Source organism: Liolophura sinensis, chromosome 2 (assembly GCF_032854445.1).
Source record: "Liolophura sinensis isolate JHLJ2023 chromosome 2, CUHK_Ljap_v2, whole genome shotgun sequence".
Taxonomy (NCBI): Eukaryota; Metazoa; Mollusca; class Polyplacophora; order Chitonida; family Chitonidae; genus Liolophura; species Liolophura sinensis.
In genome coordinates, this window is record NC_088296.1 from 13,101,340 (window position 1) to 13,173,428 (window position 72,089).

General features: G+C 39.4%; 3 protein-coding genes across 5 annotated transcripts; 1 reads left to right on the forward strand and 2 right to left on the reverse strand.

The window, feature by feature from the left end:
* Positions 1-5,440: 5,440 nt before the first annotated feature.
* LOC135462744 (chromatin target of PRMT1 protein-like) lies at positions 5,441-19,869 on the reverse strand. 3 transcript variants are annotated; one of them, XM_064739977.1, is made up of 7 exons: positions 19,763-19,869; positions 17,805-17,893; positions 15,385-15,538; positions 14,392-14,596; positions 11,405-11,486; positions 9,762-9,866; positions 5,441-7,642 (listed from the first exon to the last, which is right to left on the reverse strand). In XM_064739977.1, the coding sequence occupies exons 2-7, from the start codon at positions 17,864-17,866 to the stop codon at positions 7,441-7,443; spliced, it is 810 nt and encodes a 269-aa protein (XP_064596047.1). In that variant the 5' UTR covers positions 17,867-17,893; positions 19,763-19,869; the 3' UTR covers positions 5,441-7,440. The 3 variants fall into 3 exon arrangements, with proteins under 3 accessions (XP_064596047.1, XP_064596046.1, XP_064596048.1); XM_064739976.1 differs by having other exon boundaries at positions 14,392-14,599; XM_064739978.1 differs by lacking the exon at positions 9,762-9,866 and having other exon boundaries at positions 14,392-14,599.
* A 417-nt stretch (positions 19,870-20,286) lies between these two features.
* Positions 20,287-34,025, forward strand: LOC135462777 (meiosis-specific nuclear structural protein 1-like). Its single transcript, XM_064740032.1, has 11 exons — positions 20,287-20,387; positions 23,561-23,779; positions 24,172-24,299; positions 25,777-25,879; positions 27,253-27,482; positions 28,058-28,274; positions 28,601-28,708; positions 30,000-30,122; positions 31,982-32,116; positions 32,810-32,935; positions 33,486-34,025. The coding sequence occupies exons 1-11, from the start codon at positions 20,385-20,387 to the stop codon at positions 33,597-33,599; spliced, it is 1,506 nt and encodes a 501-aa protein (XP_064596102.1). The 5' UTR covers positions 20,287-20,384; the 3' UTR covers positions 33,600-34,025.
* A 2,256-nt stretch (positions 34,026-36,281) lies between these two features.
* LOC135462778 (vacuolar protein sorting-associated protein 72 homolog) lies at positions 36,282-45,309 on the reverse strand. The gene is given in 7 exon segments (XM_064740033.1): positions 36,282-36,729; positions 39,530-39,671; positions 40,786-40,980; positions 42,591-42,702; positions 43,789-43,944; positions 45,198-45,224; positions 45,226-45,309. Coding segments are annotated over 7 exon segments (1,062 nt in total). The 3' UTR covers positions 36,282-36,383.
* Positions 45,310-72,089: the final 26,780 nt, after the last annotated feature.

Consider the following 72,089-nt stretch of genomic DNA (forward strand, 5'->3'; position numbering starts at 1 on the left):
AGCTATGTGAGGCTGGGCCCTTAGATGTAATGCAAGGCCTTACTGACAATCCTTAATCACACTCCCTATCCAACCACTCACAGCACTTAAATTTTGCATTTTTTATTGCTATGTCAGCCCCGAAAGAGCTATTTTGGAGAGCAGGAATAATGAAACTTTGTTTGTGTTTGTTTCAGTCTGCTCATAGTCCAGTACTACTCTCTAAAAACGATTATGTACAAATTTGCACATTCACAGTGGCTTGTGTATCAGCAGTACACACTCACTGTGGATGTGGCACATGAAATGCACAATTTGGGTACGGCTGGTACACAAAATTATGTGGACGTGCATGTTTGCCACAACACAAGTACACGGTAGTTTTTAGAGAGTACCCGCAACCACTGAGTGTTTTGGCCGATTTTAGACCAAACAGATATGTGGGGGAAACATAAGACTAAAAAGCTTTTTAACTACTCATTCAAGTTCCATGTCGATGTTAACCACAGCGCAGACGTACCCACCAAGTATTATCAGGCCGCTGCGAAATCTGAGCACACAGTGACATATTACGTATTTTTGCACAAATGTCAGCACAGGCCTTACACTTCCCATTAATTTTCCGTAAGCGACAATGTTAACGTTTAGTGTTATAGCTCAGTCCCAAACATTCCGTGGACAAAAAGCTTTGATGCGACTGAATCAGCGACTTCTGGTTTAGATGGGTAACCTTCATCTCCATATTGTGTTGTAAGCCTTTTTTATATCCAAGAACACAGCCAAGACGGATTATCTGTTTAAAAACGACTCTTGATGGAGCACTCTAAATGAACTAGATGGTTTAATGTGCTACGGTTATTGCTAAATCCACTCTGCACGTCCGAAAATACATAACTTTTAGTTAAAAAGCACACAAGCCTAGAGTTTACCATAGTCTCCATCGATTTACACAGCAGTGCATGACGTTTAATATTACCGGACGTTACGATCCCGCGGCTCTGCAGTATTCTTCCCTGGTTTGGCAATAGGTACCACAGCGGCAATTTTCCAGCACGCCTAAATGAATGAATGAATGCTTTTGGTTTAACCCCGTACTTAACAATTTCAGGCAAAGGCGGAAGAATCATTCTTGACCTAATAGTGTTGTAAACAACAACATAATTTTAAGGCATTGATCAGGTAGATTTTTAACATAGAAGAATATATCCCATCCGCCTGGCGAGGAATCTTTTTTTCTTACTCAGAGCCTGCTCAAGTTCCAGGAAAGAGAAATCATCAGTAACTGCCAGATCATCGAATAAAACATTATCAAAACTGTGGTAACTGTGAGACGCATGCACTAACACAGAATGAATAATCAGACATCAATGTAGGAATACTATTGGACTTCTTAGTCCCATTGTTTACTACCTTCTCTACTAACTGGAGAGGTTTGTTTTATTGTACGTTGTTCAACGACCTTACACTCACGATAAAAAACGAGATCGTTGAACAAACGGATGTGACAAGCTCTGATCTTAGCTCCCTTTAATACGCTGACGTATGTCATCAGCTTACCCAGCCGTCCACCATGGAACCTGGGGCTTCGTCCAGACCGCTCTTCAAGACTTGGAGATGGAAGCAATGGCTGTAGGCTTGATAGCGGCCACAATGTTGTCAGTAAATTGATCCATGTTACCAGAAACAGCAAAGTCATTAAATGGCGACAAAGCCATTCATTGACATAGATATCCGAACCAAAACTTCGTATTTTCCATCTAGAATGATTACCTACATCATATTATGCTATGATTCCTCGAATGAAGCGCTTCTTCTCCGGCCGTACGTGGAAAGGTCTGTCAGCAGCCTGCGGATGGTCGTGGGTTTCCGCCGGGCTCTAGTGATGGGATGAATCATTGGATTAACCATAGTACACACACCATGAAAAACCATGACATAATTCATGGGAACACAACGTCGAGTCAAGGGCAGAAAGCTTACCCGAGCGGACGTCGAGCCTTGTCCCACATCCTTCATTTGACAAAACTAAATCTTCAATAAAGTCTTCACCTACAAAACCATTGGCATCAGTTGATGGGCTACCCGATAACTTGGTATCAGTTGATGGGCTACCCGATAACTTGGCATAAGTTGATGGGTTACCCGATAACTTGGCATAAGTTGATGGGCTACCCGATAACTTGGCATAAGTTGATGGGCTACCCGATAACTTGGCATCAAATGGGGGGCTACCCGATAACTTGGCATCAGTTGATGGGCTACCCTATAACTTGGCATCAGTTGATGGGCTACCCGATAACTTGACATCAGTTGATGGGCTACTCGATAACACATTAAAATCACTGAAAATTGTCTTTGGGTTCTTAGCAGTGGATGGGATGGCTCAGAAAAACCTAGTATTGTACAGGTTTACTACATTCACGAACCGTCCATAATTAAGAGAAAGTTGAAAACCCAGGGCTTCAACACTACGAACTCTAGAAAGCAAATCTCCCTGAATAAAATACCACTTTTCATTAACATAGGTAGTCCGCCTTTTAATTGACCATACCTATTTTGTCAGCCATTTTTATGACATAACTTGGAATTGCAAAGTTATATTTAGGTTTAAGAAATGTCTCTTGAAGACAAATTATATCAGGCTTAACATTAAGATCAGTTTAGATAACTTTGAACTTTTGAATATGGGCAAACAAAGACTGAATGCTTTGATGGAGTATACAGAAAGTCATCGTGAGATATATTAACACACTATTTTTAGATTTCTTGTATAATCCATGATTTACCGACGGTTTTCTTTTGCTGTAATAGAGCTTCCGACGGAAGAACAGCCTCGCTAGCAAGATGGCAGCAAGCAGAGTCAGCAATGAAACTGATACTTCCGAGTTCTTAGGGTTATCATCACCACAACATTCGCGAGGGTAACATCCGAACAGTAGTCTGTCTGGATAGCCAAGCCATTGTTAGTCTGCACGCCAGTAGAATTTGTGGTCTGGATGTAGGGATGGGTGGTTTCGGGTGTGATACAGGCTCAAGGATTCTTGGTGCCTGCAAATAATATGTATAGCTTTGATTGGGCTTTACACGGTCGAGATAAACTGATATACTGGACCTTATTTCTGAACCAGCGGCCGTAAGCAAGACTGTGGCTGACACACTTTGGAAGACATTCCTCATTGACATGAGAGTAACCATAGAGGGAGCAACGAGAGAGGCTTCTACAAGAACTAGTTTAATCGCTAGCAATGGAAACATCTCAGTACAGGGGGGATATAAGGCGTTACAGTGAATTTCTCATGCCCTCCTTTACGATCTACCAATGAGTGGGCAGATCATCTCGATAAAAATAAACCTAAATTCAAGATGATACCGGGCGGTTTTTGACCTTTTCATCCGTTCAGTTTGAATGTACTTCTTAATACGTAAAGCCGCCAGAAATCCCAAACGTGTAACAACTTCTCTCACGTCACATGTAACACCCTTGCATGGCGACACAGGTGGCTGGCAGCACTGTATGTCTTCGCCTAAAAAAAACCATTGACCTGGTCCCTGACAGAGTATGTTACTTGCATATCACTTGATAGCAGTCTTTTCACCGATTTCACATTCATAACAACTTCGTGCAAGGCTTCAACAAATTTTACCGGGTTCAACGATCATACAGAAAATCCACTTACACCAGACAAAACAACGTCTACACTACGCTTTATGTCGGCTTCTCGTGCTTTTTTCACGCCCTCGCCTGCCTTACTATCGTCACTGTTCCGTATCAGTTTACCTCGCCTTTTTAAGGTCGCACCTCGATCGGTGAAATCCATCGTCGTCAACGTCCTCCATTTTAGCTCAAATTACTAACCGTAGCCTAAATAAACTAGATGTAAGCACAGTGAGGTTATTTACAAAACAGATAGAAGAAAAGAGGGGTGCCTCTAGGGCGAACCAGAGACCAAGGTAATAGGCAAGAGTGACAGTGCAATTTAGGCTAACCTAACAGAACAACAGATTATGTACGCTACAAAGTAAACACGCTACAATAAACGAGGAATCGGGTACAAGCAACTGGAGTACAACAACAGCAACAACATCTTAGCTTACAAGTGAAGAAACACGTACGCTCCGCTTGCTAACTCAACCGGACCTAAAGACACGAGTAGGAAGCGTCGGAAAACACAAAACAGGCCTGTGTGTGGCTCTCAATTACGTAAACATTGTCTGTAATGGTGCTTAAACCTTGTTTTAGGCTTCCATTTTTTTTATCCCCCAAGAGTTTAACAACGAAAATATAACACGATTCTGTTTTTTTCACTTGACTCCAGAACTCAAAAAGTACTGGTTTCGGGAAATACCTAATTATATATTCGTATTTAGCCTATTATATTCTGAAAGTTCGTAGTGCAGAACAAGAAACTCCCATTTTTCAAATTAAAGATCGAACGTATTAAAGTAAAGTAAACCCGGCCCATGGTACATGAATCTAACGTCACGCTATGGACGTAAGGTAAATGTAAGAAAGAACATCAGTTAACTGACACGACTACATAAATACGTAAATGAGTAACGGCTACATTTATGATGAAAGCAATGTGATCAACGCCTTGAATTTAATTTGTAAGTTTTGTCTTGAGGCAAGACAAGAAAAATGGGGTCAACCGAGCGTAAAATTACGTTAAAACGTTCACGCCATGTCCGGTACGTCCTTTCTAAACAATGGCTGCAGTCCAAAAATGGCTCTCAGCTCGCCCAGACACGCAACATTCCAGGTATATTCCATTCGGTAATGGCAAACCATTTCTATACAAGGCTGCCATTAGGCTTGTCTTTTCAAGTTTTATGCCCATACGCCACCTAGGAACGATAACTTTTTCAAAGACCTGTGACTATGGTGAAGGCAAAATGGCTGCTGCTTTAGCTATGGCCGAGTTTAATTTGTGTCTCGTGTGTCAGCCCAATGTAAAGAGAGGAGATGAAGTAGCCAGCTGGGGCTAGGAAAAATCCGGCTGTGAGGGCATTTTGGTTTTGTATAACGTGCAGTTCTCGTCAGCTGCTTACATTTCTACTGCCTTAATATTTGCAGACCTGGTTAAATTAAAGGAATTAAGGCAAAACCGAAACTTCCTGATACCATTTTTGTTTTGGGCCTGGTCAATTTTTTTTTTAAAAGCAAATAGTCACATGACCGGTGGACGCCGTGTCTGAAACCGGCTCCCAAGACAATGACAAATCTGACACTTCAGCGACTAAATCCGATTTCATCACGCAATATTGTACTCGGATTCCAATTATAGAAGCACGCTTAGACAGCGCAACCTAGATAGCGCAAGACGCGTCTTGAACAAATTTGTGTTGAACTCCTGACACAAACCCCTTATGTTATAAATTTTGACCCGCGTTTTGACCCAGTAAAAATGGCTTTTTAACCGTTTTGCGTTTGAGCTTGTCTGGCAACACAAATAATTCGAACTAAAATAATACATACGTTTTATTGCTAAAGCATACCTTACAATCTCTCAAAACTGGCAACTTTACCAGTTTCCAGGATAACGGACAGGAGCAGCAGAGTACGTTCATTTACATCCAGTCAATAAGAAGGAAACATACACATCAAAACAAACCAAAAGTAAGATTTATCTTTCAGCTTACAGGTTATTTTATGACGCTCTTTATGACGCACTGATCACCGCACTCATTTTGTCCAAGCATTAAGAATCGGGTGGGTTACACTGTGCATGAATACTTTCCAAATAGAGAAGTCAGAGTGGTCAATATTACTCCGAACATTAATCGGATAGGTTAAGAATACACTTTGTCCTTACAACCGCTATTTCATGCTTTTACTGTCACAAGATATACCGAGCTTCCAGTTGTGTTATAATCATAACAGCATAAGAGATAATAAACAGTTTACCAAAAACTGCCATGTGCTATACAACCGGTTCTCTAGACAACAGCCGTTTAAAAATCTTTTAAAAATAACTAAGTCTTTTAACAACTTTTAAAAAACAAAAAGTCAAAAACAAAAGTTCACTTGTACGGAAATGGTAACCCATACCCCTTTTTCCTGACGTGGACAAACTCTAATATTTATTCACCAATGAGCATTTAATCATCCTGAAATATTAAGTAAACTTTCCAGACTGGACAGGAACAGCTTACTCTGAGCATGCAACACTGTTCTAACGGAATAGCCAGATTATGTCAAACATCTTACTTTGAAAAGCAATTCATGCCTACACGTTTTCACCATGAACATCCTTAAAACATTGATTACAACATCTGTTGTGTGGACACTCAAAATCAATGTGACGTTACCATTGTCTGATCCATAGGCCTAGTGAGCCTGGCACAAGGTTTGGAGATGAGAAGTGGGATTTCAAATGCTAACATAATTAACGTGATGAACATGTGTTATTTGCAACTGAGAGTTGTGCATACCAAAAGATTACCCAGAACTATTCAGCTAGATCAACCCATGGCCACAGATCGTGAAAACAGTACAATTCTTGGACATTATACCATAGCCAATGTCGCAGTTGATGTTTCAATACTCCTCGCATGAGATACGGCAAATAGTTTGGTTGAAATCAACAGATATTCTGATATGGCAATAGGTTATTATGTGACAATATGGTAGCAGCAGTCAAATTCGACAAGATGGTGGCCTTTTGTCACCTCAGAAGTGTTTCAGCAAACATCGTAGTGCATATCTTTTCAGTGCTATTCACTGCCAATGAAATTCTGTATTTCACTTATTCAGCTATTAGTTTGTCAGTGTTTCATTTCATGAAAAAAAATTTTCCATCAAAGCTATTTATTTAGCAAGAAACAAAATTTGCTACTGAGCCAAACAACTGGTAACTCGAATAAACGAGGAAAGGTTTTCGCAACAAAGATAATAATTGGCAACCAATAAAAAAAAATAAAAATGACTGCATCACATTAACAAATTCCAAACGATGAAACATCTACGCAAAGAAAAGGGCATTAAATGTTTGAAGTGAATAGCAGTGTCTTTCTACTCATCCCCACTACTAAAATTCTGATTAGTGTCACATGAAGTAAAAATATGAAGAGTTGCCTCTAGGACTTCTAATCACCTGACCAAGACACAATTCATAACACCCCAGACTTCTGGCCACTTTACATCAAATGGCATGTTTCTACAGTTTCCTGTACTTTGTGAGAGTTGTCACCTTCAAGATAATCTTAAGTCTGTCCACGTGTACACACACAGATTCTAATACGTATGTCCAAGCCTCTGTTGTGCTGTGCTACTGTGTTCAGTCCAGACACAGGAAATGTTTAGAGGTGCACATCTGTACCAGGTTAAAAATATAGATTAGACATGACAGTCATTCTAACAATAAAAACATTTATAAAGGCAGTTCTATACACAATATCGAGTCTTTCTGTGCTTAAAAAGCACAACAGTTCAGTCACAACTCAGCCTTACATAGCCAAGTTTCAGCTCTGTTCAGCCTGCGTCATGTAGGCATCCAGCTCAGCATCTAAATGTGACTTCGTTTTGGACATGTATGCTTCTAACTGGTTGTCAAGAGTTTCTCGGTCTGGCTGCTGATTGGCTCCAGCTCCTCGGCCACGCCCCCTTCCCCCACGACCACGCCCCCTCATGAAACGGCCACGCCCTCTGGCTGTGCCTCTAAACCTGCAAATCAGAAGTCACAGTTCATCTACAAAGAATATCAAGACGATGACATGCTTAGACTTACTAAAATTATTTTTTTAACTTATTTGGTGTGCAACACTAACATTTAACTATATGAATTCAAGATTTCAATTTGATGTCTCAACAACATATGAAGTTGACTTTTTAACACGCTTGTTAGAAAAAAAAAAACATTTAATGGCAATGATAAAAGACTGAAAATGGTAATAATCCACTGCATGTACTAATTATAGCTTGTATAACAGATTTTGTCCATGACCCAATCTGCTTAGCCCACTGTTTACATCTACATATAAACTACCACGCTAAGTGTCATTTTGAAGTACATGTACAAAGGGTACCATATACCATATTCATGTTCACGCTGGAGACTCAAAGAAAATGTTCACACTGGAGACTCACAGAAAACATTCACTTCTGACATTTTTATTTTCAGACTGTGTGAACCGTTTATCTTCTTCATATGAACACCTCATGCGATGAGTGAATCCCACAGATAGCAATAAGAGTTAGGTCAGTGTTAAAACATCCAACTACATAAAACACACTGCAATTACAACATATCAGTAGTTTTCATGAACCACAATCCGGCCTACTACAATTAGACTGACATGGCCAGAATGTTGAAATGTCCGGGCATCAGAATGATTAAAACAGGGCAAAAAATAACACACATGGATTGCTGTCTTGCCAACATGAAATGTACACTGAAAAACTCTTTCAACCCACAACCTACTATGACAAGTACTGAGAACAGCGAACAACATCTAAAATGTTCACAAATGCTGTAAACAAACCAACATGAAAATGTCTGGAAGCACCTTTTTTTTTAGAAGGAAAATAAAAAATTATTTTCTTTCATTTGCATACTTGCAGACTATATTACCAGTTTACAAACTCCCTTCCTACACCTACTTGATTTGATCCATGATTAAAATACTAATTATCCTAAAAATGTTCATATTCCATATTTATTTGGATGGAATTCACTGTCACACTTTGCTATTATCTCAGCCATTTACTTGAAACGAGATACGTGAATACATAGACCTCCTGACACAGCCTATACAGTGGCAGCTTGAAGTTAGCCACGGCCAAAACAACCTTCATGCTAGCTCTTTTCTCGGTAGACTAATATATTACCGAAGATTCTAATAACACCTAAACTGATTCAACAATTTCTAAGAAAGCTTTCTTGGCAGTATTTCGCCCATTTAGCGGAGAGAACATCTATTCAAGTCGAGGAAGGAAAAATGGAAATCTTTAGAAGGGACTACATGTTGCCTATGGCGTAAGCTGGTTAGCTTGAGGTTGTGTACTGATGTTAATATATGGACGTCACCGCAGATACGACACAGCACAGCAAGCCAAGGAGGTGGACACATGCAGGGTTTACCTTCACTCGGGTGCAAAATGTACATGTATGTTAATCCATGACCAGATGATGTATGTAGAGGGTAGCCAGAATGACAGGGACACAACTCAACCTTTTATGTGCATACGGGTACATGATAAATGCAGGTAGCTGAAGTACTACTGCAGTGGCGTAAGATGAACTTGTGATTTACAGCGGACTATACATGTAGAAGAGTGAGCAATTCATGTGCTTCTGTCATTCCCCTCTCCACTGTCTCTAACCAACTTCTGGATGAACCGAAAATGAAAGTTTATCAAGAACAAAATTATCCATCAAAGAGTACAGCCTCTATCGTGTCCAAGAGCACTCTTTTACTAAAATTCTTTAGATTCAGCTCAGAAAGTTAGCGAAATATTATCCGATACAAAATTTGGCATAATGTCCTCTGCCGATATAATTTTTTCCATTATACTTATTTCACATGTACCATCTAAGGACCATTTCAAACCCAGTTTCGGCACAGAATATATGTGTACACTAATGATCAAATTTCACATTTCCAGTTTTCCAAAAAAACACTCATTTTTAAAAAAAAAAAAATGAGGTGGAGATTTGAAACTTCCTGAGAAATCGAGAGCTTACATTGAGATCTGAAATTTTAACCCAGCAATGAGAAGACATCCACACCACGGCAATACAGGCTACAGACAGAGCGAGTCAGGCATGAGGGGAGGAGCTTACGGAGATGGACTGCCGGACCCGCTCCAATCTCCACGGCCTCGTCCACCTCGCCTTCCTCGAGAACGCCATGGACGGCTGAACCCTTGGTCTCCTTGACCACGACCTCTGAATAAAGGGCAACAACTCATAATGGCTATGATATCAAAAGTATACCCAAACACACTACACTGAAAAACACTCAGCCTGAGGCAAATTTAAAGCTTAAAGATCAATTTATCTTAAACTGTGGATAAAACTATTATACACAGTATATGTATTTCTCTCAAAGGACAGGCATTCATTGTTGTAGAAGCTTCTTAATCTCTTTCTAGTTGATGTAATCCTGTATTAAACAACTCTAGATCTCATCAAGAGTGAGTGAGTGAGCGAGCGAGCGGGTACCTGGGGCTTAACGTTGTACTTCAGTCATAACGAGCCACCGCTCGTTTACTTAGTGCTGCTTTACTGAGATAACTTACTGAAGGCAAGCAATCTACCCCGTCCGAGCCATTATACTGATACAGGTCAACCAGACGTTGCACTATCCCCTTAAAGCTGAACACCAAGCGAGGAAGCTATAACTTCCTCTTTTAAGGTGTCTTAAGCTTTCTTAGATGTGACCCGACCCAGGATTGACCCTGGATCTACCGCCCCTGAAGCCGACACTCTTCCAACTGTGCCCTATCAGGGCTGGTCAATCTCATCAACAGATAAAAGAAGTTAACAGCTTCTTTGTCCATTTGCACAAGGAAACCAATAATGTCCTAAAGTTTCTTTTTTAAACTTTAAACATCAAATTATCTTGTATTTTGAATCCTGCAGTGGATTTCTAAATAAACAGCACAACACACAGTTGTTCAATCACTATTTTTTTCAAACCATTATTATCACTGGATGTGGAAGGACTCTACAGTTTAAAATTTCTACAGTTAATTTCTTAAATTAACTTAAGTACAATGTAACACAACATGGAAGTGGGTAAGTTAAAACAACCGTTTATGCGTCTAAAATGATGACTATTTGCATGATTCAAAGTCATCTTTTGTAATGACCTAGGCTAACCCTTGGGTTGTCCTAGGCTAACCCTTTGGCTCACTAACATGATGTGCCAGTGACATGGACAATGCCTTGTTGTCTTACCGTAAACGACCTTGCACGTTTAAACCAAAGAGACATTCAGAAACCCTCTACGTCACAGAATTTCAAACTTTTGAACAGAAGCAGACAGTCTGATGGACGCCATTGTACATGTACATCCAGACAGTGCATGCCTCTACAAGACTTGCGTCCCTTACAAGCTAGGTGACCATGACACTCACTGGCAACAAGAGGGTTGTTTAAAACCTGTGGCATTTTGCAAATCCAGCAAAATGATTAATTTTGGAAATTTTGAAAAAACCTGAAATCAGCTGATCACCTTGAAATTCTCATCCCTCTTCATGGTGAGTGACACTCAAGACGCTAGGCAAATTGTTCCCACAGATGTGGGTGGACTAAAGCACGGAACTGCTTCCACATTTATTTTTTCTTCAGACCCACAGGATACGACACACCCCAGGAATTTCTCGACTATATTGGGGTTTTAGGCCAGTTTAGCAGTTTTTCCCTAGAACTGCAGCAATGCCCCCATGACCACAGTCATAAGGAAAGGTGTGTACAAGTACCTGTTCTGAAATCCTCCTCTGCCACGAAATCCCCCTCGGGTCAGAGTGCCCCGGCCTCTCTGCAGGCCACCTCGTCCTCGGCCTGAAATAGCAAACATAATATCCATGATAACTAGAACACTAGATGTAACTTCATTGCTGACACAAATTTACATCAATGTAATCTGAGCTGCTGTTTCAAAAGCCTCATACATGAAAACACCTATAAAAACTTGGATCAGTGCATTGAGCAAACCACTGCCCTTCACCAGGTACATGTACCCGTTGAGCAAACCACTGCCCTTCGTCAGGTACACGTACCCACTGAACAAACCATTACCCTTCCCCAGGTACATGTACCCATTAAGCAAACCACGGCCCTTCGTCAGGTACACATACCCATTGAACAAACCACTGCCCTTCGCCAGGTACATGTACCCATTAAGCAAACCGCTGTCCTTCCCCAGGTACATGTACCCATTGAGCAAACCACTGCCCTTCTACAGGTACATGTACCCGTTGAGCAAACCACTGCCCTTCCCCAGGTACATGTACCTATTAAGCAAACCATTGCCCTTCCCCACGTACATGTACCCGTTGAGCAAACCACTGCCCTTCCCCACGTACATGTACCCATTGAGCAAACCATTGCCCTTCCCCAGGTACATGTACCCATTGAGCAAACCACTGCCCTTCCCCAGGTACATGTACCTGTCAAACATACTTACTTAACCCTAGATCAATGCGTCGAGCAAACCACTGCCCTTCGTCAGGTACATGTACCCATTGAACAAACCACTGCCCTTCGCCAGGTACATGTACCCGTTGAGCAAACCATTGCTCTTCGCCAGGTACATGTACCTTTTGAGCAAACCACTGCCCTTCGCCAGGTACATGTACCCGTTGAGCAAACCTCTGCCCTTTCCCAGGTACATCTACCTGTTGAGCAAACCATTGCTCTTCGCCAGGTACATGTACCTTTTGAGCAAACCACTGCCCTTCGGCAGGTACATGTACCCATTGAGCAAACCACTGCCCTTCCCCAGGTACATGTACCTATTAAGCAAACCATTGCCCTTCCCCACGTACATGTACCCGTTGAGCAAACCACTGCCCTTCCCCAGGTACATGTACCCATTGAGCAAACCATTGCCCTTCCCCACGTACATGTACCCGTTGAGCAAACTATTGCCCTTCCCCAGGTACATGTACCCATTGAGCAAACCATTGCCCTTCCCCACGTACATGTACCCGTTGAGCAAACCACTGCCCTTCCCCACGTACATGTACCCATTGAGCAAACCATTGCCCTTCCCCAGGTACATGTACCCATTGAGCAAACCACTGCCCTTCCCCACGTACATGTACCTGTCAAACATACTTACTTAACCCTAGATCAATGCGTCGAGCAAACCACTGCCCTTCGCCAGGTACATGTACCCGTTGAGCAAACCTCTGCCCTTTCCCAGGTACATGTACCTGTTGAGCAAATGACTGCCCTTCCCCAGGTACATGTACCTGTTGAGCAAACCACTGCCCTTCTACAGGTACATGTACCCATTAAGCAAACCACTGCCCTTCGTCAGGTACACATACTCATTGAACAAACCATTACCCTTCGTCAGGTACACGTACCCGTTGAGCAAACCGCTGCCCTTCCCCAGGTACATGTACCAGTCAAACATACTGACTTAACCCAAAATCAGTGCGCTGAGCAAACTACTGCCCTGTGTCAAGTACTAAAATGAAAAGTTTTTTTTACGAAATCATTTCTATTTATCTAGTATCTATAATGAAAACAGCTACCGAGTTACCATGTCAACCGCGAAAATGGACACATGGAAGTCGTGACACATCATCCTCTGTATCTATCCATATAACAAAAATTAAACATCTGCGTGAAAAACAGATGTTGCGCGAGTTGTAACCTGGACACGAAATCATATACACTTGTATAGTATATATCAGGAAAATGGCTATCTGGTTACCATGACAAATGCGAAGATGGACAAATGTGAGTTACAATACCTGTGTATGTATCCACCAAAAATTACAACTATGTGGAAAACTGTTGGAGTTGTAGCCTGAACACGAAATCATATCTATTTATATAGTATACATAGGGAAAATGGCAATCTGGTAGCCATGACAGCCATGCAAATGGACAACTGAGTCGCGACACATCTGTATATGTATGCATCCACCAAAAATGACAACTCTATACAGAAAACAGTTGGTCTTACAGCCCTGCTATGAAATCATATCTATATATAGTGTATATAGGGAGACTGGCGACCTGGTAACCATGACAAACACGGAAATGAACAAATGTGTGTCGCCACAAATCATCAGCTGTGTATGTATGTAACCACCAAAAATTAAAACTACACAGAAAACAGTTGAAGTTATAGCACCGACAAGAAATCATATCTATTTTTATGGTATCTGTATAAGTAATATAGCTATCTGGATACCGTGACAACAGCAAAAACGGACAAATGCGAGTTGCGACACATGGTGATGTGTATGTATCCCCTAAAAATTAACGCTATGTGGAAAACTGATGGAGTTACCTTGGGCACGAAATCATATCTATTTATACAGTATACATAGGAAAATGGCAATCTGGTAACCATGACAACTGCAGAAAGTACAAATATGAGTCGCAACACATCGTCATCTGTGTATGTATCCAATAAAACACTATGCAAAAAAGTTGGAGTTACAGCCTGGACATGAATTCATATCTATATGTAGTCCATATAAAAAAAAATGGCTATCTGGTTACCAGGGCAACTGTGAAAATGGACACGTGAGCCACGACACAGTCCCCTGTGTATCTATGTGTCACCCCAAAAAATATGTTGAAAACTGTTGGAGTTATAGCCCAGACACATGGACAGATAAAATTGCTATGAAATAACACTCCGGTATTGGAGGGGGCGTATCAAATTATGAATAAAGCATAAAACACCGGCCTAAAAACTGTAAAAGCCAATGTCCCCCACCTCTAAATCCTCTTCGCAACCCTGTCCCTCCACGGTTCATTGTAGTTCCAACCTGCGTCAGGTTGGCCTGACTTCCTCCACGTCCTCTGCCTCTGCCTCTGCCACGTCCTGTTGTTATGACAACTCCACGCCCACGTCCTCTGGGAACGTTTGGTAGATTCAGTCTGGCCTTAATGTTGCTCTTCCCAAGTCGCTGTTTCAAACTCTTCTGAAGCAAAGTTTTGTTTAAATATACTTCATTAGAACGAAGAAAATTCCTTATCAACCGAACTATTTTTTGGATAGGGTTGGGTTACCCCTGCAATTTATTTATTTGATTGATGTTTTATGCTGTACTCAAGAATATTTCACTCATACGACGGCGGCCAGCATTATGGTTGGAGGAAACCGGGTAGAGCCCGGGGAAAACCCACGACCATCCGCAGGTTGCTGGCAGACCTTCCCACTTACGGCCGGAGAGGAAGCCAGCATGAGCTGGCCTTAAACTCACAGCAGCCGCATTGGTGAGAGACTCCTGTGTCCGTTACCACTGCGAATAATTTAACGGCCATTACTTGGTGATGTACAAGTACATACAAAACAATGGCTTTAAGAAAGTAGACACAGATGTGTATATATATATGAGCCGTGATTGTTTACTTCATGGTGTGTATTGCCATATTTAAAATTCTTCAACCATATGCCGACGGGTCCGGACTGAGTGTTTATGTAATCTAGGAAGTAAACCAACGTCCTTGATTAGGTTCAGAACAGATGTCCCGACAAAACCACAGGAGCCATGTTCCAGACTCGGACCAAGTCACTGCGGCGAGAACAATGCTGTAGCAGCAAGCGACGATCCCAGTATGGTGAATTTCAATTGCTTCCTTACTGTGAAGAATTGTCAACATTGCACTGCAGGCAACTATACACAGCCCGACAGCCTAGTGAATTCAAAAGAAACCACTTGTTCCAACTGACTGACACCTTTTGCCTATTAAAAGCTGTACAAACCTGTTTAATTTTCAGAGCGGCTTGGACTGATGGCCTGTTAGCCATCTGTTGGGCAAGACGACGATTCTGTACGCTGGCTTGTTGCTGAGCAGCCATCTTGGCGCGGGCATTTTGAGTGGGCGGTGACTTGGGCTGTTTCTGGATGTGCGTGAAGCTTGATTGGTTGAAGGAAAGGCACATGTGTAAATGAGCAGAGGGTCTCTATGAGGGGGTCCCAAATGTGCTCTATTTCTGTTTCTTCACATGTGGTACTGATTCCACAGTGATTTTTCTTATTAGGTTGAAAACCTTGCAGAATGCTGAAGTATTCACATTATCATATACTACATGAAGTTAAATATGTTTTTATGAAACTTTTTTTCCCCAGAAATTACAGGAAAGATAGAATCAATTTTATTCTGAACACGTTTAGAATCTCAGGTTCCTATTCCTATTTTTTTTTATTAGCGTACACTAGTATACAGTGTAACATCATCAGTTGGCTAGATAGCTAAATAAAATGTAGACAAAACCAAAGGACACATTTTGAAAGACGATACATGTACATATGGATGTAAAAGCTTAAGTGACTGTTCATTTCAACGGTCTGGTAAGATGAACTCCCTTCAAAATTTAGATAATCAAAAAGTTCAGTTCCTAATGTTTTAAACACCAAAGAGAGCAAGAAATCACTTGGTTACATTTACTTCCTACACCAAGTCTGTTTATTACACATTTGCTCACAAAAACACACACAAAAATACTTTATCATATTTCAGTTTCAATTTAGCTTTTCAGAATGATGATAATATAGGCCTTAACCATGGGATAGAATTTCCATAAAATCTCTTTTGGTTGATGTTTTTCATTTGTTTCATACAACATGTATGTACTTGTGTTAAAATAATTCTACACTATCAGCCTTGTATCTAGGAAAGATCTTAGGAAAGTGCTTGGATACAGTGTGAGGCAAATAATGTCATTAAAGTTATTCATGTTATCAACTGAAAGCTCTGATAACATGTTATCAACTGAAAGTTCTGATATCAACTTTGAACAGAGTTGAACACAGAGAAAGAGATAGAGCATGTCAGTGCCTATACCTCTTACCACATTGAATGCAGGGTACAGGGTTCAACTGACTAGATCAAAGTACCAGAGTGCGAGTCACTGTAGTGAAGAGAAGTGAAATGACAGAAAGTGGGCCATGAAAGGAATGTATGAATTTCATGAATTTTTGGCACCAAGTCAAAATTTATAACATCAGTATGGTTACAGCCCAAACAAGTTATAAACTGTTATACAGCATTTTTGTAAAAAAAAAAGAAAAAAAACTTGAATCAAACGTCAATTATTAACTTCGTCACAAAAACTCCCCCTGTTGGTTACTGTCAGTCATGTTTATCTCTGATATCGGTGACCATACACATAGATGCAGTTTACCCAAGTTTTCTACACAAAGTATACCAGAAACATAGGCTAACTGGAAATAATTCACCTTTTCCCCTTTCAGACAATGAATTTCAAGGTTTACTTTAAGTAAAACGTGTGTAAATTTGAAAAAGTTCAAAAATTGGTTTATTTAAGGAGGCACTTTGATCGGCCGAGTTGCACTTATCATGGATTTACTGTTGATGAAACAGTGCTGCAAGTAAGCATGGTGATCAATGGATCAGGCTGCAATATCAATACACCAGTGCCCCAGATCTGATGCTACGGTGTACATGTGCACAAGACACAAAACGGTTTACAACAGGAATGCAAAACCAGAAAATATGAAGGAAATCCTGTGAGATAGAATGATGTTTTAAAGGAATGACGCCTACAAGTAAAGGGATACGACAGACACAGAATGACGGGAATGAAAGAGATCAGAAAAATAACACCTTGAATTAGTAGACAGTGTTACACATTTTAACTTCATAGCATTCTGCACTTGACAAAATAAGAGCTGGGACCCCTCCAACAAATCAACCATTGCTTTATTTGTCAAGTCTTATTGACAGTCAACAAATTTTAGCACAAAGCATAACATGCATGGCTTTAAAGCCTAGCCGAGCATTCCAGTTTCTGCACTGGATTTTGACAATTGCAGACCAGCAAAATTGTCTTAGCAGCTTACAAGCTTTGCAGCAAGTTAAACAATATTTAGCCTTGAATACTTAATATTCAAGACAAGGTTAAATATTTAAAACATTCAATGCTGCTGCTTGTTTTGGCTCTTAAAAGCTTTAAAAGGCCAGAGGTAATCATAGAAAATGATTTTTCCTTCTTTATGGCCTTTGTGCATGAAGCATTTAGACCCATTAAACAAAGATCAAGAGGAGACAACTCCTGTGTGCATCATCCTACATCCTCTGCAGGAGACGGAAGCTCATTTCACACCAAACTTCATCTGCCATAGTTACGTTACCATGGCTTCAGCCATCCAAAACTCATACCGTTCGTTGAGAGACATTTTTGTTGAGCTCTTGAGCACTATTTTGTTTGGAACTTGTGCCATGATGATCCAATGGTTTAATTCTTCTACCTGGAAAAAGCCAAAATATAGTTATTAGCTCCCTGTAACATTGTAATGCATGTATTATTTTCCAGTTCATGAAGTGCACTTTTCACGGACACAGAAAACACCGTTATGTAGGCCTCCCTATGACGCCATGCTGAAGAGACCTGATGTACCATCCCAACATGTCACCGATATTTACAAGGACAGCAGAAGTATCCGTCCGTTGGGTCAAAGTACGACAGATTGCGCTTCGTTTAAAATCCGGATGCCCTTCAATTATGTCCAGGATATCAGTTCAGTGGGTTGATTCGAACATAAGGTAATCTTGCGTCCACATGGTCAAGAAAATAACCTATCGACATTGTGCTTGCGATAAATCTACAGAAGTAAGGAACAAAAGCGTCTCCAAATGTGGAAACATATTTGATGGGTAATTTTTGTCTCAAACGACGTGACAAACTGCCATGGCAACTGTATTGTGGCTATAAGTGAACATTTTATTCATGCCACCAAATCTGTAAGCAAGTTTCCAAAAGGCTAGGTATGCGAGTCTCATTTTCATATCCTCAACTTCCCAACTGTAACAGGAAGTCAATAAGTTTAGTCCGAATTTAAGGTTAAAGAATGTGAATCTAAACTGACATGAACTGTTAATTACCTGGTAAGTGCACTATTCTACATACGCACACTACTGGTTTTTGATTTTGACCACGTTTTGTCACATTTACAACCTAGTTCAATCAAATGTTTTAACCATTTCTGTATTAGCCTACCTCAACATTTAATTGTTGAATTAAAAACATCTAGTCAGTCCAAAACGTTGACCCTAAAACAGCAGCATGTGCTGATTTCTTGCATGGATATACACATTTAATTCCATTTCAGATGAGTTATATGTTGAAAATCTGATCAAGTGTTGACTTTTTTCTCTTCAAAATTGTGGTGTGCATAAGTGACGCATCAAGTGCATCAAAATTCTGGACTGTAGAGGAGGCCACAGGCAGAAAACATGGATAAGAAGGCGGTTGTGCAAGCTGTAACCTTTAAACCTTTAGAGCTGAATTCCCTTGCTTGACTGACTGGGCAAATTATTCTTTCTAGTTTACATCCATGATGACTGATAAAACCATGGCTAAATCTGTCACGTAAGACGCCCTGCATGGTCCTATCTTGACAGGTTGATTTCTCTATCGTTTGCCGCATGGTGCCGAAATCTTCCTATACGTTAGACCTATGAGCAATACACATCCTATAAGTTAGACCTATGAGCAATACACAGAAAATTATGTGAATTTCAACAACATTTTGACACTGGAATGGATTTACACTTGCAGGAGTGGTAATTAAGGCCCTATTCTATTCAATCCACAACAGAAATTGTGTTGGTGTTTTAAAATGGATTTCAAGGTCCACAGACAATACAATAGACCGACAGGAATTTTTAGTTCCATGACTTCAACGTTTAATTTAATTATTTTCAGTTCTTTCAAACTGTACTGGCAATACTTTATTTGGATAACTGGAAACATTTACTTCACGATATTAATGTCAGTAAGTGAACTTCGCATGTATCGATCGATATTTCACTTTGGTCATACTCAGGACTCACCTCAGGACTGGTGACGTGGCGAAATATATTATATATATTGTATGTATGTAACATGAAAAACACGTCATTCGGAACACAAATCAAAAAAGGTATTCACATCACAGCAACTTTCCTGTCAATATTTGTTTACAGAATATATGTCAACATGTAAGTCGAAATACCTTAGACTGTCGTACCGGTTGATGTAAGCAAGCGAAAAAAAGTCGAAAATCCGGAGACAATTCATAAAAATGATGATAATAATAATACAAAGGTATAAACGTAACACATGTTAACAAACTTACAAAATTTCACAGTTGGATGGCTTTGGAATCCAGGGATATCTGTCGATAAGTTACAGATTATTACTTATCACTGACAGGCGAATGATATGCCAACAATTACCATTTCCGCTGAACGGGTTCAGCACTCCAATACAATACTCAAAAATTCGAAATTTTAAAAATGTATTGGGAATATATTTGTATTTTTCTTATCTTTGAACATTTAAATTTATTTTGCGAAAATGGACGATTTTATTTTTACACCAATCATTTTTTAAAAGGTTCAAGGTGCCAAGACACCGGAAGAGGAGTAGGCTAAGTCATTTTATTTTAGAGGGGGTATAAAGCATAAATTATCAAGGTGCAAGAATTATTACTGAATCTGTAAAGAACAAAAATAAATGCGTCAAAAACACATTTTTGGCGTGGATAGAATTCATATTTGTCTGCAGAACATGAAATCTTTGTTATTTGAAATTGTGTTTACACATGGGTTACGAGTTAACCCCCTAAATTCGTAGATAGATTCACCTTAGCAACACAAAACAGGGACGCGTCCACATTGTTTTTGGCGGGTCACACTGATTTTCGTTCGTTATATTCTCCGTTATTGGCCATTCTGTCCATTTTGACAACCACAAAAATGGTAAGTAACTTCTCATTTAATCCACAAAATCTTTAACAAGCAGGATTAATAGGTTTTCTTTATCAGTGAATATCTTGCTCGTGCACCGTAACAACAACAACAACAACAACATGTCGTTGGCGTAAATAAATTATGTTGCAAATACTGAACTTGAAGTAATCTCTGCATTCGTATGCAGCAGGATTAGTCAGAATGATCTGGTGGGTGTTGCTCTTATTTTCTGAAAAGCAAGCAATGTGTATACTTACTGTGCTGTTAGAGTACAGGTTACTTAAGAATCAGAGTTAAACCTCTCCGGATCGATAGGCCTATCTAGGTCTTGCTATTTTCAAGTTTCAACACAACACTAAAATATAATTTATGACATGTCGTGCACATAGTCTGCTTCTAGTTCTGCCTTGCATTGGAGCATATTATTAGGGGTTCATACTATCCTACCGGGACACCTCTTGAAATCGTTCATATTATTATTATTCTTAGTGAGCTCCTAAAATTGCATTATCTCTAAAACTGGTAAAGGTAGAAAACCAAACGTCGGAGTTTTAGTAATGATGCTATTACCCTTGACCGTTTTTCGTATCGCTTATAAGGATGACAGTCAAAGATATATATAAATTTCATGTTTTACTCCCTTTGTGCAAAGCGCTTGTCCGATGATGTAAATAGAACGTACGAGCCTGTTATAAACGGGATGTTTTCACTGAAATAAATGTATAGATATCACACGCCAGGTGTAAGAGAACAATGTCTTGCGACATTATTAATTTCATTCTATCCTTGGCAAAAGCTATTGTGACATCATGACGTCACAGAAAGGTTAAATATGTAATCAGTGTATATCAGATGATTTGCAACTTTGTATTTCATTACCAGTATTTCATTACCATTACGTTATTGAAAGATGGAACATGTACATGTACTTATCAGTGTGTAATTGATGATACGTAAACAATACGTGTTCTTTCCATGGGGAGAGATGTGTCATTGTTGAAGATTACAAACAGACCTATACTAACAAATGTTTCACCGTTCACAACAATTATCAGATTATTTTCAAAGCTGCATTTACCATTTTAACTAAAATCAGTGACTACATAGACTGGCACCCCTTTGGTCAAAAAACAATGGTTTTGCCTGTTGTGGATAACCTTGCAAGTTGTGTGCTATTTAGGGTAACTTTGCTGCCTTCTTCCAAAGCTACACTGTATGGGTGTAAAAGTGTTTACATGACTGGAGTTTTTCATGTGTAATTTAAGGGTTTAACATCACTGTGTTTGTTGTGTAACCTGATACTGCTGAGCCTTGTTTCGTACAGAGTTTTACTCCCTGTAAGGATTGGCGTGCAAAACCTGTGCGTCTCATCACGTAAATAGAAAGGATGAGTCTTTTATAAAATGGGATGCAGAATATAAAATACCTGCATTAAGCCTTTTTGGAAGGATTATGGAATTAATGTCTAACGGCAGTGTTTAATATAGTCAGTCAAGTGGATGAGGTTAAACAATTTTAAATAAAAATAATAACCTTGTTCACATTATTGACTATAAAACTGCAGCTAGACACCAATAGCAGAAATATTATTTCTTAAACAACAATGAAACAGGTTTTGACATTTTGTGCTGCATGGCCAGTCACATGATTTAGCAACCATTTTTAATTTGTTTGATAATCTTAAAAAATCTTGTCCAAAACAGCTAAACCTATCAAAATAAAATTTCGTTTTTACAGTTTACCGGTGGATCGCTCTACAATGATTCCAGAAATCGTTGAGTTTGGTATGCAAATTGGGCCCAAATCTACCCAGTGAAATCAGCTGAAAAATAGGTCAACTCTAAAAACTGCACTTGTAATTAAATTGACCAAAACATTTCTGGGAATACATTGACCCTCAGGATTATGAATTTCAAAGAAGTTTTCCCATTTGAGTTGTAGTTTTTTCACGTAATTTCCCCAAAAAGTTTTTTGAAATCATTCGGTTTTTTCTCCAAAATTCAAACATGCGAGCCTAATGCTAGACTGCAGGAAACTAGTTACTGTGGGAATGGGCACCAACTTTGCGACGATGTATTGTTTGTGTCTTTTGTTCTCGACAGATCAAAGCTACTTAATCTCTATGCTAGTTTCTCAGTGCTAGGAACAGTCTAGGGTTCAGTTCCCACATTCCTTTCCATATTTTTTTTCATTTTTTCTTTTTTCTTATTTTTACCTATTCAGGCACACAGACAAATGCTGAATTGGTGTCCACGACAGCTATACATGTAGCCCAGCACTGCTGTCTGAGAGCAAAGTTTATTTCTTTTCACTGGTTTTCACTCAAGCCCAATGGACATTGTATGTAGCTGTGGTTCAGATTCAGATAATTTCTTTCCATCTTTTATCACTTTTTTTTTTGCTATTATCATGAACACCAAGCTATCGAAAGTGGTAAAAGACAGTCACTACAGTAGAGTTGGTGCCGGCAATGCTTTATTGTTATTGCAGACTTTTGCACACAGCTGCTAATAACCAGCTCTCTTTACTTGCTGCACTTATGTTGAATACTTGGTGGTGTTTGTCACGTTATTCTTTCCTCTTTAATGACATAGCAAACATGAGCAAGCAGAGATGGTATTCTGGACACATGCAGCAAATGAAGATGGATTGACATTTAGCCTAGCTAAGAATTTTAAGTCCACTTCAACTTTGAGTAGACCTCTGCGGGGCCTCTGTGGCTCAGTTGGTTAGCACGCTAGCACAGCGTAATGAGCCAGGAGTCTCTCACCAATGCGGTCGCTGTGAGGTCAAGTCCAGCTCATGCCGTCTTCCTCTGTGGCCGTACGTGGGAAGGTCTGACAGCAACCTGCGGATGGTTGTGGGTTTCCCCCGGGCTGTGCCCGGTTTCCACCCAACATAATGCTGGCCGCCGTCGTATAAATGAAATATTCTTGAGTACGGCGTAAATCACCAATCCAAAAAAACAAATAAATATGAAGTTTTGTGAAACTGAGAAAGAATGTTTAAAGTGTATTTTCATTCAAAGATAAGAAAAATAGCTCTGAAAAACTACAACGATATCCTTGATCAGAAACTTTTTAGCTTGATATAAAAATGTTTAATATAGTATCAAGCTAAACAGTTTCAGATCTTGAAACTCCATGGCTGTATGAACTCTGTAATAAACTCTTCACTCGCAGACGACTGTACGGAGAGCAATGACAAACGCCCAGCGTGAAAAAATGATGGCCAAGTCACGTCACCAGGAAGAGGCTAGGGAGGATGCTTTGCGCCATCTCGCTGAGGAACAGATGCTACAGGCAAATTTGGCGAGTGAAGAAACAGTTGAAGAGAGAAGGTTCTTGAGACGTTATCATATGGAGCAAAAGGAGAGAGAAATGGAAGAGGCCATTGTTAATGTGAGTACTCAGAAACAGTTCTCTTACAGTGTGCTTCAGAATTTTTTGGAAAGAACTCTTGATATGTGAACAGTGAAGTGTCCACAGATTTGCCTATCACAACAGGTTGCGCTGCGGTGAATTACATCCTCTATTGTTGAACTTGTGCAGCATCAAACATTTGGCTTGTTTTAGTTTCATCTGTGTTTGGTGTGGTCTTGTCACTGTGATCTTGAGCTTTAAGAATTGATTCTTCATTAGGGTTAAAGTGTGATTAGGAAAACGAAAAGCTTAAACATCAAGAAAGTATAAATCGGTGAATGAAAATACATTTACAAAGTAATGGTAGTACAGATTTTGTATTTTCATGTTTGGGTAACAACCTCGTCTTTAGTCATGTTTTATGTTTGCAGGCACAGAGAAACAAAGAGCTGAAAGAGAGACAACTTGAGCAGGATGAAAAACTGGCTAAAGAGTTGGAGAGAATCAAGATGGAGAAACTAAGGGATGAAAAAATACGGCAACAACTAAGAGAGGAGAGGTAGGGTTGAAATTTTTCCAAATCCTGAAATCCGCAGTGGCTTGATTGATGTCCTGAATTGTCTTCCTCATACATGTATCTCAAAGTGAAAAACAGCTTAAATGTCCAATCAGTGGTTGAAAAAGCAGTATTTTTATTTTTTTTGATTTACACTGTCTGGATATTGTATAGTCTGTTGTGCTTGAAATAGTCTGAGACAACTCCAGGTTTCAAACCAATGACGTCGGGGGAGTATAGCACTGAATTGCCTGTTTAGACCATTTGGCTACCAGTTGTTGAAATCCTGCTGTCTCTAGATGAGAAAGATAACTTACAAAAAGTAAAGGGATGTGGTTGCCCAAATATTAGGTATTTTTGCATCATTACAGAATGACATGAGTGTTGGGTATTTTTCTCAAGAAGCAGAAGTTACAAGCTTTTTGTTGATCCCACTCCCAGCATTGTTCTTTAAGTGGATGTTTAAAAATAACATAAAAAAACTGGAAATTCTGCCAGAATGTTTAAATGAGGCACTGTCAGTTCAGTGGAAATGGAACATGCGCACAACGCGCGGTAATCTTCATATGTAAACAAACATAGCTGATTACAAGCTTAAAAGAAGAGCTTGTGGCTCATTCGTTGACAAGATCAGGCAAAGAGAGGCGTAAAAATGAGCTCCACAGGTTGACAAGCAAGTCTAGAGTTGTGATTGGTGGTCAGTTTGAATGATGGAGTACATTGAAGAAACAAAAGGGTCTCATCAAACAGGGGAGATGTCGCAAAACTACTGTTTGATAACTGGGTGCATATGTTGTCGTGGGCGGGGGGTGTTAAACTTCAAACAGACACATGTTTCTGTTTAATGAGAAGATTGCTCATAGCCTTTTCTCAATGCTGTTAAAGTGCTGTACTCTGCATGGATCTGTGTGTACGTTGGCCGATTGAAAGTTGGTGTCATACACTGTAGGGAACTATCCAAATGCTGCGCATATGCTTTGGGCCCTTCTGGATGAATATTAAGGCAATATGGCCTACCCTTTTTGTGTTGAATTTGAATAATGGCAGGACTTCTCTGGGAATAATGGCAGGACTTCTCCGGGAATGATGGCAGGACTTCTCTGGGAATAATGGCAGGACTTCTCTGGGAATAATGGCAGGACTTCTCCGGGAATAATGGCAGGACTTCTCTGGGAATAATGGCAGGACTTCTCCGGGAATGATGGCAGGACTTCTCTGGGCTCATACAATCTACTTACTCAATGAATATTTTTTATTTCAATGCGAGTGGTTTAGTTTAAGAACGAACTTCAAAATGTTGTTAAGACATCACAATCAGAATTTATTTAAAAATCCAAATTTTGAGCAACCATGTCCCTTACAGTGCTATATTTACTATAAGCATGATAAGCACTATAAAGTAGATGTCAGTGGTTGTATTGTAGAGCTTTAATTTACGAGTTGTCAGATAAACCGTATGTACCCCTCTTTGTGTTTTCAGCCCGGAATTAAGAGAACTTGAGGCCATGTTAAAGTCAGCATACATGAATAAGGAAAGATCAGCACAGATTGCAGAGAAAGAAGCTCACAAGTATGATAATATGGTAGGTATCATCATTTACAGAGAGGCAGCTGTATGAAGTTAGATGATACGTTAGGTGATATGTGAGGTGAGGTGATATGTTAGGTGAGGTGATATGTTTAGATGATGGGTGAGGTGATATGTTATAGTATGGTATGGTAGGTTAAATCACTCAGGGAATTTGATAGGCCTGAAGTGAGACATGGCAGTTAGCATACAGCTGTGGTATATGCTAGGGGTTTTAGTATGCAGCTGTGGTGTATGCTAGGGGTGTTAGCATACAGCTGTGGTATATGCTAGGGGTGTTAACATACAGCTGTGGTATATGCTAGGGGTGTTAGCATACAGCCGTGGTATATGCTAGGGGTGTTAGCATACAGCTGTGGTATATGCTAGGGGTGTTAGCATACAGCTGTGGCATATGCTAGGGGTGTCAGCATACAGCTGTGGTATATGCTAGGGGTGTTAGTATGCAGCTGTGGTATATGCTAGGGGTGTTAACATACAGCTGTGGTATATGCTAGGGGTGTCAGCATACAGCTGTGGTATATGCTAGGGGTGTCAGCATACAGCTGTGGTATATGCTAAGGGTGTCAGCATACAGCTGTGGTATATGCTAGGGGTGTTAGCATACAGCTGTGGTATATGCCAGGGGTGTTAGCATACAGCTGTGGTATATGCTAGGGGTGTTAGCATACAGCTGTGGTATATGCTAGGGGTGTTACCTGATTATTGGTCTTATGAAGACCCCTTTTTTTAAACAAGTAACATTATTTATGAATGGCCAAAATGTTTTAGTTGTATTTTAGACCTTTACAATTCTGTACTGGTGAAGTACTTCTTACTTTGTGAATTATGTAGTGATTTGCTCCCATGAATTTATCTCCAGTCAGACATGAAGGATGTGGTTTCAGCAGCTTGAGTATCAGAAGCATCTGACCTTCCATATCCAATTCATTTATTATAAAACACAGTCCGTACTGATCCTTGAAAGGACTGGAATGCTTTTGAGATGTCTTCAGGGCCCTAAAAGTCTATTTTAGCATGTATCTTTGGAAGGTGTTCTAAATAGACTAATAAATAAGCTACGAAAATACTGCCTAATGATCTTCATATGAAAGTTTGTTCATAAACTGGGTGGTCTCTGAAAGTGCTGGAAAGTACCTTTATTCTTCTCATATTTTGGAGATTTAGCCTTCTCTTTTTAACATTCACATGTAATTGTATGAGGAATACACAGTTTCTCTTTTCTCACATGATTTGCCCATCTTATCAGATCCTTGGGAGAAATTGTCTTTCTCAAGAAGAAACCTTAATTAAACCAATGGGCAATTAGTTTCATTGACAACATTTTCTTTCACATGTGGAAATTAAGCTAAAGTTTCTCATGTTTAGTACCGTGACGCCGAGATTGCCCAGCAAATGAAGGAGGAGCATGCACGTGCGCAGGAGGCTGAGAGGGTGAAGATGGAGGAGCGTTACCGCGAGCAGGTCAGGTACCAGCAGGAGCTGGAGAAACAGCTGGAAGAGAAGGAGCTGAAGAGGCAGCAGGCTTACGAAGAGTTCCTCAAGGAGAAGCTCATGATTGACGAAATCGTCAGGAAGATCTACGAGGAAGACCAAAAGTGAGTCTTGGCAAAAAATTCTAATGGTGACATGTTGAAGAGCCTCCAACAGGAAATTGACTACGTTTGCATTTTTGGTTTGAAGCAAATGAGTGGTCCACGATGCATCTGTTTCTACCCACATTTTTTCAGACTCCAGCCTCCGGTTTGTCTTTTTCAAGGGAGATAGTGAGGTTTGACTGGTGTGTAACACTGTTTTGACAAGTGTTTAACAGTGAGAGCTGGATTTAAACATTGCAGTCTGTTACGTTAGGAGGCTGATAGGGTTAGTTTATCTATTTAGTTGCTCAAGAATATTTTCACTAATACGATGGCGGCCAGCATTATGGTGTGAGGAAACCAGGCAGAGCCCAGGGGAAACCCATGGCCATTGGAAGCCATCATGAGCTGAACTTTATGTTGGTGAAAGGCTCGTGCATGTCCTAGATCATTGTGCTGTAATAGGGCACTTGGGTAATAAAACTTAATGTTTTGGTATGTTACGGGATGAAATGTATGTAGCTAATGCTGGTTCTGTTTAGAACGAGTTTGGTGTGAAATACTAATCACTGATTTGTTAATGATGTGTATTACAGAGATTACGAACTGCGACTGAAAAAGAGGAAAGCTACCCAAGAGTTCATCGCAGAATTCACAGAGGCACGCAAACGCTGGAAGGACGAAGAATGTCGCAGAATGGAGGAGGAAAACCGCAAAATTATGGAGTACGCAAAATTCCAGAACGAAAGAGAAAAGGAACGAACCCAGGAAAAGAAAAAGAAAGAAGAGCAGATGTCAAGAGTGCAAGATGCTGTAAGTTATGATTTTGTCATGTGTGAAACGCACTACTGGAAACATTTTTTTAAGCATAATGATTTTAAATTGACTAACAAAGATGTCATTTTTTTTTTTTTTTTTTGCTGTTATAATACAAAAACTTATGATTTATTAAATGAATTCTTTGTTTTTGCTAGATTCTCTGCTGATCATTGTACCCATAATACATATTAACAGTAGGGTAATGAAATTTGTATTTCAAATTCTTTTAATAATTTCAAAATAGGTCTGACAAAAATTAATACAGTTTGATACATTTCCATGTGTTATTGTTTACTTCCCCCCTTGTTTATTTTTGACAGTTGTCTAAAGAAATTGCTGAGCGTGAGGCAGAGAGAGAAGAGATGGAGAGAGTCAGACTGGAGCTCTACATGGAAGAGGAAGAAGAGAAAGAGAGACAGAAAGAAAAGGTAAGGGATTTTAAGTAAGACATTACTCAGGTCAAGGACCTCTTTGACAATACTTTATTATCCAGCTTCATGTTTATCATAACTTTGTTTGAAAGGTGTTGTCTAGGTGATTGTGCCATAAGGGGACATTATTCATGGGTAAGTTTTCTGAAAGTACTCCCTGTTTTTTTTGTATGGATGAAACCGGAGTATCAGAGTAAAACATTACCATTTGCTGGGTGGCTGACAAATCTCTGGACAGCTGCCAGCACACTTAAGCTTGTGACAAATCGCTGGACACCTACCAGCACACTTGAGCTTGTGACAAATCTCTGGACAGCTGCCAGCACACTTGAGCTTGTGACAAATCTCTGGACAGCTACCAGCACACTTGAGCTTGTGACAAATCTCTGGACAGCTGCCAGCACACTTGAGCTTGTGACAAATCTCTGGACAGCTACCAGCACACTTGAGCTTGTGACAAATCTCTGGACACCTGCTAGCACACTTGAGCTTGTGACAAATCTCTGGACGGCTGCCAGCACACTTGGGCTTGTGACAAATCTCTGGACAGCTGCCAGCACACTTGAGCTTGTGACAAATCTCTGGACACCTGCCAGCACACTTGAGCTTGTGACAAATCTCTGGACAGCTGCCAGCACACTTGAGCTTGTGACAAATCTCTGGACAGCTGCCAGCACACTTGAGCTTGTGACAAATCTCTGGACAGCTGCCAGCACACTTGAGCTTGTGACAAATCTCTGGACAGCTGCCAGCACACTTGAGCTTGTGACAAATCTCTGGACAGCTGCCAGCACACTTGAGCTTGTGACAAATCTCTGGACAGCTGCCAGCACACTTGAGCTTGTGACAAATCTCTGGACAGCTGCCAGCACACTTGAGCTTGTGACAAATCTCTGGACAGCTGCCAGCACACTTGAGCTTGTGACAAATCTCTGGACAGCTGCCAGCAGATGTACATGTCTGAGCAGATATACATGCATGGGGAGTAGTATCAGTATCAGTAGTTGCTGTTACAAGTTCTCTGTATCATAAAATTAGTACCAGTGGGGTGATAATATTTCACATCCACACACCTGCACATTAGTTTGAATAAGTCTGCCAGTGATTCTCCCATTAATGGAGACGTATTAGCGCTGAAATGTATCTGGTTATGTCATGAAATTTAAATAAAAAAAAAAGTAAAAACATTGTGCTATTCAATATTTGATGTAATATTCCCCCAGTGATGTTTGGTCTTTTGGTCACCTTAAGAATGTGTATAAATATTGGGTTATGTTCTCTTGGACAGGCTGACATGGAGAGAGCATTCCGACAGAGACTTGAGTTACAACAGACCCACGCTCAGCAGATGCACTTCAAGGCTCTGAGGAAACAAGCCGAGATAGAGGAAGAGGAGGCGTTTAGACAACAGGTAACCGTTGGTCTCCATTACAGCATGACAGACATTCCACAAGACTGGATCAGGAGTTCCATGGAGTCTGTATTTCAGTGGCATTACATAGCAGTGCATCAATTGCACTGAACAGCGATCCTCAAAGATACATGAATATCAATATTGGGTTGTCAAAGCATGCCAAGGAGACAAGAAGATGTTGACACAACAGGCATTGTTGTGACAATCAATTTTTCATTTATCTCTGCATGGAATCATCAAACCCAGAATGAAGCAGTGAATTTACAAAAGCAGCCATAATACAGAAGTGCTGGATCACCTCTCGTTCAGATGAAAACCTCACACAAACATAATTGGCTTGTGAGTGTAGCTATCAAGCCAGTTAAAACTTACCTGAAACGTTTCCAATGTTTTCCAACTGTCAGGTGTGAACGTGCTCACGTAAACCAGTAAACCAGTCATTTTAAACATTTTATGTTGTAATGCAGTAGATTACAGTTGTGTTACAATAAGGTTATGTAAATGATGACATATGCATTTGCTTCTACACACATCTGTATTAATATATAGCTCTGGCAGCAACCTGCGGATGGTCGTGGGTCACCCCGGGCTTTACTCGGTTTCCTTCCACCATAATGCTGGCCGCCCTCGTATATAGTGAAATAATTTTTGAGTACGACATAGAAACCAATTAAATAAATAAATTATAAATATATAATCACTTCACGAAAGGCATTTAGAGAGGAAAGATGCATGAACATGTAAAGAGCAGTTGTAAGCAAGGAAAATTGAAACTTTACACTACAAAAGTTGTACAGCAGTTGTACAGGTATGTATGGCTAAAATGTGCCTCACTAAAGTTGATATATTGGGATTGTTAGAAGTAATTTCTTTTGAGTTACTTTGCTTCAGTGGATCACCTGGATTCTGTTTTAATGCACCTAACTGTCGGGACAGATAAGCTTTGTTAGCCATTATAGACGTGAAAGGGCAGATTTCAGTGCAATCTATGAACCTTGTCAGTTTGATTTTGGAGGCAAAATTTCATTGGTTGGGTTGGCCAAAATCAAGCTTCAGATAAATGTAAAGTATAATTGTATCATACACAGTATAATGCCCTCAAAATGCGCTTGAATAAACAGATTGCAATTCTGTGAAAATGTTGAAGAATTACATCAAAAGTAGGTCACAATGTGTGATGTTGCGTCATTTGCTTTATTGCTGTTTGTTAAAAATAGTGTCTGTGTAAAATACTGCAATTTTTTGTATTAATTTTCATAACATCCAGGCAATATCCACAAACCAAGAACAAATCATTCAAAGCATAGGATGCCTTTCACAACAGGCAAGAAAGGCTGGAGGTGAATAGTATACATGATTTGTCACAGCTGGGCCATAAGCAGTTGTGTTATTGTGTCCTCAGGTTCTGGGCCATAAGCAGTTGTTATTGTGTCCTCAGGTTCTGGGCCATAAGCAGTTGTGTTATTGTGTCCTCAGGTTCTGGGCCATAAGCAGTTGTGTTATTGTGTCCTCAGGTTCTGGGCCATAAGCAGTTGTGTTATTGTGTCCTCAGGTTCTGGGCCATAAGCAGTTGTGTTATTGTGTCCTCAGGTTCTGGGCCATAAGCAGTTGTGTTATTGTGTCCTCAGGTTCTGGGCCATAAGCAGTTGTGTTATTGTGTCCTCAGGTTCTGGGCCATAAGCAGTTGTGTTATTGTGTCATCAGGTTCTGGGCCATAAGCAGTTGTGTTATTGTGTCCTCAGGTTCTGGGCCATAAGCAGTTGTGTTATTGTATCCTGAGGTTCTGGGCCATAAGCAGTTGTGTTATTGTGTCCTCAGGTTCTGGGCCATAAGCAGTTGTGTTATTGTGTCCTCAGGTTCTGGCTAAGTTTGCCGAGGATGATCGTATTGAGCAGATGAACGCTCAGAAGAGGAGACTGAAGCAGCAGGAACATAAGAGAGCTGTTGAGGAGTTGATCTTGAAAAGGAGGGAACAGTTTGCCAAAGATAGGGTAAGTTAGCTTTATTGGTGAAAACTGAAATAAGAATAGACATAAACCAAAATACCCACCCCCACCCCCCAAAAAACAGTTGAGTTGCAAAGGTAGGCTAATAACCATGTAATAAAAAGACGTAGGTGGAGTTCACCTATATGTATGTATCCCAGAAACAAATATTTCTGTGCAATAAGGAAAGAAAACAGATGTGAGGAGAGGCAACTGTTCTTGAGTAATAAGAGGGAAGTTAGATCTGCATCAGATTATCACTTACAATAATTTACCAATCACTTCACTTGATTTGTTCTGGTTGCACAAATGGCACCTCTTCCAGTCAGGAATTTTTTTAGGTTTAAGTTCAATTTCTCAAATTTCTTCATCTTTCTTCTGTTCTAAATTACATTTTGTGTGAGTTTTTTCAGACGCTTATGTTATAGTAAATGTAACCACTATGACAGGTTACATGATACAGTAGGGTTTTTTTTACCTTTAACGATAAAAGAGTTGGAACTTGAAATTCCTTGATTCATTTTGCTACGATGTATAAGGCTTTGGATTGAGTAGGCTTTTAAATGCTGGTATATGCATGTTGATAAAGATTGCTTTGTAAGTAGATACTTCCTCATCAAATAAACATTGAAGCCACCTGGACAAAGATTTTTCATAAGAGCTGAAGGTACAATGTGTAAAATTTCGTGTTCATAAAAGGAACTTGAACTGGAGAGTAGGAAGGAGGAAGAAAGAATGGAACAATACCGTAAACAAATCATTGAGGAAGAAAGGCAAAGGTTGCTACGGGAACATGCGGCTAGATTGCTTGGATACCTGCCCAAGGTAAGTGTACCTGTGGCTTAAGTCAAATTATTTCATGGACAAATCTAATTTCTTGTGGATATACGTGTATAAAATGGTATATAACATGCAAGAGGAAGTGTTTGATAGAAGGGGAGATAATTTCGTCCGCGCTCGATGTAGTTATCGCCCCTGTTTTGCAAGGTTCAATAGATAAAGATGTTGGCTGTAGTTCTATAAACAGCGCCTTTTTGTCACTTAAGTAATGTGTCTACATTATACAATATCCTTATAGGAAATTCTCCTCTAAACCAGTAGTCGAATGTCTTTTTCATAATAACTAAAAAGAATTTTAAAAATAAAAAGAATATTTTGAGCACATAATAAAGTACATGTAGTTTGCTTTGGCCTCCTAAAGTTTTGTCAAATATGGGCAGTAATAGTTTGAAGTTAATCTTTATTGCGTTTTAACCAATTTTATTTCTGCTCCACAGAACATATGTAAACAATGGTTGGGTTAATAGTGTCATGTATTTGTTATTTTAATGTGCGAATATACAAACTAAGACGCTTTATTTACTTTTTCATTCAGGGTGTCATCCGTGATGAGAAGGATTTGGACATGCTTGGGCCAGAGTTTAAGGCAGCTTATGCTAAGACCCAATTTGACCCATTTGATGAGGAATCTTTGAACAATTTTAAATAAGAAAAAGCATGTACCAAAATTTTTTTTCTACGTTTTCCGAAAGTTTTACTTGTCCTGAATGTTGAAAGATCCCTACTGAAAATATTTTCGTGCTAAACTTCTGGTTAATCTAAAAATTCTGTGATATATTTTATCATTTTCTAAAGTTGATTCTACTTCTCAAAGATACATACTCTCCTCAAAATATTTGACAAGTAAAGAGCTGATGGTATTTTTTAATTTTCACATTTTGTCTGTTTTCTTTTTTCTGTACCAAATAAAGGTTGTAAATCGTTGCCCTTAGTGCATTTAACCATAAAAAAGTGAATTAATTAATTATACATTGTAACATTTTCTTGGACAGATATTGCTCGACAACATGGCAAGAAAATCGAGGAATCGATACATGCTTGTTAACCAAATCTGACAGATTTATATCATTTTCAGTGGGATTGCTTCTCCTAAAGTATATATATATATATATATGTATTTTTTGTAAATAGCTATGCAAATGTTATATTGTATATTATTGATTTTATTTATATGAACTTTTTTAAAAATTTGAAATAGGCAATCTGTATGGTTTCTATTTTCTTTGTATAATTACACAGTATTTATCTGTCATGATAAATATTGTTCTGTGCATGTGAACACTTGTCATTTAAGTTTGGCTGAAATCTGAAGTTGACCAGGCAGTGAATACATACAAATGGTACTGTACATGTGCAGAATGTATGTAATGTGACATATTTATAACAAAGTAATAGATATTTGGGCTTGGGTTCGTGTTCATATTCGTCTGGGGATGAATTTTCAAGTGGTCTTAAATAGAGTTTTATATCAACATTTCGACTTGTACTGTTTTATTCTGACTGTATATAGCTTTCACAATACTGTACATTTTCTCCACAAAAAAGTCATCAGAAATCATAATAAATGGTTTTTAGAAAAAGAAATAGTTGCCTTATTTTTTGGATGAGACTGAGGGGGTGAGGGTTGGGGAGTGGAGAAGGATATTGCCTTCTGTGGTAAAGAGTGCCCCTGAGGTAGAAAACCACATCAGTTATTACACTGCTTTTTGCTGCTGCTGGCTTGGGCAGCAGTTTGAGTTTGCTTTCAGCATTTGGCGACTTCAATGGCCTATTGGTCAGAGCATCTGTCTCTATCCTGGGTCGGGCCCAACAAAAATTCATGGCCTCAACCAGCAGAGTGGTCCAGACTCGGAAGCCTCTCACAAGTGCAGCTGCTGTGAATTTAAATCCAGCTCATGTTGGCTCCCTTTCCAGCCACGTGGGATGGTCTGCAAACAGCCTGTGGATGGTTGTATGGTATATTGTAGGGACAACATCGTTATCCGTGTGTAGAGAAGGGTATGGGGATTCAAACCATGGGTGTAAGACTTTAACCACCTAAAATTTCACCTAAGGTTTGAATCCCAATATACCGTTCTCAACACATAACTTCTAATGACATGCTACCTCACTGGGATATCATCATCAGCTAATGTTCCCCTTGATGACTGCTACATGTAGGTAATGACAGAATGATCAATACATCATGGCCTATTTCTTTACACTACATACCAAGCAAAGGAAAAGCCATACGTATGGCCCAACTAACGATGTAACTATCATGGTTTTAAAGTGGGAAAGTTTTGTCAGTAACTTGTCATATGTGAGTGTTTACCACAGGCGCATTTCACCAATGGATTTCTCCACCTATGACATTGACTGTCATTGCATAAGGGGAAAATTCTTGAGTGGCATATAACACCAATGAACCCTGCTTTGGAGCAGGACGCCTGCACCAATAGGACATCACTGTGTGGCAGTTGTTATTACCAAGGAGGAAAAGTAATAAGGCTGGTAAAGTTTGCCAAGGGCGCCTCTGTGGTTAGGGTGTTAGCCTTCTAGCATCTCACCAATGTGGTCGTTGCAAGTTCATGCTGATTTCCTTTTTAGTCATACCTGGAATTTCTGCAGCAACCTATGGAGGGTCATGGTTTCCTCCACTGTATACGTGAAACAGCTACTGCTGTACACGTGAAACAGCTACTCCTGTACACGTGAAACAGCTACCCCTGTACACGTGAAACAGCTACCGCTGTACACGTGAAACAGCTACCGCTGTACACATGAAACCGCTACCATTGTATACATGAAACAGCTACCACTGTATAGGTGAAACGGCTACCACTGTATAGGAGAAACAGCTACCATGGTATACAGGAAACAGCTACTGCTGTACACGTGAAACAGCTACCGCTGTACACATGAAACAGCTACCACTGTATAGGTGAAATGGCTACCACTGTATAGGAGAAACAGCTACCACTGTATAGGAGAAACAGCTACCACTGTATACGTGAAACAGCTACCACTGTATAGGTGAAACAGCTACCACTGTATACGTGAAACAGCTACCACTGTATAGGTGAAACATTTTTCATTAAGGTGTAAAACACCACATTCAAATAAAGTATACCCACATAGTCAAAATTACATCTATAGTCTTGCAATCACATGTAATAACATATGCAATGACGGCAAGCTATTTATTTATATGATTGGTGTTTTGCGCCATACTCAAGAATGTTTCACTTATATGACGGTGGCCAGCATTATGGTGGTAGGAAGCTCGGGATTGCAAGTTAAAATTGAACACCAAATGAACAAATGAGTAGCAAGATCAACATATGAATGCGTACATTTACAATGTATGTGTACAGGTATTTACAATGAGTTTAATGGTAAATGTAATAATTCTCCAACAAAATAAGAAGTCCGTTCAAATGATTCTCAGTGGTCATGTTTGGACAGCTGGTGGTGTTGGTGTAGCCAATCGCTGTCTTCGTTTCTGTTCCAAAAGACTGTTCATCTCAGCCAATCGTTTTTCATTTTGCTGCTCTTGCTGGAGGTAGTTTTCTCGAATGACCTTGAAAGCTTGAGCATTGGCGTATGGACTCTGGGTGATAGGATCAAAGTATTTGGCAGGAAGCCTTGTGACTGGACAATACTGTTTGACTGGGGCTTTCGTCCTTTTCACTGGAAATACTTCTTTGAAAACTTTTTCATCTGTGAAAGTGATAAAAGTTCTGGAGCATTTTCCAACAGGGTTTTGACTTTCTGACTCGTCATCTCTGGAGTTTTCACTGTAATGAAAATAACATAGTGCTAAGTAAAATTCACCTTACAAACCTCAACAGATCGATGACAAAAATTACAATACCTCACCCACTTCCACAATCTGTACAATATGTCATAGTTTTAAAACATGTGGGCAGTTCCCCAACTACCTGCCCTACTGGTAATCTTCTCCTCACCTACACTGAAAAGGTACTTTTTTTAATTTGTTAGAGTTCATACCAGCAGCTTTTGTTTACAATATAAATATGAATCTTGTCCCAAATATCATGATGTAGCCTACACCTCACACAAAGCCTGGAGAAAACCACTGAACTTCACCAGGTACCTGACACACCTTCAGATATAACTTAGACCATACCCAAGGCAGCTGAAGCTGGGTCTCAACACGCCACCCCTAGTCCTTAACACCTGACACATATTCACACCATAGTAAGGCCAGAACCGGGGCAGCTGAAGCTGGGTCTCAACACGCCACCCCTAGTCCTTAACACCTGACACATATTCAGACCACAGTAAGGCCAGACCCGGGGCAGCTGAAGCTGGGTCTCAACACGCCACCCCTAGTCCTTAACACCTGACACATATTCACACCATAGTAAGGCCAGAACCGGGGCAGCTGAAGCTGGGTCTCAACACGCCACCCCTAGTCCTTAACACCTGACACATATTCAGACCACAGTAAGGCCAGACCCGGGGCAGCTGAAGCTGGGTCTCAACACGCCACCCCTAGTCCTTAACACCTGACACATATTCACACCATAGTAAGGCCAGAACCGGGGCAGCTGAAGCTGGGTCTCAACACGCCACCCCTAGTCCTTAACACCTGACACATATTCACACCATAGTAAGGCCAGAACCGGGGCAGCTGAAGCTGGGTCTCAACATGCCACCCCTAGTCCTTAACACCTGACACATATTCAGACCACAGTAAGGCCAGACCCGGGGCAGCTGAAGCTGGGTCTCAACACGCCACCCCTAGTCCTTAACACCTGACACATATTCACACCATAGTAAGGCCAGACCCGGGGCAGCTGAAGCTGGGTCTCAACACGCCACCCCTAGTCCTTAACACCTGACACATATTCACACCATAGTAAGGCCAGAACCGGGGCAGCTGAAGCTGGGTCTCAACACGCCACCCCTAGTCCTTAACACCTGACACATATTCACACCATAGTAAGGCCAGAACCGGGGCAGCTGAAGCTGGGTCTCAACATGCCACCCCTAGTCCTTAACACCTGACACATATTCAGACCACAGTAAGGCCAGACCCGGGGCAGCTGAAGCTGGGTCTCAACACGCCACCCCTAGTCCTTAACACCTGACACATATTCACACCATAGTAAGGCCAGAACCGGGGCAGCTGAAGCTGGGTCTCAACACGCCACCCCTAGTCCTTAACACCTGACACATATTCAGACCACAGTAAGGCCAGACCCGGGGCAGCTGAAGCTGGGTCTCAACACGCCACCCCTAGTCCTTAACACCTGACACATATTCAGACCACAGTAAGGCCAGACCCGGGGCAGCTGAAGCTGGGTCTCAACACGCCACCCCTAGTCCTTAACACCTGACACATATTCAGACCACAGTAAGGCCAGACCCGGGGCAGCTGAAGCTGGGTCTCAACATGCCACCCCTAGTCCTTAACACCTGACACATATTCACACCATAGTAAGGCCAGACCCGCAGCAGCTGAAGCTGGATCTCAACAGGCCACCCCCTAGTCCTTAACACCAGGTACCTGACACACCTTCATGCCTAACCAAGACCAGATCCGCAGCAGCTGAAGCTGGATCACAACAGGCCACCCCTAGTCCTTAACACCAGGTACCTGACACACCTTCATGCCTAACCAAGACCAGATCCGCAGCAGCTGAAGCTGGATCACAACAGGCCACCCCCTAGTCCTTAACACCAGGTACCTGACACACCTTCAGATCTAACTAAGGCCAGGGACTGGTTTCATGAAGTTTACTTAGTGGTGCACTTTATCTCTCCACAACATACACTGCCATGGAAGCTAAGGGCTTGGCCAAGTAAGCCTCATGAAACAGGCCCTAGACCTGAGGCACCTGAGGGAGGGTCTCAACACGCCACCCTAAGACTTACTTTTTCATAAACGTCTTTGATTGGAGTCAAATTCCAAGCCTGTGAACACTGTTGAACATTTCCAACCAGAACAACACTTTATGAGAACGAGTCCGTGACTCCCCCATTAAGCGTTAACGGTGTAAGTTAAAGCTAAGTTGACATGTATTGCTGGCGATTTGGTGCCTGACTCTGAGGTCGCTGGTTCAAAACCTGCAGTGGTCTCAACCAAATATCAGCACTAGAATCTGTGCTATAATCAGGAAGTGTAATCCCTAATAACAATAATACTGTACCTTATTCTAAAATGAAATTTATACCTGTCTAAGTTAAAGCTGTCAAGAACTCACTGAAGGCGACCACCATTACACCTACCACACCATTTACAAGCCACAAAAAAAACTGACAACTACTGAGGACTCATACCCTAGTTCCTCAACCTTTACGCATATGATTTCGGCACCTCCTACATTTGTTTTCAGAGACAAAACTACAGGGTTGGGTTGGCCAATTTCCGGACTTCACAAATTATCACTCTCCACAGAATAATGATCTCAGAATATGCTTGAATAAACACCTTGCAAAACATCATGTGAAATGGTGGAAGAATTACAATAGTGTCAGATAAATCAATATCCCCAATTTATTTATTTTTTTGGCCAGCTGAAATCTCGTGAAGACACGTAGCCTTTCTTGCATTCTTACATCTCCTACCTGTCTTCTACACTGATCTCTGGGTCCAGCATCTCCTCTATCAGGGGCATTGTCACAGACTGGAAGCGTATAATTGGTCCACGATGCATCTGTTTCTGCCCTCGAGCTTTTTTCTTCTCAGACTCCAGCCTCTGGTATGTCTCTGTCAAGGGAGATAATCAGGATAGGATTTATTTATTTGACTGGTGTGCCCAGAGTAAACAACGGAAGTGTAATGAAGGGCCTTCAATATTTGATATGTGTACTACAAGATGTATCATATTTCCTGAATTAAAAATACATTTTTCAAATGTTTCCCAATTTTCACAAAGCTTTTAAAAAGAAGCAATTTATAAAGAAGCTAAGCATTTGGAACTGACAACTCATAAACAGAGATCATAAAAAAATGGAGGAACATCTCGGGAACAGAGCTTGTGAAAAAACTGTACATTCTGACAGAACTAGCCATTTCAGCTGTAATTGTTCCAATGCTCATTTCTTTTGAGTACATGTATGTATGTATGTATGTGTGTGTATATATATATATATATATATATATATATATATATATATATATATATATATATATATATGTATATTATATATATATAAATATTAAACTTTACAGTGAAATAAAATAGCAGGACACTCCTTGCAGAAGTCTGAAACATACATGCAACTACTCCTTAATAAATTAATTAAATTTCTGGAACATTACATGTGGATGCCAATAATCTTCCATTACATGTTTTTTCTTTAAAATAATCTGAAATCCACAGTGCCTGACCTCCTACAATTATTGCACCTATAATTCCATAAAAACTCAATTCAACCACTGAAGTCCTTTTTTTTCAGCTTAATTTATGATTACAATTATTATGAAAATGATGCCAAAAATGATTTGTTTGTGTCTAATTAAAGATGCAACCTTCATAAAACTTTGCAAATTACCTCTCTACACCTGATACTTCTCATGGAATGTTTCAAAATATTGGCTGCAGAGGCGATTGAAAAGGTTGAAGAAGGGTCATCTGAAATACACCTACCCGTAACTCAATTTATGCACTTTCTGAGCTTTCACATGTATGATCAGATACTTTCTGATTTCCCTAAATTGAGCTTTTGCATGCATGAGCTTTCACACACATGATCGGATGCTTTTTGATTTCCCTAAATTTGAGTGCAGTCTTTCCACTGAAAATCTACATGCGAGGGCTATCCCACTAAGCAGAAGCACTGTTCTTTGGCTGGTCAATGTGGATTATACTATAACTCACCCAGCGACCTCAGATTAAACTCTTCTGTTAATTTAGCCTCAGCCAGAAGCTCGTCTTGCGTCAGACGCCGTACTTGCGTGACATTTTTCTTTGCGGCGATGTCCTTCAACATCTGATTCCGAGCCTCCTGTTCTTTCAGGCGCAATTCCGTGGCTATTGATTTCTGTGCGGTCGATCGCCGTAACGACTTCTTGTCTGAAAACACACAATTTGGGTATTGTGTAATGGAAGTTTCAATAGTTTGAATACTGCAATAATAAGAATAGAAAACAACTTCTGGCTTTATTTGCATGACATTCTGCTATAGCAGCCGTAGCAGTTAAGACCACTGTCAAACATATGAACAAACTGTTCACTTATGGCACTGGGCCCACTTTCACACTGTCCTTATAAATTCTTATATCAACACCGGGCCAATCAGTCCTCTTTCCTTGCTCTATCCTCTCAGTGCTGAGCATAAAGAGAGGAGACAACAAGTGCCATTTTTAAAGTCTTTGATACGACCCAACTAAGGTTTGATCCGCGGTCTATCCATCAGGTCACCAAAGCAGCCCGGTTCACGCAATATCAAACTGTTTACACAGCATCACCCAATATCATACAGTTCAGCAGGCCTTCAGATTACAGCTTGGCCTTCAGATTACAGCTTGGCCTTTAGATAACTATAACTAACGGTGTGCCCAAAACAAATGTACCCAAAATAATGAGATACACAAAACAATAAAACAGTGAATGACGTGATAAATTAAATTGACAATGATCTAAATGTGACTTGAAAACTGGTGCAAAAGTCTTAGTAGGTGTGTGTACACAGAAGTTAAACTTCTTTTGATAGAGAAACATGCTCTTTTGGTCTCATTAAAGTCTATCAGAAAGGCTAGAGTCCACAAACTAATGGTCTCTGATTAACTGAAATAGTCATGTGACCACTCCTGATGAGGCCATGTGCTTCAGGCTGTCATGTTTGTCATGCTTGCTCAGTGATATCAGAAAATCCGCAGAGCAAAAAGAGTGAGAATTTGCACATGTACAGTGCAGCTCTAACTAAAAGTCAATTGTCTACAGCTCATATTGTGATCCGAGATACTGAATAATGCCCTACTATCACGCGGCACACCCTCTGAGCTCAGCGTCGGAGGCCTACTGAGACGAGTACAGTACAACGTTGAAACCCTGGCATTGTCAACTTTTGTAATATGCCTCCGACGTCTCCAAATAAGGTGTAATCTCAAGGCCTGTTCACACAGTATCACACATTTAACACAGTATCACACATTTAACACAGAATCACACACTGTTCCATACATGAAGCTGCAGTGTAGATGTACCGACAAACATGAATGTGACGTCTTATTATATACAAGGCAAAACACAAGCAACTTCGTAATGCCAATCAAAGAAGTTATTTGTTTTATCTCATTTCAGCCACGAGAGTGCCTTCTAGCAATAGGCTCATTGCTGCCTCACTGGAAAACCATGCAAAAGACAACAGAACACCTAATTCAATCATTGCATACAGATAATGGTCTGTGCTGACTGAAAAGCAACCACCGTATGACACATCAAAGATCATCGACGTAGAAAACAGTTTTATCACTAAACACAGATTATGTTTAGGGTGGAGATGAGGTTTCTTATTTTCACTAACATGCATGTCAGCTGTGTTACTCGACAGAACTAGACATTTTGCTTTACAAAATTTTATGACATTTTTCAGTGTTTATATATATAACAGCAGATAAGAAATAAATTATGTATGCTTCAAAAATTCACATCTCCATGTGCTATTCAGAGCGTAGATTTACCTATGGCAGCTTGACTGACATCTGCAGAACTTCTCTCCACCTTCTGCTTTTCACGAGGTTTGTCTTTTGCGTCGGTTCTCTTGGCCATCTTTGGAGTCTTTTTGATAGGCTCCTAAAACAGGAAACAAGGATTAAATTTCGATAAAATCATTACTATGCAGCATTTCTCTAAGTCAATAACAATGCATATGTAAACCTCAATTCCTCTGTGTTTCGTTTTTAATATTAAAGCCAACTTTAAACTTTTTTTCAATCACCATAATCTGCCACACTCCTGAGACCTCCATTAAGAAACAGAACCTGTGAAGAAAGCAATTTCTATCTAACCCAAACAGAACCTGTGAAAAAAGCAATTTCCATCTAACCCGAACAGAACCTCTGAAAAAAGCAATTTCTATCTATCCCAAACAGAAACTGTGAAAAAAAGCAATTTCAATCTAACCCAAACAGAACATGTGAAGAAAGCAATTTCCATCTAACCCAAACAGAACCTGTGAAGAAAGCAATTTCCATCTAACCCAAACAGAACCTGTGAAGAAAGCAATTTCCATCTAACACAAACAGAACCTGTGAAAAAAGCAATTTCCATTTAACCCAAACAGAACCTGTGAAGAAAGCAATTTCCATCTAACCCACACAGAACCTGTGAAGAAAGCAATTTCCATCTAACCCAAACAGAACCTGTGAAGAAAGCAATTTCCATCTAACCCAAACAAAGAAGTCAATGTTGGAATCGGGATAACGCTTGCTGAAGGCTTGTCATTGAGGGACTGTTGTCCTGTGCTGTGTTATTGTTGCTTCACTTACTGCACTCAAGTCAGTATGGATACACTTGAATCACTCCTGCGTTTCAAACCTTCAGCCTCCTTCTTTGAAACTAGCTTTGAACTAATTCTCTTCAATTTAGTTGTTTTTTTCAGGTGTGATTTCACCGTTTAATCACTGGAGAATCTTTTCTTTCCAGCTTCAATACGTCATAATTTTTTTTCAATCGTGTGTATAACCAAATGGAAACCACTGCACATAACGACGAACGTGTAAAATCATCATACACTACTTCCAAGCATACTGGTTACATACAACTCAAATATTTTTCTACAGTTACTGATTTTATTTACATATTTGATTTGACAGTCGTCGAGAACGTTTGACTTATACACATCACTGTTGGAAACACAAATTAAAATGTAACAATGACCTTATATGCTTTGGTATCCACTCCTCGTTTCTTTCGCTTAGGCTGGTCATCATCTTCTAGATCACTTCTAACTTCGTCATCTTCATCAATGCTAAAATCAGAGTCGGTATTTTCTGATCCAGATTCTTCAGTCTCGTATTCATTGTCATCAGCTTCCTGAAAAAGTGACAAATGTGTGATATTTTATCCATCATTCAGTATTCCAACATTTGTATATTTTATTTTATTTATTTGACTGACATTTAACGCATACATATTTTTGTATGCTGACAGAGCTTGACATATAGCTCCACATATAGAACCGGTGCATATTTATTTATTTATTTCATTGGCACTTAAAAAAAAGAAATAAATTCACTTCTATGATTGTGGTGAGATTAATAGATGGAGGAAACTACAGTTCCCTGAGGAAACCACAAGCTTTCGCAAGACACCAAACAAATCTCAAAAAGTCAAAGCTAAAGAAAAGAGAGACCAAATTAAAACGAACAACCTCGCTGATCAAGGGCCCGATGACTGCTGCAATTCAGTGACATCAATTCAGCCACCTGTGACATCAATTCAGCCACCTGTGACATCAATTCAGCCACCTGTGACATCATACATCTGTTCATGTATATATGAACATGAATCATTCAACTGCAATTTAATACAATTTACCACCCAGTATTACTGTCCAGCATACTGGTATCCAACCTAAATCGGGTTTCTCAGTTTTCTTCTAGGGATGAAAGAATGGTTTTTACAACAGTTTTCCAAAGGCCCCAGTGGTCAGTGCGGAAATCGAGTTAGCATGCAGAGGTGACGTCGACAGTTTTTAGTTATTATTTTTTTTTTTTGCCATGACAACATTTCCCTCAAAACAACATTGTTTTAGAGTTCCACTGCATGTATCCTTTTAATATTCCACAACAGTCATCGTACACCTTCTGTTTATGAAGGCATTTTGAAAGGTATGTTTCAGCATAGTACAGTCCCACTTAAATGTGTGGTAATGGTCAGCTTGTGAGTTGCCTGGTAAACTTTTTGGACAACATTTGGCAAGTTACTGACAAACTTACCCATTTGTGACATACAGATTTGCACACCATTTCGCTGTCGCACAAGTGACTTTCAAGAAAATGTTAAAGTGTGTGAACCCAATTAGCTTTGCGAGCAGGTGGGGGCATAATTCTCTGTCCAAGGCTGGGATTGAACCCTCAGATCAATTGCCCTGGTGACTGACAAATAAGCATCTTAACATCTTGGTGATGACCCACATCCCAAATGATTTGAAAGCTCATAATTCACATGCAAATGAGTTATCATGGTATATGTACAACCATACCATAGCTACGCAGCTTGAAACATGCTTGAAACAGGATACAGAGTATAATTTACACATGATGCTTTGTACTAAAATAACTAGCCTCATTAAATCCTCCATATGTAGTTTTTATAGAAGTCATCTTCATCTTCCGCATCAAGGAGGCTGGCCATACGAGATCCGGCATTGTTTCTCTTCTCACGAGTGGCCGCCATCTGCAAACAAACCACGGTTCAGTACAGTTATTTATACACCAGGTGCCCTCCGTGGCTCAGTTGGTTAGCGCACTAGCGCAGCGTAATGACCCAGGAGTCTCTCACCCATTCAGTTGCTGTGAGTTCAAGTCCAGCTCATGCTGACTTCCTCTCCAGCCGTATGTGTGAAGGTCTGTCAGAAAACCTTTCCTCCAGGCTCTGCCCGGTTTTCACCCACCATAATGCTGACCGCCGCTGTATAAATGAAATATTCTTGAGTACGGCGTAAAACACCAAAATAAATATACACCTGTATGGCTGCATTCAAAGATGCTCTTAAAGTAAAAGACTCTGAACTTTGTGCCAGTAAACAGCTACATGTGTTCAACTAACTCTACCCACTGTCGTAGTCCCAGTCTTGCTCATACCATTGTAGGTGAATGTGTATGTTCTGCTTCTTTGTTATCAGATCTCTTGTTTTTGTCTTTGTTAACACAGTTGATTCTGCATTTGTCCTTTGTGAGATTAGTTATCTCTTTTCTTGATAATGGTAATGAATTATACAGAAATATTGCCTTAATGACATCAACATACAGAATGCCTTCACTATTGCTCTGGTTACATGACAAAGGAAAAAAAGAAAAAAAAAAAAACACTGGTGACAAAAACAAAAAAAAAAACAAAACAAAACAAAACACTGGTAACAAAAACTTACACCTGTATCGCCTTGTAACAGAACAACCATTTATTTATTTCATCACCGTTTTTACTCAAGAATATTACACTTAACACGCCATGGCAGCCAGCATTATAGTGGGAGGAAACTCGGCAGTGCCCGGGGAAACCCACATCCGTCTACTGGTTGCTTCCCATGTACGACCTGAGAGGAAGCCAACATGAGCTGGAATTCACATCAAATGCATTGGTGACAGGCCCTTGGGACGATGTGGTGCGCTAGCACCCAAAACAAAAATCATTTATTCACGAAATTAGGACATACTAACGAAAACTGAACATTTCATAACACCAGCATTTACCACTAAATCAAAATATTTCAGTCGTACCGAAAATTAACTACATTCCTCATCTACACAAATACAGAATCTTCCTTAAACATTTAGATACTTTCTACCAGCAAAAGCCTACCTTTTTGAGAACGGATTTGCGATGAATATATTCAGAAGTTTTGTTACAAATTCGTAGCGCCCAGCGTTTTCGCTCCCTCTCCACAACGTCACTCTTTTACCTCCTCGCACAGAAGAGTTTCTCACTAATAGATGTGCGACTTGCTGAATGACTCGGGTATAGTTTACTGGCTTTCAATTTGACATGATGCTATGTCTTACTTTGCCTTTAACCCGGGATACTCATCTTTTACTGACTTTCGACCTTAGTGCAGAAAACAAACAAAACCAGTTGTTAAAAGTCATGCGATGGCGGTTGTGTGGAAAAAAACTTTTGTAATCTAGGAAACTGTTGCGGCTTATGTAAACGGGAAACAGAATGGGCTAATGTGTTCTGAACACCTGGGATATGTTTGGCCATGATATGGAAATTGAAAATAACAAACAGGGCAAAAAGACGGCGTATCACAGACATAATATAAGGGTGTTTGCAGGAGCCTCGATATAATATATAATATATATAATATATAATAATATATATATTACATCTGTAGCCGGATTTGTCAGAGAGCACGTGTTACCGCTAACACCATGGCCAAAGTTTCTTTAGAATTAATATGTATTCCTATGAAAGCTATGAATTGTGATGGCTCCACTACTTTTCGCCAATTTAATGTAAAACCAAGTTTACGTAACAATGAGACAAGCACACGTAACACGTAAGTACACTGAACCCGTGTTGGAGCACACACAAAGAAATCATTCGGATATAGGCCTACCACCACATCTTTAAATACCCGCCGTGCCATCATTCGCCGCACGGCTTGGATTAACGTGTGGAAATTGCCCGGCGATACACGGTTACCAAACGGAAGCTTGGAATCGTACATGTACACGACCTTCCCATTTATTTGTCATTTTAAACCTGTTACCGCCTGGCTAGATTTGCTTATGTCGGCACTGACGTGTAGGTTGACTTAAGATCGACTTTGGCCATGAAACATCCCGGTGTCATAGGCTTCGCTGCACAGTCTGTTAACTGGCTGATCTGGTCGACGTAGCTATTAACTGAAAAGGTTTGGGTATGTTCTTGTATTAAATGTGATGACAACACAGCGTTCTGAGTAATTCTAGACCAGTGACGTCTAATAAATTGCAAATGACATCAATGCATTGTAAATTTCCACTATTTAGGCCTATGCATTTACATGAACAGTTAGAATAAAACCCTGACAGGAGGCCGTGTTTCACCGGTTACGTGTGGCCGTTTGCCAGCTATCACACGGTCGTCGATGCTCTGGTCTTACATATGCTGTACGTCTTTAATTATATTATTAAAGTATTATTGGAGACAAAGGTAGTGAGGGATTATTTTCTGACATCACTTCGTGCCTCATCACCGTGATCCCAGTGACCTCCGCGTTGTTCAATATTTCTGTACACATTTTGCTCCTAGTGGCAGTGATGTAAAGCGAAAGGTAGAGAACGACGCATGTGCTGTAAGGAGTACGACTTTGTATTGGGTACGTCTTTAATTATATTTTATAGAATTCTGCATCAAAGAGGACTCTGTAACTTTTACCACATTCGGGCATTTTAGTGATACAGCGAAATTCGCTGTGCAGTTCTCAAGGTAGGCGTAAGTCAAAAGGTTGTAACAACATTCCCCGCATATGAATTTGTGTTCGAATTTCTTTAGAAAGGGAAAAGTTATTTATTTCGCCCAGACTAAGAGATATGTAAGCTATTTCTCCGTACTCTGATGATGAAAAAGCCCAAATATGACTTGTGGGTCAGGCTACATACTTAGCTTTATCTGTACCATATCAATGTTTTCATATTTTGCGTCATTGAAGGCTACATATTAGTGCTGTAATTACTGTTCATATTTAAAATAAACCCGTACTATGATCCGTGGTACAGGCGGGTTCTTTCAGGAGACCTCAGATAGATTCCCATGTGTACCCATCTGCCCCGGGGTAGATGGGTTCAAAGTCCTTGCTCATTTCCTGCTTCCAAAGCTCGGCAGCATTAATCGTAAGTCTGCGTTTCATTCTATATTTTTTATCCTTTAAATGTTTCTACTCTTCCTTTGTCCTGAGCAGACACAGAATCTACCATAAAATCTGCTCGGCATGTGTAAATTTAAAGTATTTCTCTATGTATCTGCGTAAGCGGTCAGTGTAAAGGTTTAGTCAACAGTTTGCACAGGAGAAACTTGTTTTAAATGTCGTTTATTTAAATTTTATGATGTTTTGCTGTACGTTGTTAAGGTACAGGCTTAATTACATCCTATTTAACATTACGGCATGCTGCTTAAAAATTGTCTTCACAGTCATTCGTGCGTCTTCTGTGCTATCACTCAACGACTCTAGGCTATCTGAGTGTGTTGATTCCCATAAAGACAACATAATCGAGGCTGCTAAAGCACTAGGAGGGAATCTCCGAAGTACCTATGATCCAACACGCTCCTCTAGGTCTTCACAACGCCGAGGATACTGAAGAAGCTCTCTAACAAGGAAATGCGTGACGACAGGTCTTCTCAGACTAATATTTAGCAGCCAGGTTAACCGTACCCACTATGATGACGAAGCCATTTAGTCTAATCCAGATGTTGAATTATTTGCCAAAGTATAATACCCTCAGCCGTTTTGTTTTACATTTGTTTTAACTGAATTAAATGCAGTCAAATGTTTGTATTTCATTTCTATTTTTTGTATTTTGATTGGTGTTTCACGCCGTACTCTAGAATATTTCATTTATACGACGGCGGCCAACATTATGGTGGGAGGGAACCGGCCACAGCCGGGGGAAACCCACGACCATCCGCAGGTTGCTGGAAGACCTTCCCACGTACGGCCGGAGAGGAAGCCAGCATTAGCTGGACTTGAACTCACAGCGACCGCATTGGTGAGAGGCCCCTAGGTCATTACGCTGCGCTAGCGCTAACCAACTGGGTGACGGAGGCAACCTTGTATTTTAAGGTGATCCTCAGGAGCCTTGCTGACAATAAGTGGCTTCACACAACTCGTTCTGCGCAGGTTTGTTCGGGTCTGACTTAGGGTCTGTGTAATGTGTGCTTGAAAAGCAAATATCACAATAAATATCTGTTTTAAGGATACAGAAAAGTCGACATGACGTCTCTGCCGATGAACCTTTTTAATCCAAATAGTTGGCCTCATTATGTCGGCCATGAAAAATTCAAGATATTTTTAGATATAGTTTTTGATGGCCTTTATTACGATGCTTGTTCCATTTCTAATGTTTCTTCCCTTTAAGTAACGTTGTACTTAAGCTATTAAAGATAAATAATAATGTTCACGCAAATTATTGATTTACAAAAATAATGCCTGTGCACTCAAAAAATTTAATCTGTTAATGTTAACAGAAAGTCATGTTATCTGAGTGGTGGTGGAATGTATTCTGTTAACAGAGAGTCATGTTATCTGAGTGGTGATAGAATGCATTCTGTTAACAGAAAGTCATGTTATCTGAGTGGTGGTGGAATGTATTCTGTTAACAGAAAGTCATGTTATCTGAGTGGTGGTAGAATGTCTGTTATGAAGACATAATAATGTGCCAGTACAGCATATTGCTACAACAGAAGAATACATTTTAGAATCACTCCGATATAAAACTTTCTTTTAAATTTAACAATTTTTTTTGAGTGTAGCAAAATTAGAAATCTTGTAAATAATGTACATTAGGTTCTTCTGTTTTAATAAAGACTGCTCCAGTATATGACACCGAGTGTGTCAGCATCAATGTCCAACTGTATGTCATTTGTACAAAACTGACTGACATCGAATCCGTTGAACGCAAACTTGAGCACAACAGAACATCAATTCTTTGAGTGAATCCGACAAAACCATTCTGCACGTGGAAAAGTTTTTTTAGCAATCCATGGCCGATTACTGAATGCTAGTTTTGGACATTTTTACAAGATTTGAAATTAGATAGGGATGTATTTTGTGACCTCTGTGTGTTAAAACTGGGAACACGGGACAAAAGTAATGTTAAGACACATCAATCTCATTCTGAGGTCTTGGGTTTATACTATAAAATAGTAAACTATCTAATTTTATAGTTTGCATTGAGGAACCAACCATGGATCCTTCACGTTTTTAATCGTTTACTAAACCAATCAGCATACATATCAGTTGTCAGTTTCTCCGTTATATAAATCACTCACCGACATCTTAAGTCGTCATCCATTTCATTTCGTTCGTTTATTTATGCATTCGCTTATTTATTCGCTCGTTTATTTATTTCGTTAGTTTATTATAGTTTCGTTAGTTAGTAATTGTTTGGACAGAATCAATCAGAAATCCAGCGGGAAAAATATGCGCTCCGTTGCTAGTGAGATTGTTCTGCTGTATTCTAAAGAGCGGGAGCAGCAGAAAAAAAGGGGGGGGGGGGGTGGTGCGGTGTGAGGGTGTTAGGGTTTTAACACTGTTATTTCACAATAGAATTCCACCACTTTTCGCCGAATACCTGTATGTATAAATGACGTCATGGAATGGCCATCGAGATAACCTGATCCTATCGAACACGTGCTCTTAGAAGTGTTCGTGCCTTGAGACGTCAAGGCAGAATGTCCAAGAGATCCAAGAGATGGGCGTCATGTTGGTAGGGGAATGCCGCAGGTTGCCTGCGTGTTAGACAGTGCTATTGAAACATTCCCATCTGTGTTAAGGATGCAACAATATGGATACAAAGACAAGAAAGTAACTTATGTAAATCCTTTGGAAAAGAGCTGGGCTACCATTGTAGTATGAAAATTTATGTGAAAGCTTGAGAAAAGAATTTCAGCTGCTGTAAGGGAAAAAGCTATGTGAAATTGAAAAAAAAATAATTTCAACTGTGGTAAGGGAAGCAATTATGTGAATGCTAAGAATAAAATTTCCAACTGTAGTATGGAAACTTTCTATGTGAATGCTTAGGAAATGAGCTAGATAACGGTATGCTATCTATATATTTTTACAGTGATGGAAAAGAATAGTGCGCAAGGGTTGGCTTACACATATCCGGTGATTGTATATATCGTAATAGTTCTGCCTGTATATTTGAGGGTGCCTGACAGCTAACCATCTGCATGGCCATCTGGTGTCTTATAGATCATAGTTCTGAGGAAAGCTAAGTCAGGTATGAGAAAGTTTCTGTTCAGTCTGTGTGCCTTTAGTGGTTTCTCGTCTATTATTGGTTTCTCGTCTATTAGTGGTTTCCTAGTCGTCCATGTCACTGATTATATATCAGACCTGGACACACTTGTTCGAGTGTTATACTCTAAGGGTGGTTTGTGTCTGCAGGTATAAAGTGGTTAATGTGAGGTGAAAGTGTGCAGGTGTTTAATGTCAGGGGAAAGTGTGCAAAAGTGGTTAATGTCAGGTGAAAGTTAGCAAAGGTGGTTAATGTCAGGTGAAAGTGTGCTAGTGGTTAATGTCTGGTGAAAGTGTGCAAAAGTGGTTAATGTCAGGTGAAAGTGTGCAAAAGTGGTTAATGTCAGGTGAAAGTGTGCAAGTAATGAATGTCAGGTGAAAGTGTTAACATATTGTGATCTACTCATATAAGGTGATTTAGGTCTGGCCATCTTCTGACCTAGGGTGATTTATGCCTCTTGATGAAATGGTTTATATCTGGTGATCTAATATTAAGTGGTTTATATCAGGTGATCTTATATTAAGTGTTTTATGTCTGGTGATTCGGCGGCTCATACCTGTTGATCTCGCACTGTACATGTATATGGTGCTTTATTTCTGGTGATCTCACATAAGGTGGTTTATTTCTGGTGATCTCATATAAAGTGGTTTATTTCTGGTGATCTCATATAAGGTAGTTTATTTCTGGTGATCTCATATAAGGTGGTTTATTTCTGGTGATCTCATATAAGGCGGTTTATTTCTGGTGATCTCAAATAAATTGGTTTATTTCTGGTGATTTCATATAAGGTGGTTTATTTCTGGTGATCTCATATAAGGTGGTTTATTTCTGGTGATCTCATATAAGGTGGTTTATTTCTGGTGATCTTATATAAGGCGGTTTATTTCTGGTGATCTCAAATAAAGTGGTTTATTTCTGGTGATTTCATATAAGGTGATTTATTTCTGGTGATCTCGTATAAGGTGGTTTATCTTTAGCGCTCTTCTCATCTGGGATGTGTTGATATCAGTGTCCTCTGTTAGTCCTGGGCCAGGGCCCAAACTCACACATTGGTACCACTCAGGGTGGCCAAATAACCTTGCTATTTTTCAGTTGATACATGTCTTTAGTTCAAGTTTTGATACGATAGCCCTCTCAAATGAGTAGCTTTGTATGGGTTATGCCCCTATAATAAACGTACTTCCCGTTCAATATGCTAACTCATACATTGCCAACAGTCATACAATAACAGGGCTAACTGAGCCCCCAGTCTACTCAGGAACAGAGTGTTTACCTGTAGGAATATTTCCTTAACCAATTCAAGCTATTCTTTCTAAACATGATGGCAGACGTATTGACGAAAGAAAACATTTTAGCCCTCTCGCGGTTGAGAGAGGAGTAAGCTACCTGGGCAAGAAGGACTGCATCAGGAATTTTCTTTCAGCTAGAAAACAACAGAAGACATAAATGGTTTGTTTTTTTAAACATTTTAGGGCATTCTATCGCGGATGTGTTAACAATAAACTGTTGACTTCAAGTCTAACTATCCACATGGTTAATTTCAAAAGTAGGAATCTTTGCATGACCCCAAACACCAAACCCCAAACACCAAACCCCAAACACCAAACCCCAAACACCAAAGGAAATTGCGAAACTTCAGAGGTACTATCACTGTCACTTATCTGCCAGCAGGTTCCATGGTTGGTTAACGAACATCTTGCTCCTCAACTTGATGCCTTGATTGCATGGTGGCTTTAATTACGGAACCCTTTGTGTTGGCAGCCTTTGGTTCGTTGTATGATCAAGCTGTCTGGATAAAGGATTTCTCTTCTCATCCGGAAAACAAAGTAAAGTGATTCATCCAACTCACTCTGAAACATGAATGTTTGTGGACGTTTTGACCTTGATGTTAAATATTTCAAGCTCAGCACTTTTTGATTTAGATGGCGAACATTCCTTATAAGAAGGGCTTCTCCTTGAACGTTTTCATTAACTCCCACAGTGTGTTTCTCTTCCTCCCCTGCATTACTTTTGGAGGAACGAATGAATGATTATGGCTAAACACAGCTATTATTAGAGGAAGACTCTTTGTGTACAATCTAGAAGTTTCTCATGCACGACTGCAGCATGGACGCCGTCTTGTGTAGGGCAAAGACTCTTTGATCAAGTTTTTGGATTACTGTTTTAAGTCTACTGCCATTTGTACCAAGCTAAGCAAACTTCCTCGTTAGAAGCCTCGTTAGATTGCGTCCATCAGAGAACAACAGCATCTGCATGATACTTCTTCGGATATCTTGGTCAGCTTTATTGCTGGGATAGTGTGCTCGCTCAATTTCATCTCTAAACAGTGAATATCTTGGGATCGTGGTAGAATGTTCCACCCACCACGAATAATAACAACAACCTGTTCACGATATGGCCAGAAAAGGCCACTCAAATGTTCAGTGTTTTAAAGGCAATCTACTAGGTTGTAAAAATTTAAAAAAAAGTATATTGTCTGACATACACGTCACAATAGTGTTTTTTCTTCTGTTTTTGACTTTAACTTCAAAATAGACATTTACACTCTACAAGAGTGTGACGGAATAATTTATCCTTTGGCAGAACTCTCAATTACCAGTATTTTTGATGGAAAGTCAAAAAATCTGATCAAAGATTTGCTCTGATAGTGTAGTTTTCAGACATAAGATCACAGGTGAGAATATGACACGAACTTTTACTCACCTGAGCTAATCTACCTTATTTCACCGTATGAATGGGTGTAAATAAAAGAAGTACCGAGCTGGGCTTATAAACTGTTTATAAACTGTCATAAACCCAGCTGAAAACAATCTTGCAAATCTTACATGTAAATGTACAGGTCAGTTAAATATTCAGCTAACGGCGCACATGAAGTGCAGACAAAATAAGGTCTGCTAAATTCTCTTTGCTTCATAAAAAATCCAAGCACCCTTTTACATTGGTCTTATTATATTATAAACTAAGATTATATTGACGTTTCTTCTGCTTTTCTGTTGCAATTTAAGCAACGCCGTTTAAGGTGATTTTTCACTTCAAAATTTGTGATAAAGCTGCCATTGCAAAAAGGCTATCATGTCTTAATTTACTTGTACTGACCCTGTGAACATGTTAGTATCAATTAGGCTTGACCACCCTAGGTAGTACCAATATCATGTCTGGCCCATGGACTCTATCTAGTATAGCACTTTGCTGGGACTATATATTTTATATGCCCCCAGGTTTGTAAATTAGCGTTATTGATGAAATGATTATATATTTTGGTTTTGTATACCACTTGGGGTCGAAATGTTGGGTAAGGGCAGTCCAAGTAGAATAGATAATGTATGAGTCAGTATGCACTTGAGTGTGAGGTATGCGGCAGCCTTTCCTTACATGGTAATAGACGGAATACAGGTAAATGGAAGGTTGAAGTATGGCGGTATTCACACAGTTACTTCCCTTATCGCAGGTATGCAATCCAAGTATCACAAAAACCACCAGTATTGCATTTGTTTCATAATACTACATACACATATACAGGCCATGTTTCACGATCTACACAGTGTAACAAGCCAGGGGATAACCGCCCAAGTCCTTGTAGCACCCTCTTTTATACATCGTCAAATAACATAACACAGTTTACAATAATTTACGACAAACTTAAGTATGATGTCAACAAAACACCCAAGGCTTGTTCCATGCCGTCTATATCCGCGAAAATATCTTCCATAGTTCTTTGTTATATCTCCATGGCTCTGCTGATACTCATTGGTAACCTCAAATGTAGGTATCTACCAAATGGTGACAAAAATGTGGTAACATATCTAGTTGAATCGCATTTTTTTACCCAGGGTTATGAAATATTCACTGTGATGTAACCTTATCTCTGTATCACCAAGAGAACGCAACGAATGGTGCTCTCTGATTACAGATAGGTCCGTGCACAGGCCAAAAAATGGCGTAATTCTGCTTTGACTAGGTGACGGGATGCAGCTGGATTTGTCGAGCTGTATCAGTGATTTATTGTTTGTTTATTGAAAAGGAAATAGAAGACAAAAAGTAAGGGTTGATTTTAACTATAACGATTTAACTCATCTAATTTGATGTGTTCACCTACCTGGAATGCACTTCATTGCGACAAATCTTAGTACTTACATCTAAGTTCCTTACATTTTTACAATGAGTATAATTCTCTTAGTTAGGTAGATATGTTCAGGGCATCCACAATCTCTGGCACTCTACTTCACTATTGTCTCAAATTCAGCTTATATTCCTCGTGTTGATTTAGATCGGCACGTTGGACATATGAACAGTTGCAATCAGAACACATCTGAGGTAAACACTTTGCCTTATATACTAGCATTGTACGAGATTTGGATTCTGATTTCGTTCTTTCACTTACAACATTTCGTGCGTCCTTCCATCATCACTGAAAACTGTATAATTTCGTACTTTATATACTTTCTTAGTTCTTTGGTGGTTTGTGTTAAACGTTTTCGGAAATGGTCAGCGGCTGATATGCGAATGTCTGTTTCGACCGATAGATTAAACAAGATATCCTCACGCTCTGGATTACATTTTCCATTGTTTGGAGAAGAAATCAATGTATCCTCACATTGTGGATTACATTTCACATTGTATTCAAGAGAAAACAATATATCTTCACATTCTGGATTACATTTCACATCGTTTACAGGAGAAATCAATATATTCTCACATTCTGGATTACATTTCACATTGATTACAGGAGACATCAATATATCTTCACATTCTGGATTACATTTCACATTGTTTACAGGAGAAATCAATATATCCTCACGTTCTGGATTACATTTCACATTTTTTACAGGAGAAAACAATATATCCTCACATTCTGGATTACATTTCACATTGTTTACAGAAGATATCAATATATCCTCACGTTCTGGATTACATTTCACATTGTTTACAGGAGAAATCATGGTCTGGATTACATTTCACATTATTTGGAGAAGAAAACAATATATCCTCACATTCTGGATTACATTTCACATTGTTTACAGGAGAAATCAATATATTCTCACATTCTGGATTACATTTCACATTGTTTACAGGAGAAAACAATACATCTTCACATTCTGGATTACATTTCACATTGATTACAGGAGATATCAATATATCTTCAAATTCTGGATTACATTTCACATTGTTTACGGGAGATATCAATATATCCTCACGTTCTGGATTACATTTCACATCGTTTACAGGAGAAAACAAAACATATTCACATTCTGGATTACATTTCACATTGTTTACAGGAGAAAACAATATATCCTCACATTCTGGATTACATTTCACATTGTTTACAGGAGAAATCAATATATCCTCACGTTCTGGATTACATTTCACATTGTTTACAGGAGAAATCAATACATCCTCACGTTCTGGATTACATTTCACATTGTTTACAGGAGACATCAGTTCAAATGAGACACTGTTAAGGGAGGTCCACACTCCGTTCGTGATTAAGTTTCTAGTTTTATCTTTATGTACACCCTAGTATGACTTTACTATAAAATCATTTATCAACACTGTACTAGGTTGTGAGCCAAAATCCTGTAAGCTTTTGACGCAGTTGTCAGTTGCAAGGCTGAGTGTTTTAGCACGTACATTCGTATTTACATGCCACACATAATCATTTTGGTTTTCATCAACATGGTCAGATTCACATATAAAAACAAGAGTCACAACACACTGCTCAAATACAGTGTTCTTTTCATCACATGAGTAGGCATTGTCTCTGGAAACTGTATCATCAAAGTGTGAACTTTGGGTGTCTATTCCGTTGTTTTGAGCCACTTCATCGACCTGTATGGTTTCCATGGTTACCTTTACCTCAATCACATGACCATACGGATGCCATCTTTATTCGAACTCTCGAACACATGAACAAACGTCCTTCTGCACGTTGCTTTAGAGTGAAGTAACTCACGTAAATGTAAGTGTTTTTTGAGCGGATGGGTGTGTCCATAGTACTCTAAAAGACCCATTATTTATGGCAAAGATTTTTCAATTCATCAGACACAAAACATAATCTTAAAAGAACTTATTTGATAGGTGGGGATTTGATGGTGAAATACTAGTTTAAAGAGCAACACTGAAAAGAGTAGTGTGTGTAAAGGGCAATTGGTTGAATGGGCAAATAAAGGTACATCTATAGCATAAATGTTAAGCACGCAGGTATTCACTTTCACCCTGTTGTGGAAGTCGTGAGAAAAGCAGCATAGAAAGTGAATCTTCCAACACCGCGGCATACACAAAACACGTTTTGTGTTAGTATGAATGTTCGAAACGTTGAGCAATGCAATCACTACTGCTTACGATTACGCCAACACAATAGAGCTATGATTCATATAAACTGGAGAAAATAGAAATGATGTCCAACGGCTATCTTGTGGACTAGCTAACCCATACTGTTAAAGCATATGGCTGGGATTGACTGTCACGCCCATGTCCAATGAGGATGTGTATGCGAATTCAGCTTTCTCTGCGTCGACTATGACTTTGAATGAAGTAAATATGTTTGTCAGGTTCTTGGTTAAGATTGGTGGTTTACTTCAGGCTCTGCAATATCCTTAACCTAAAAGCCAGACACCGTCACGTAAGCGTTCTTCTTGAAAACGTCGCTTAGCATGCCCCAAATAAATCTCGGCCGTCACTGTAAAGATTCATTCTAGTGGGTGTTCATCATATACAATATTGTTAGAGGAAGAGTAGTTACTCTTGTCCGCCAGGTGTCGCAGAATTGCCTGCGACATGAAAAATGTTGATAAGGAGCAGATACATTTACGTATTTATTTAGTCATTGGTAACTTTATAATGTTTGTCTATCTGTATGTTAACCGGCAACCTTATGAAATAAAAAATGTCAGGCAATGTGTTAACCTTGTACGATGCATCAGCCCATTTAATAGTCCTCTAGTAGCTTTAATATTATCAGTACACAAAGCGAATTTTTCATTATAATCTTTGTAGTTCTAAGGACATGGTTTAACTTTTTTCTGCAATTGCGATATTGCCTTCTTCGGCCCTCACATTTAGATTTTAAGTAAAGACGGTGTAACTTATTTTTTCCTTCATGGACAGTAATATATCTGAAGTGATCGATACAAATTTAACAGAGAACATAGTGAATGCTTCTTCAGGATTAGTAACATTAGATCCCTCGCAGTATTTACAATCTGTTGTTTGAAAATTCACTGTTTGGTCGATTGAAAATATACGGAAAGATATTTTAGTCGAAATTGGAGATGAATAAGTCGAAAATGATGCAACGTGAAGGATTGGAACATGATCAGTGACACAGTGGCTTACTAATATTCCCTATAAACTACATCTATCATCGTAGTCAAGAAAATTGGGAAATAAATTATCAAAGAGAGTAGCAGTCGTAAATGTTACCCGCGTGGGTTTAGTCATTACTGGAAATAGGTAGTTTCACATCATAGTTTCTAGAAATGTTTTGAAGCACCATGGTTATCAGCCTTAAGTAGGTCAGTGTTAAAGTCACCCCTGATAATGCAACCCCTCTTATCAGGTCTAATTATATCTAAGAGTGAACTTATCTTCGTATTAAGCTGATTTAGCGGTGTTCAGTGGTCTGTATATTAAGCCGATGACAGAAGAATAAGGTCCATCATTGAGCCCATTGAACAATGACTCCATATCTTCTTCAGATTAGCTTAAATCTTAGCGAACATTAAAATGTGTAAAATGTTTATTGATGTAAAGAGCTAATCCACCGCCTTGTTTTACTTTGCTGGACATAGCTACTGATCAGTATCCGTCAACGTCATACAGGCCTTCGGTAGAAGGATCAAGCCAGCTTTCACTAATACCTATCACAGACAATTTCGTTCGCAGATTAGCTACTCTGTCTATGATTTAAGTGAATCTAAAGCTGGAAAATGGTTTTGATGCAACAGTGTAAAAGTATGAGGGTTAAAAGTATTTCGTGAGAAGTAATTAGATTGAGTGTCAGGTAAATTTTGCCAGAGCGTGATTTCATCCGGATTATCATCTGTGGTACAATGGCTAATTTCTAAAGCGTTAAGATCTATAGGGTGACATGATAACTTTTGAATTCATCAATTTGTTTTTAGAGTTGATAGTTGCAGTACCGGTACCGAAAAAAGGCATTTGTCCTTGAAACACTAGTTTTTGCAGTAATAACTTGAACCGGTTATCTAAATCTTCACATAACACACAGGATCTAACAATTGCTATACAAGGCACTCGCCATATGCAGGACCCAGTAAGTATACTTTACAACGCCAAAGTTGAAGACCATACAGAGACCGTAAAATGGCTGTACCACATGCACACTACCCCAAATCTCCAGCTAAAGGACAACATGGAGATTTATCTTGAGAAATTGACTGAATAAAGGCCATCTTGTTTAAAGTTACAGGCTATTACAAAGGGCACTATTGCAGAGGGCACTATTGCAGAGGGCACTATTGCAGAGGGTACTATTGCAGAGGGCACTTGTCACAAACATGGAGATCCCATCTCTCTGGTAGGTATATGGCCAAATGATCATGTTTGAAACTTTGACTCCATCAAAATGGGTAATTGTTGGCATTATACTGTTAATCAGAGGAGCGTGGTCCAGAGTAGTAGTTTAGTAGAACAAGTTCAGTCACAACATAGGTCAAAAAAAAAACAAAACACGTGGACTAAGCACCTCTTCTTGAAGCACTTTTCCGAAAGGGTTCTGGGCGTTTTTTCACGATCTACGGTCTTCCTTGTCAATCCTTACATAATTTCGCAGTGCTTCATAGTGTCTGACGCACGACATTTACGCTAGTTAGATTGTCTGCCCGTCAAATATACATTCTTCTTTTGACCTTCCGCAATCATAACATGGCTAAGGCCGAAATTTTGGGCAACAATTGTGACTTGATAGTCACAACTCAAAGCGGAATACCATTTCAGTCTCTCAAATGTGAACAATAGCGAGGTGTTCGCCCTCTTCACGTATTCTCTCGCCTTGCATTTGTCATGATCCTCGACTTGTAGTTCGCTAAGATATAGCCAGCACGAGGGTAAAGTTCACAATATGCATGAGTTTACGTGAAATATCAAATATAAATCTCATGTAAACCTGAAATGTGCAATTGAGATACCATTAAAATAATTTGGAGTAAAAACACGGTACAGGTTACTCAATGTCAATGTGCTATTTCAAAACTTTAATTTCATAAATACCGATAGAAAAACGCAATAAAGAAAGGTCGGATAGCAGATCTCACTTTCCAATTTTAATTGTATACCTTACAACGGCCATGAAGACTATGTATTCTCAACTAGAGATTTAAAGACGTCATTAGACACTTTCTGAATCAACCCTTGAAGGTATTACTCTCCGTGCAAACAATGGACGCACAGTCTCCCGCTCTCCACACATGTGGATTTATAAATATAATAGCGGTCTTTCGGCTGAAATATTCTTGATTGAAACGGCGTAAACCGATAAGAAAGATAGTTACGTGTGCAAGTATTCTGTTTTGCCTGCCCCACTATGTAACCTCTGCTATATGTGCAGGTATCGTCTGTTCATTACCATTTTTATTTTTTTATTTGATTGATGCACTGACGAATGCTTCACTTATACGAATGTGCCAAGCATTAAGGTGAGAGAAGACACCACCCGACCATCCTCACGTTGGACTTTTCCAGACATGACCGAAGAACTCTTTTGACTGTAGAAAAAACCGGCGAGATCCTGCTTGTCAATTTAGTGTACCTCCGCCAGGGGTGTATTTTAACTACTGGTGTATATCCATTACTAGTCGCCGCCTACAAGCCCCTTGTAGCACAAAGTCTTATACAGGAGTGGGAACGCTTACAGCTGAGGGTATAAGTTCCCGACAAAAACCTTTTGGATATTTGGACCTAGTTTCGCAACTTAGGTCACAACGATTCACTGGCTGAAGTCTACCCCGTCCTCATGATCAAGTATGAACGTGCTTTGCATATGATGAATTGTCCCAGCCATCATGCTTGTAAGTTACATGCAGTTTTTGTATACTACTGAAGTGATACCTATAAAGTAGAAGGGGTAAAGGAACGTATCTATTTGATTAATGTTTTATGCCCTACTCAAGGCTGGTGAGCGGAAGAAATCGGAGTGGAGGAAATCAGGTTGGTGGAAACCGAGTGGAAGGAAGAAACTATCTAACGCCGTGTATATACAATCTGATGGTCGTCATATATGTTAAATTCTTGACTACGGAGTTAAACACACGCACACAACAAAACATAAACCCATGCCCATTTAAAAAATTAAATGTGTTTTGCAAAATGTTCTCGTGCGTTTCGACATGTTACACCTGATGGAATGTGATACGTGCAAACAAAGTGTGCCTTTAGAGTATAAAATGTTGCCTTTTTAAACTCTTTTCGTGTATCGGGTACAGAAGTGTGCGTTAGCGTGTATACTAACACAGTATCCCTAGGCCCACACTAGGATACAATGAAATTCCTTACCGGTAGCGTACAGGTATTCTATCTACTGTAAATTGCTCTGCCGGGTGCCATTTGCGTTAGGTTGTCACTTAGCCCGAGCCTTGGCCTTTCAAACTCACTGCAGCTTGTCCATCATTTCATATCATTGCTTGGAGGTGTTTTGTTCAATGGTAGAGTACTGGAGCGTCAATGGCATAGCTCTCTGTATATAGGGCAGGATAAGTTTATGTGTATTACCCTCACAAATTACTCCACAGTTCCTTCCCCCCAGGCTACATCAAGAGGACAGTGTAAGGTATTTAACTGGATCAAATCTATTACGGTTTAGCTTTGGGATAGCTACGGTCTCGTTTTTCTGTTAACTGTTCGTCCAAAACTATTGTGCTAAGAGGTAAAGTGGTCATTTGCAATTTAGTAAGCCTGTCACTTTACTGTGGTTTTCTCGGTTTGACACGAGCGTGCTCGACGGATGATGTTTTTCAGATCACCCTCTTCATTTCGCATGTGTCTACTAAGTACTTGATGTACTTTTATTCCATGAATTGGTATATAAGCGTCATAATGATAAAAAAAAGTCACAAATGGCAACGCAAATCGTATGTACCATGACCGGCCTTTAAATACATGATAGACCTACTAGCAACTCGCCATGTTTCCTGCGACAATTCCACCGAATACCGGAACCGCTAATTAATTGGCCAAATTGAATTAGCGATAGCTCGATTTGCATCAGTGACTCCACTGGTCATAAGTAATCCTACTATGGGGGAGAAGAAAGCTTCAGATACAACAGCTTTTCAAGGCTACCCCTTGGCAAAGATATGCTTTTACAAATAATTTATAATGACGTTTCCTTTCGCTACTGTGTAAGTCGTCGGGTCTGGTCTGTGGTGAGACCAAAACAGTTTCTTCTTTCACAAACTTTTGAATTTTGACATTTTAAAAATTATCCTCACTCGAATAGCAATATACCAAAGAGTTCTACATATGGCGTGTACACATCTGTAATGCCTAAGGGTTGACGAAACTGAATGAGAAGCTTCTTTGTAGTACTTGCTTAATCCCGTGTGTTATTTGACGATTTCAATCAACGTCATGAGTTATTAATTCAAAAACTAGCGTTTCAACCTTATTTCATCAAATACCTTTACAGTAATTCTCTTGTAAGTAAATATGGACTGAACGTACACAATCTTTGGCACTCTGTCTCATGGTTGTCTCTAAATCGCTTAACACGGGCTAGGGCCTGTACACTGTGACAGACCTTCCCACGTACGGCCGGAGAGGAAGCCAGCATGAGCTGAACTTGAACTCACAGCGGCCGCATTGGTGAAAGATTCCTGGGTATTGACTATGAAGGGAAGTATGCAAATCACAGCTCAGCTTGCCAATAGGTGGAACAATATCTTTTGTTAACACATAAGTTAATGTAGCATTTAGTCATCTGTATTGTCTTACAGTCGACGCGAGAGGAAGCCTTAGTCGAGAGGACACCAATACCCATAGTAGAACACTTACGTGTATAAGAGTGACCTGACATGACCCAATCACTGTACTGTGACCACTCTTCCATTTTCCCCAAACCCGTCACCCTCCCACATACCAATACAGGGCCTGACCAAATGACTCTCGACCTAGTATGTTGAACATTGCAGTTTCTTCACATCCATTTATGAAGAGGTTCTATTATCAGGGGATTGCCTTTCAATGAACAGGTCCGGAAAATAGCCTTTAGAACTAGCAGTAGACATTCGGTTAAATATACCGTGAAAGGCTATTCACTAAATGTGATACTCCAATAAAAAGGTTCCCATTGCAAATTTACAGATGGTGAAAGTGCCACCTGTACACCTAAGAAAAGACCTACAAGCTTCCTCCCAACTATTCCGGGCTTATGGACTTCCACATACATAAATTCTACCCATATTAAATCTACGAGAAAAAAACATTTGTAGCGTCCCGGAATGTAATAAAATCCTGGAATGTGGCAAAATCACTGACATCAAACTGTGATTTTATTTAGGGTAACGAGGCTTTCCACTCTGTCATATTTGTGACATTGTTGGTAGCATTGCTTGTCGGATTGTAAAACGCATTACACGCACTGGAATAGACAAGAAATAACAATAACGTTATTTCCGGGATGGACATTTTTGACCCGGTTTTCAATTTAAGGGAAATAGATATAGTTTTAATTGAACGAACGATCAACATTCATCTCATGAGTGGTGGTAGGTAAATGTTATCGAAGAAAAGTAAGACGGCAGAGGATGGTGTAACCACCCACTTTTGTCATTATTGTTCTTTAAATTCTGAACAACTGGATACTTTTATTCTGCTTTGTCATTGGTCCAAATTGCCACCTGAGCTACGGAAAGCAGATGATCATAACCAATGAAATCCCTGTAGATTTGAAAGTGTTTTGTCCCCAATCGCAGGCCCCCTTCACAAAGGTAAAACCGGCTGTTGTACTTGAAAGTTAAAGAAAAAATTGCCACGTCTAATGATGATTGTACATTGTAACGTATTTCTCAGGTTGCTTGTGACCATTTGCCAGTTATCACACTGTCATCGTTTGCTCTGGTTTTACTTTCTATGCTGTACGTCTTTTATTCCTCCATGTTTCTAACCATGATTCTGCTGATGGACTAAGTATCCCCGAAGCCTGCATTGTTTTAATGTGATTGTATGTTAAATGACAAGACAGCATTTTGAGTATTCTAGAAAAGTGACGTCAAATGTATTGCAATTAACATTACTGTATTTTTCTCAACTAATTCTGCTTGAGCCATGGTGCCAGAGGGCGTGTAAATTGCTGCTGTTAATGCATTTACATCAACAGTCAGAATAAAGCTCTGACTGAGGTAAAGTGACAAGATACCGTATTTCACCGGTTACGTGCGACCACTTGCCAGCTATCACAAGGTCGTCGCTGCTCTGGTTTTACTCTCAGACAACAGAGACCATCCATAAAAGATGCGTGTTTTTATGGTGAAATTTAATGTGGTTGATACAGCGGTGTCAATTCCGCGGAAATTCATAAACGCGTTCTTTATCAAATGGAATACCATTTGAAACGAAGTATACAAATTAAACTGAGTAGATGAGACATCTTGTGGCTTTGTCCCGAAAATGCACTGTTTTTGTTCATTTACCACGTCGTGGGAAACAGTTGTTACATTATGCGATTTTATTCTGAGTAGAACAAATTATGTGGCGAAAACAGAATAGTATGTTGTGAACAACACATGCAATACTCAGATTAACAAAAAGTATTCAGCAAGGGTAACGGAACAGGTCTGTCATACTTAACACTATACATGTAGTTTGTAACAATATTATAATTTGTTTTTTGTCATCACGCTGAAAGGTGGTAATTTAACAGAACGGATGAGTCATATTGAACACAATACACGTAGTTTTTAATGTAAACATAATCTATTGTATCGTCACTCCGAAAATATGATACAGTATTCTGTCAATGTAACCAGATTAGTTCTGGAGCGAAAACTGTTTGGCGGTTCACGCTTCAGTGATTGTTGTCTCGTGAAAAAATGGGGGTACATAGCCTCAACAATAATGGCGCTCATTCCCGTGTTATTTTCAAAGAATTATCTCCCAATTAGCCACTGCCTAGCGACATCATGACCCGGAGAAAAACGGATCGAGATGTATTTCTATTTTCAAATGCTGTAGGATATATTTAGAAAAGTCTTTCTGCTATAGTCTACTCGTGAGTATCAAACGTACAACAAATAATAGCATAAAATAGATTTTCGTGCTCACATGGTTGTCTTATATTCTTTGAAAAAAAAAACCAATAGAGGCCATTATGATTGCAATTACCCAAACGTATCTTTGAAAAAAGAATTTCAGGTAAACCCAAGAAAGGAAAAAGGTAAACAGAATTTCTTGGTCATGAAAAACTCTTGCACAGCGTTAACAACACTTTTGTGAGTGAATTTGTGAAAACGAAGCTTGTATCACTTGTTATAGTTAACTGTTCAATCCCCTGTCAAGTATTAGAATGAAATTCTAATTTTTTTTTAAAGGCAAAGAAAAGCACCAAAAAAGTATATGTCACATGAGCGACCATTAAACACTTGTTGAATATAAATTCGGCGCTTTTCAAATTTTCCAATCGGTTTCTACGGTGTTATGCAGGGCCCAGTTGGTATCAATGACGTCTGACCCGTATTTTGGCTTCATGTAAATTGGCGGGTATATGCATTTTAAATGCAGAAGACTACCAGTCTGTGTGCGTTAATGTTACGTCCCTAAAAATATAAACTGAACATTTTTCATGGACATTGTTTAATAGTCCTTTATGTGAAATACGAACACAATAAATATAAGAACATAAGAAGTTCATATTATTATTATTATTATTATTGAATTTCAGGCAGGGGGCGCTGCTTGTTTCTGTACGCATGTTGTCTTCGCAATGAGACAGAAAAGCTGACATGATAAATATCACCCTGGATAATGTTTAGAGCGCACAAAAACAAAGGCTACGATAAAAGGAATTTATTGTACTATATCTGTAAAGAGCTGCTGTCCTTCATTCTAGTACAAATGTGAGAAGAATCCAGTCAGTGCGTCGACAGTACATATGTAAAAACGCTATTAATACACTATAAAAAGAAAGGAAAACTATGAAATTTTGTCTTGACCTCCGGCATAGTTGAACCACGCCTTTGAATAGTCCTACCCTCGGGCACAAGTTCAGAGGAAATAGTAAATCTAGCATGCATGTCGTAACATGCATTTGTATACCAATCGTCAATCATAATAAATGTTCCAGGTCAATAATCACTAGAGCATTATCCAAAACTACGTTCAGCACAAACCATCACAGAAATAAGAAAGTACGTAGAATAAGAAATTAGTCATTTAATGGGATGCCGCCAACGGCTTTTAATGCACAGTTCTCAAAACTACGTGAGAGTTAGGCCGAAACCGAGGTCGCGTCTCCCCTAGAAATATCTTCATGTAAGGAGGCCAAGGATCGAAGGGGGGCCTGCAACATGTTTCAGGTTACATAGTAAACCTGACGTTTTAGCTTTTATCTGCCCAGTATCATAATTATAGAGAAACCAAAAAGTCGACGAAGAAATAACAAATTAAGAAGGAAAGTACGCATTTTCATTCATTCTCGTTCAGGGGTTCACGTGAATGCCCCAAGAAAACGAAAGAACTAATACCTTTGGAAACTTGAAAATAATTTTTTCAAACACTTCGGATTTCAGATTTATTCACCACCCATAAAATGAACATACTCAATGTCATATGGACAATGTTGCGGGAAATTACACCTTGAGTTATCCCTTGTTCCATGCACGAGGACCTTTAATCTATGGAGCGACAATGAAGTTCTATGAAATGTTCAGTACAAATTTAGCGTGGTTATCTCTGGTCTAAAAACAGTGCACATCTGAAATCTTCTTAAAATATCCTTTAAACAATGCTGATAATTCATAAAGTTTATACATATATTTTTGGCACATTTGCAAGCCTAGAAAATCAATCATTTACCTGAGCAAGACTAAGTATCTCAAACAGTTTAGCTCATACAGGTGATCTGCGGTAACGACCAGAAAATTTAGTTATCCGATAGCCTTTTTGAAGAGTAAGGATAGATATGAAATGGGTGGAGAAAGTATTTCCTTAAACAATGTTGCTATATAACAGATACGAATACACAAGTGAGCAATATAGGATAAGCATGGCTTTCAGGTTAACACACTGTTTTATATGCGACAGAAGACCAATGTCACGTGACAGCTTGTCTGATCAGGAATTGGTATGGTTTTTTCCAGTTTAACTGTATCACTCCAAGGAACTTCAAACTGTTTACTTGCTCAATTTCGGTGTTATTTACAGTAAATTTTTTTGGTAAACTAATATTTGTGTTATTTCTGAATGGTTTTGTAAAAATAAAGTTGGTTTCCCTACATTAATCGAGAGCTTTTTTTGCGGAGAGCCAAATAAACAATTCCGCGGTAACAGTCGTTTTAAACGCCGGTATACACTGAGTGTATACCAGACTGAAAAATCGCATTGAGTGCCCGTTAAATTTTCTAGTGTATACCTCTCCACGACAAAAATCGTGTCGGCTGCAGTCGTGTCTAGTTGTGAGACAAGATATTTTGTAAAAAGTGTTATGCCAGTCGAGCGTTTTGACGTTCTTTCCACTAATGTATCAACTACTATGACTATCGTCGGTGACGGTCTTCAATCTTCAGCCAATCAGAACCAGGCACACAGTCTCGCAACCACTTTTTGGTATCCAAAATGGCGGCGCCCACGGAGTTCACATAGACGACACATGCAGAAGACAAGCTCATCGAGTGAGTGATGAGCTTTATGAAAAAGCCCCTGGTGTTCACGCAACAGTAGCCACGGCTTTACCCAGCAACTCCTGAGTGGCTGTCTCCGAAGGCGTCTTCGGGGAAGAATAATATAGATTGCTGCAAAAGCCGTAGAATCCATGTCCGGCGAAGAGACACGTGTACAGTCAGAAAATATTTATTTACTGGTAAACGGAAATGGTCGAAAAAAAAATGGAACTTGTGCAACTCCATCGGGAAATTATATTCGGTAGCAAAGGAAAATGGACACGTCACCTAGTAGTTTATTAACCCCCTACCCAGTTTTTTACCTCGCAGCGATTAGACACGACTCAGGCCGACCTGCCAAGACTAAAGTCGGTTCGGTTCGGTTCGGTTCGGTTCGGGTCGGGTCGGGTCGCAGCAAAGTGCTCAGTGTATACCCGGTCTTAAGTCTGATGAGGTCATCGTCAGGTAAAACAGCACTGGTCTCATCAACAAACAATAACAAGTAACAACGCGGTAGCATCCTTTACGTCATTCACACATAAGACAGGATAGGGTAGGTCCAAGTGTTGACCCCTTTCAGTTTGCATATTTCTGTTCAGTTGGTACAACTCCAGTAAACAATGACAAGTTGAACGAGCTATGCAGTCAGCGATGGATTTAACAATCGATATTTTAATATCGCCCAACTCAGCCGCTGCATTTAATGATCCATGTATTATATTAATTATTTCGTTTGGAAAAGCTGCACGAAAGAAAACGTTATTTGAACATGCAATGTGCAGATAATCCACATAGCCGCTGCTTGGCCGTGGTTTTTTTATAAGCTAGGTCACTGACAAAGGAGCTGAAATACTCTTAAAAATCTTCTGCTATTTTGGCACTGTCAGCAATTTTTTCTCCATTGATTATACATATTGTTGGGAGCTTATTATGTCGCTTTCGATTGGTAAATTCATTTATCACCTTCCATGATATCATTATAACAGTCATTAAACTTTTTTCACAGTACTGTTTTGGGGCATTCTTATAGTATGACTTAATCGGTTTCGAAAAACCGTGTATCGAGGTGTAATTTTTTCTGTGGAGAAAAAAGAAGTAAAACTTACTTCAATGTGAAGTACAATTACTGAAGAACACGCGTGTGAAAAATTGGAATGATGTGATTTATAATTATTGTTTTATGAAAAGGTAAATGTAGGGTCAAAAGCAGATTTTGTGAGTTTAAGTCGTTTTCCTGAGGGGATTCCCTTCACAATAAAAGTGTGATTACGTGAACTAAAATCATTTCCACATATTTGGTGTCTGGTTAATGAACAGTAAGATGTAACGAAGTATTGTGTCGATTAAGGCAATCGTATTTTTATAAATTAAAAAAAAGGAAAGAAAAAAGAAATAATTTGAAAGTCTATAAGAACTCAACATTCGCCATAATAATTCATGGATTCTGTCGTGTTGTCCACATTGCTGTGTGGTAACATGCGTACCTTGAAACCATTGTGTTGAATAGGATCACGAGTTCGATTTCTATAATTGCATACCTTTTTTTTCTCAATGCTAAAGTGAGGCGATGGGTGTGGAGCTAAAGTTGAATCACACTGAAATAATTCTCTTCATATCAAGCTATATGTAAATAGTTTTAAATATATTATTGTAAATCTATACAGATTGTATACGGTATTCTTCCAATGAAAGCTCAAAGCTATTTACTTCACTTAACAGCATATCATACAAATACATTGAGAAAGGAGCACCTGCTTCTCAGCTTATAGCTTCTTGATAAGAGTCTATTACAGACACTGTCATATATTCACAGTGTAATTCATAAGATAAATCTTGTTTCAGATACCAACATTAGACGAACAAGGAAAATATCGTGTGCATTTAACGGCATACAGTAGGCTGATGGTTAGCAACGAATGTTTTAGCTTGGCCTATTCCATCGGCTACACCTATGACATAACTTCAACCGCACACATGGGAAACCTTTGCCTCATTTCACAGACGATCTGTCACTGTGAGCAGGTTGGCAATCGACAATTTCTCATGCAGTTGCAAGCGGTCCTTTTAGAAAATAGGGAAATGAATACTAAAGATGGAGCGTGCGGAGACATATTTGCGTGATAAGTTATTTATATGAACCACCGGGAGGTGATCGCTGACATCAGACAGAATAATTCCTGATAAGCGATTCTGTGCATTCACGAAATTCATGAAGGTAGCAGAGTTCGAATTCAGTCTGGTGGGCTTGGTTATCTATGGGAAAGAAGTAGCGAGATTTCATCATATCAATAAATTCTCACATAAGGCAGCGTTTGCTAGATTTAAATAAGTCCACATTAAAATTGCCCATTAGCAAACAATGCATCAAATGTACTCATTATTATTTGTTTATTTATTTGATTGGTGTTTTACGCCGTACTCAAGAATATTTCACTTATACGACGGTTGCCAGCATTATGGTGGGAAGAAATCGGGCAGAGCCCGGGGGAAACCCACGGCCATTTGCAGGTTGCTGGAAGACCTTCCCACGTACGGCCGGAACGGTTGAATAGTAAACTATTGACATGAAACGTAGTCCATAAACACATCTTGAAAATAAACAATCGGAATAAGGAAGACAAACAGACAGACAAACTGACAGAACAAACTGACAGAACCACTGGCTTATAGAAAACTTATACACAGGTTTCTTTTCTTTGTACCTACAAAACCCATATGAACTCCCAAAAGTTCAACGCTGTTATGTTAAGGAGCAAACTGCGACAAAATTAAAGAGCAAAAAACTGTAGAAATGTGAACATGTTCAGACTGACATTGGCTGAACTAGCAGGCTAAGCCCTATCAAACAAACAAAAAAAAACAACAAAGCACACAAAGGTTTTAAAATTAGGGTGAGTTTCACGTTTCATTCATTTTCAACTCCTATATACACATTTCAACTTTTATACTTATAGCAGTTTATACTTATAAAGGCTTATGTATGTATAGGCAAGAATGCGGATAAAAAAAGTTGCACTTGGTTATGTGAAAGACGGTATCTATAAAAAAGTGCTTAAGGATGAGGTACTTTAGGTACATATTTATTTCAATATAAACTAGGATTTTATAGTGTTAGTTTGTAAAGATGGGTGCAGCGAACCACATATACAGAGATATACAATATATTTATATATAAACCCTGGCAAAGTACATTACGTTGAACAAGAACTCTTTGTGTCAAACGCCTGGCCGTACGCCATTGAAAGAAACCTGTTCTAGTAGTTTTATTTGTAGTATTAAAGAATTTACAAAATGAAATTAATGTGAAATAGAACCTGTTAGACAATATTTTAGTGTCTGTACAGATCACTCAGTCACTGTGTCACCATGGATTGGCGGTCGTTAGCCCATGAAAGCCACGTTATCAGCTTAACCAACTGCGCATCGGTCTACCAATCGTTTAGTTCAACTGGTAAAATAAGTTTTGTGGGAATTATTCTTATCTTTTGCCAGTTAATTAAAGAATATTTTTATTTAAAAATAATTGTTTGTGTATAATTTTACTTCATTTTAACCCATCAATGCACAGGCAAAAGGTGCTTTCGTAAATAAATTACTGTCGATGTCTTTGTTTGCTTTCTGAGGTTAATCGTTGCTTTGAATGTATCCCCCGGAAGCGTCCCAGAGGTGAAAAGAAAGCTTGACATAAAAG

Excerpts from the sequence above, each read along its gene's own strand:
- LOC135462744 (XM_064739976.1), bottom strand. The coding sequence starts at position 17,866 with ATGGCACAAGTTCCAAACAAAATAGTGCTCAAGAGCTCAACAAAAATG. Across the intron at positions 9,867-11,404 it reads AGAGGAGGATTTCAGAACAG|AGGTCGTGGTCAAGGAGACC; the intron begins GTACTTGTACAC and ends CCCTTTATTCAG. Across the intron at positions 7,643-9,761 it reads GGGTCCGGCAGTCCATCTCC|GTTTAGAGGCACAGCCAGAG; the intron begins GTAAGCTCCTCC and ends TCTGATTTGCAG.
- LOC135462777 (XM_064740032.1), top strand. Across the intron at positions 24,300-25,776 it reads CAACAACTAAGAGAGGAGAG|CCCGGAATTAAGAGAACTTG; the intron begins GTAGGGTTGAAA and ends TTGTGTTTTCAG. Across the intron at positions 32,117-32,809 it reads AACAGTTTGCCAAAGATAGG|GAACTTGAACTGGAGAGTAG; the intron begins GTAAGTTAGCTT and ends TGTTCATAAAAG.